Raw genomic sequence first — 72,089 nt, 5'->3', positions numbered from 1 at the left:
CAGGCCTAGCCGCTACTACATACATGCGCTTGCATTCCAATAAAACAAAGCAGACGCTAACTTCTATCATCATCATCATGCTCCTCACCTTGAAACTCTCAACTTCCCTGATGGAGAAGCCAGGGCCCACCGGAGGAGTCTGGTTGTCTGGTGGGCTCGTCCAATGCTGCCCTAAAGCAGGCCAGGCTAAGAAAAGTGTGGGGGAAGTTCCCAGGAGAAATAGGGGCGGCTGGGGACCGTTTATGGACACCCTGCCGCCCCCAGGTGGCTGGGGACCGAGTATGGACACCCGGCCGCCCCCTGGCAGCTGGGGACCGAGCGTGGACACCCGGCCGCTGGGTGGCTGGGGACTGAGTATGGATACCTCGCTGCCGAAGCAGCCATGAGGTAGTGACCAGCTTTGGCCTCCTCCAAACTAAAAGGCCCCATTTCAAGTGCAAGCTAGCAGTATGGTATTGCAGACTGGGGGTGGATGGGTGGCAGGTTGCACACTTACGCTTGCATTAAAAGAAAACAAAGCAGATGCTAACTTCTACCATCATCATCATGCTCCTCACCTTGGCACTCTCAACTCCCCTGATGGAGAAGCCAGGGCCCACCGGAGGAGTCTGGTTCTCTGGTGGGCTCGTCCAATGCTGTCCTAAAGCAGGCCAGGCTAAGAAAGGTGTGGGGGAAGTTCCCAGGAGAAATAGGGGCGGCTGGGGACCATTTATGGACACCCGGCTGCCCCCAGGTGGCTGGGGACTGTGTGTGGACACCTGGCCGCCCCCTGGTGGCTGGGGGCCGAGCGTGGACACCCAGCCGCTGGGCAGCTAGGGACTGAGTATGGATACCTCGCTGCCGAAGCAGTCATGAGGTAGTGGTCAGCTTCGGCCTCCTCCAAACTAAAAGGCCCCATTTCAAGTGCAAGCTAGCAGTATGGTATTGCAGCCTGGGGGTGGGTGGGTGGCAGGTTGCACACTTACGCTTGCATTCCAAGAAAACAAAGCAGATGCTAACTTCTATCATCATCATCATCATGCTCCTCACCTTGGCACTCTCAACTCCCCTGATGGAGAAGCCAGGGCCCACCGGAGGAGTCTGGATCTCTGGTGAGCTCGTCCAATGCTGCCCTAAAGCAGGCCAGGCTAAGAAAAGTGTGGGGAAGTTCCCAGGAGAAATAGGGGCGGCTGTGAACCGTTTTTGGATACCCGGCCGCCCACTGGCGGCTGGGGACCGAGTGTGGACACCCGGCCGCCGGACGGCTGGGGACTGAGTATGGATACCTCGCTGCTGAAGCAGCCATGAGGTAGTGGCCAGCTTCAGCCTCCTCCAAACTAAAAGGCCCCATTTCAAGTGCAAGCTAGCAATATGGTATTGCAGCCTGGGGGTGGGTGGGTGGCAGGCTGCATACTTGCGCTTGCATTGCAAGGAATGGGGGAGGTACAATTGAACACTACCCTGGGACAAGGACTTGCACGGGGATAGTTGCAAGTCTGCATCTTCTGACGCGGCAAGGATCACTTCTGATGGGCACGCTTTTAGGCAGTGACCTGGGTGTCAGAGATGCTTCCAGGGGTCTTCCCCATGATGTTCCCATGTCTTTTCAGCACTGTATGCATGTTTCACACAGCACATGGCCAGATAAGATTGTAAAATGTTACAATGACATTTCCCGGTGAATGCATTTGTCACGGTTGAAAGTGCAAAAGTGCAAAAACGCATAAAAAATGCTACTTGTGAACATAGCCCAAGGTGTGGAGGAGTATTTTTTGTTTTTGGTTATTTATTTTACCTTATACACAAGTCTTTACCCTGGAAAGAAAGTTCCTTAACATATTTTACAGGAAAACCGTTTCAGTTTTGTTTTTGAACGTTTTATTGTGAGCCTGTAAAAGTGGCTTAATACCTCTGACCACGTTGTTGACAGTAGTGACCTGGGGGTCAGAAATTCTTCCTGGGGCGATGCCCATGCTTTCCCCATGTCTTTTGAGTACTGTCACTATCGTTTTGGGCACTTTTTAGGCTTTCTACAGACTGCGGGGGTGCCGCCGCAAAAATGCTCGCTTCTCCCATAGACTAACATTGGGCTTGTTGCTCGGGTCGAGCACCCGAGTATCACGGTGAGCTCGGCCCAAGCTTCGAGCACCCGAGCATTTTAGTGCTCGCTCAACACTAATTCTGATACATAACTGCGCCCTGGGCTTTAAGAGCCAGGTACGTTTTAGTGCGCCCTGTTGATTTCGTCTGCACACAAGCTGTGCGGGCGCGATCACTGCCGGGTGTCAGCTGATTGTCACAGCTGACACCTGGTGCTATGTGCTGGGTGCGGTCCCGCACCACTCCCGGCACATTAACCCCCGCAATTCTGCGATCGAAGTCGATCGCAACATTGCGGGGGCGAGGGAAGGTGATCTAGATATCTACCTCTCCTTTCGGTGTCCAACACTGTCTGCCACGGCTTCCCGGATGTTGCCATGATGACCCGATGTCGTCATGACAACATCCGGGTCACCAGACAACAGGAAGATACTTTGGTCATGCGCAGTGCATGACCAAAGTATCTTCTGCATCTGCAGCGCTGACAGCCTGTATAGCACAGGGATGGTGCTCCATCCCTATGCTATACAGGCGATCCAAGTGAAAAAAGTGAAAGTCCCATAGTGGGGACAAAGTGTAAAAGTAAAAAAAGTGTTAAAAAATGAAAAAAAAAATATTTTTTTTGTAAAAATATAAAAAAAAAATAAAAAAAAATTATCCACCAAAAATAAATATATAATGTACCCATCAATAAATATTATTATGAAAAAAGTACACATATTTTGTATCGCCGCGTCCGGAATGACCTGACCTATAAAACTGTTCCACTAGTTAACCCCTTTAGTGAGCACGGTAAAAAAAAAAAAAAAAAAAATAAGTGAAGCAAAAAGCAATGCTTTATCATCATACTGCCAAGCAAAAAATGGAATAACATGTGATCAAAAAAACGAATATAAATAAAAATGGTACCGCTGTAAACATCATCTTGTCCCGCAAAAAACAAGCTGCCATACTGCTCCATTAGCCGAAAAATAAAAAAGTTATAGCTCTCAGAATAAAGCGATGCAAAAAAATATTTTTTTCTATAAAATAGCTTTTATTGTGTAAAAGCGCCCAAACATAGAAAAACAATATAAATGTGGTACCGCTGTAAATGTACTGACCCGAAGAATAAAGCTACCTTATCAATTTTACCACACGCGGAACAGCATAAAAAAAAATTCCTGAATTGTTGGTTTTTGTTTATTCTGCCTCCCAAAAATCGGAATAGAAAGTGATCAAAAAATGTCACGTGCCTGAAAATGGTACCAATAAAAACGTCAACTTGTCCTGCAAAAAACAAGCCATTACATGACTGTCAGCCGAAATCTGGAAAAATTATAGCTCTCAAAATATGGCGATGCAAAAGCTAGATTTTACAAAAAAATGCGTCTTTTAGTGTGTGACAGCTGTCAATCATAAAAACCCGTTATGATTTTAGTATCGCTGTAATCGCACTGACCTGAAGAATAAAGTCGTCTAATCACTTATACCGCATGAGGAACGGCGTAAAAAATAAACATTAGGGTTAGGATTGGGCTAGGGTTAGGGTTGGGCTAGGGTTAGGGTTGGGCTAGGGTTGGGGTTGGAGTTAGGGTTGGGCTAGTGTTTGGGTTGGGGTTAGGGTTGGGCTAGGGTTGGGCTAGGGTTGGCTTAGGGTTGAGCTAGGGTTGGGGTTGGGGTTAGGGTTGGGTTGGAGTTGGGTTAGGGTTGGGGTTGGGGTTAGGGTTGGGCTAGGGTTTGTGTTGCAGTTGTATTAGGGTTGGGGTTAGGGTTAGGATTTTTTTCAAAAGTAAAAAAAAAAAAGATGACGATATGGTGACTAGTGCTGAGCGCAAGTGCTCGCTACTTGAGTTTGCATTGGGTGCTCGGGTATGCACTGAGTATCACGGGTGCTCGAGTGACATGTTCGAGTCTCCGCCCCATATGCTTTGCGGCCAAAAAAACCTCACGGGGATTGCCTGCCATGCACGAGCGATCCCGCATATTTTTTTTGGGGTGTCTATTAACCGTGAAACATGCGGGCGGGGACTCGAGCATGTCACTTGAGCACCTGCGATACATGGTGCATACCTGAGTACCCGATGCAAACTCAAGTAGCGAGCACTTGCGCTCAAGACTAATGATAACTTTTTCAATATGATGACCTAATGTTATCAAATTCTGTGTCGTACATCTGGGTTCAAAATGTTCACTATACCCCTTGATAAAATCCTTGAGGGGTGTAGTTTCCAAAATGGCGTCACTTGTGGGAGGTTTCCACTATTTAGGCACATCAGGGGCTCTCCAAACGTGACATGGTGTCTGCTCTCAGTTCCAGTCAATTTTGCGTTCAGAAAGTCACACAGGGCTCCTTCCATTCTGAACTCTGCCGTGCACCCAAACACTGTATTTTCCCCACATATGGGGTATTGGCATACTCAGGAGAAATTTCACAACAGTTTTTGGGGTCCATTTTCTCCTCTTACCCTTGTGAAAATAAAAAAATTGGTTGCTAAAACATCATTTTTGTGGAAAAAGTTTGAGTTTTTTATTTTCACGGCTTCATGTTATAAACTTCTGTAAAGCACTTGGGGTTTCAGGGTGCTCACCACACATCTAGATAAGTTCCCTGAGGGGTCTAGTTTCCAAAATGGTGTCACTTGTGGGGGGTTTCCACTATTTAGGCACATCAGGGGCTCTCCAAATGCGACTTGGCGTCCGCTAATTATTCAAGCAAATTTTACATTCAAAAAGTCAAATGGCGCTCCTTCCCTTCTGAGCTCTGTCGTGCGCCAAAACAGTGGTTTTCCCCCACATATGGAGTATTGGCATGCTCAGAGGAAATTGCACAACAAATTTTGGGGTCCATTTTTTTCCTGTTACCCCTGCGAAAATAAAAAAATTGGGTCTAAAGTAACATCTTTGTGGAAAAAAGTTAAATGTTCATTTTTTTCTTCCACATTCCAAAAATTACTATGAAGCACCTGAAGGGTTAATAAAGTTCTTGAATTTTGAGCACCTTGAGGGGTGCAGTTTTTAGAAGGGTGTCACTTTTGTGTATTTTCTGTCATAAAGGCCCCTCAAAGTGACTTCAAATGTGATGTGGTCCCTAAAAAAATGGTTTTGTATATTTTGTTGGAGAAATGAGAAATCGCTGGTCACCTTTTAACCCTTATAGCTCCCTAATAAAAAAAAAATTTTGGTTCCAAAATTGTGCTGATGTAAAGTAGACATGTGGGAAATGTTAGTTATTAACTATTTTGTGTGACATATCTCCCTGATTTAAGGACATAAAAATTCTAATTTTGAAAATTGCTAAATCTTCTAAATTTTTGCCAAATTTCTGTTTTTTTCCCACAAATAAATGCAAGTGATGTCAAAGAAATTTTACCACAATCATGAAGTACAATATGTCACGAAAAAACAGTCTCAGAATCAGTGGGATCCGTTGAAGCGTTCCAGAGTAATTACCTCATAAAGTGACAGTGGTCAGAATTGCAAAAATTGGCCTCGTCATTAACGTGCAAACCACCTTGGGTTGTAAAGGGGTTAAAATATGTTGCAAATTATGATAGACATGTGATGTGCACCATAATTTCTTACTTTTTATGTCAGAAAACTGCAGTAGCCCCATTGATGAATGTGTTGTTTTTGTGGTAACCATGGAAACCGGTGATGTCATTGATAATGTCATTGATGACATCACTGAGATTTCCCGTGGCAGAGGGAACTTCCATTCTGAAAGGAATAAGGTTGTCAAACAAAATTTAACATAAAATCAACATATAAAGTAGTCTTAACTTTTAAGGTAAACAATCTATATTGTGCAAATTAATTAAAATGCACTAAAAAAGTGAAATTACCTATGATGCTACATGGTTATATTGTTTTTCACCCAAACAATATTTAATAGAAATATTGCATTTTGTAAGAAAAACATTCAGCAAATAAATTCATTAGTACTTACTGAAAAATATGCAAAGAACTGTGGTGCATTTGTCTGGCACAAAATAAACTAATAGGTGGTGTAAACTTAGATTAGACAGATGAATTACATTCTTAGACAGTGGAAAGTACAGTCTTACAGTATGCCAAATTTATCAAAGTGGTTAATGCTGTTTGATAAATCTGTCTCATTTTCAGAATGTCTAATCTAAGATTACACCACCTATTAGTTAGCTTATTTTGTGCCAGAAAAGTTCACCACAATTGCTGGTGCATTTTTTGGCGCAGAATGTTTTACAATGTTGATAGGTCACACTCTTTTTTCAATAAATTACACAGCTTTCAGCAAGGCCATACCTCCTTGTTGGACAAGGCCGAGAAATAGTCTAAAAGACATCTTAAAATAGTGCAAGTCATGAAAGATAGTTTTTTGGTGCGAATTACACCAGAACACTGGTGCAATTATCTTGATGAATCTCTCCCACTATGTGAAATGTTCTTGTATATAAAATCACTCCTCTCTTATTTAGCTTCAATTAGGAATAATTCAGCGCCTGGCTCCAAAAGTTTTTATTCAGAAACGACCCTTAATTCAATAGAAGTTATGGAAACAGCTGAGCAAGTATGCAACTGAACAATTTCTGCAATATAATTTCATTTTCATCACCTATACTTAAGTAATATTCTAAAGTGGGGCGTGAGCAGAATCAAGGACAGATTGCACAATTTTTTGCATTAAGCGAATTGTCATACCCCTCATGTAGTCAAAAGTATACCAAAGAGCCAATATGTAAGAGGTGAATAAATAAAACAAAATAAATAAAAAACATATAAGTAAAACATTTATTCAAAGGGCTTATCTAAGAAGACTAGAAAAATTAGAAAGTTCAAATAACACTAACAGTAGAAATATCAGGTTTTGTTTATGTCAGTACATATGTTAGGCATTCTGAAAAAATAAAACACACCATAAGCAAATATTGCAAAATTCCTAAACATAACCCTAAATATGGGGTTATATTTAGAGATATACTATTATTTGCTCATCGGGAAGAAAAGACAATTAGAAATTGATTAATGAAAGCAGATATAACAACAAAAGTTATGAATAAATAACTTAGAATTACTGCAGAAAGAAAAGGCACATATGCACGTATAACTCCTTACCGACATCCGCTATTCATGTCCGGCGCTAGTAAGGAGAAGGTGTATAGAGCAGGCTCACTGGGTAAGGCCGGCCCATACCCAGAAGATAATGCCTGTGAAACACAGCCAGAACTTGCCATTAACAGCCACGGGTGGAGTCGAGCTCTGCCTTCGACTGTTACCGTATTTGTGAGGACCTGGCCACTTTCTAAATACTTTTCCAGCACTGAGCACCCCTTTTCATCAATCTTAATTTTGTGTTTTGTTAGAAATTTGCTTGCTGTGTTTTGTTAGTGATTTGTTTGCTCATCAGTTCAACCTCAGGTATCTATTGCATTCAGTGACCATATCTCCGAGACCTTGGGCCAGTGTTCTCTCCGTCACCACAGGTAGTCTTACATGCAAACCCAGGGGATGGGATCCACCTGAGAAAATATTTCCACTAAGGCACAAGTAGCTGGGGGAGGGAGGGGTGAGCTCTTCTGCTGATTCAGGGGGCTGAACCCTGTGCAGGAGAAAGGGAAGATTTCATTACTAGTCGGACTGAGAGCTGGGTGGTATCACAGGCTGCGGTCGTGATATCCATCATCCGAAGGAGCATATGCTGTGACTGCCAATATACCGGCGGGAGATACAAAAAGCTGTGGGCCAACTAAAAGTTGGGGAACAGTGGGTATCACCTGGTACGGGGCAGTGGAACTACTGATCCCAGGTTGGAAACTCAAGGACTAAGAGAATTGCCTGTTGGACATTTACCTGGAATTGCTGTTCACCGTGGTCAGAAGGAATAAAACTAATTGCATCGATAACCTGCCTAGGTGATTATTAAAATCCACAACCGCACATCTTTACGTTATTAAATACCGTTGTCAATCTTCAACAGTGGCATTTACAGTGCGCATGGGGGCGCATCCTTCTACCCTCTGTGTCCCCGTAATATAGCAGAAATAATTGAATGATCACAGGGTCAAGTTTCCTCAAGGGACTAACAAATACAGTGAAAAATGAAATTTTTTTTTTAAAAAATATGAAAAAAATTAAAAAGATATAAAAGTTCAAATCACTTTTATTTCGCCCATTAAAAATATAAATATTAAAAAAAATACAAATATATGGTTCTGGTGATAAATTTCTGACATTTGACCTGACATTAGAATTGATCACTAACCTTGGTGATGCATTCATGTACTAATGGTCATTCTGGTGTACTATTCATGTACATCGTGATGGTGGTTCTGGTGATGTATTCATGTACTGATGGTGGTTCTGGTGATGTACTTCTGTGCTGATGGTGGTTCTTGTGATGTATTTCCGTACTTGGGTGGTTTTGGTGATATATTTCTTTGCTGTTATTGGTTTTGATCCTGTACACATGTACCAATCCATAACTTCTAAGATTATGTGATAAATGGCTATGTTAATGAAGTAATGTGCACTCTGACAAGTTAAGCATTACTAAATTTATATTTATGTTGGCAGCATTAAAGGTGCTGTCTAGGTTTGTGATAAAAGTCTGCAGTTACTTTATGTGACTGCAGACTTCTGAATCCTCGCAGTGTGCAGTGTGCACTCACACTACATGCTGTCAAGATTTTCTGGTGCAGGTGATGAGAGCAGAAGGTCACGTAATTGCATGTGTGCGATTTTCATACATGCGATCATGGGCTGGCTAGATGTGTTTTGCCTCGCCCTCTCAATTTACTTTTATTGAGCAAGGCTGTGCATGCTAGCTGGAATCTAGCAAATTGCATACTTGTGGTCACATAATCACCTGCTTTTACATGCCAGCATAGAAGAATCCTGACAGCATGCAGTGCATATGTCAGGATTCAGAATTCTGAAGTCACATGGAGTGACTACAGACTTTCATCACAAACTTGGACAACCTTTAATTATAAAATAAAGCACTGTAACATGCCCAGTCCTAACAGCGGGTAATATACTTACTGTCAGGATTCAATTTTGCTTGCCAGTTCCAGCGGTCATCACATGATGACTCATATGTGATTTTCATACTGACTAGCTTCTTTTCCTGCTTCTCTCAATCAAGTATGGGCTGTAATATTTCACTGATCATTGAGAGGATTAGGAAGAGCAGCTCGTCTGCACGTGACTAAGTATGTCAAGTGAACTTTAAGTGAACTTGACAGCTGATACATGGTGACCAAGGATTGAGCAGCATGTATCAGGTGCCGGCACTGACTTCATGAACTCCACCTAGTATGTTTGTCTTAGAAATGTCTTGCTGAGCTGTGATTTAGAGTAGCTGGATAGATGGGGGCCCCTGGCGGTCTGCATGCTGCCCTATATTGACAGCTGACACTCTGCAGTATTGGCCCCGGCTGGTTTTGATGCCTATTGGGGCCGATTAACCCCTTAAATACCGCTGTCAAACATGACAGCCCTATTTAAGTGGTTACAAAGGGGTCACATGACCCCCTTAGTAACCATCGGACCCCCGCGATGAGAATCGCGGCTCTCGATGGTTACCAATACCATGGTACCCTGAGATCATGTGATGATTCCAGGGTACGGTGGCCTGTGAGATCCAGAAATAAGCTGGGTCTCACAGGCAGAGTCAGGCTGAGTCAGTAACTCACTGACAGGTTTCATGCACTGCAGTACAGGAGAACTGCATTGTATGAGGTCAGCAATCAAAATGAAAATTACACATGTCCCACAGTGGGACATAGTAAAAAAGTAAAAAGTAAAAAAAAGTGAAAGAAAATATGTAAAAAAGTAAAAAAAAACACACAAAAAAAGTGCTCACAAATCACTAAAATCCTTTTTGCCGCTCAAAATGCAGCGTTTGTGATAAAATAAAAATAAACAAAAAAACGTACACACAATTGGTATCTCTGCATCTGTAACGACCCGCTCTATAAAACTGTCATGTTATGTACCGTTTGGTGAACACCGTAAAAAAAAAATAAATAAAAAACACGCCCAAATATTTGAGCAGCCACAGTCACACGAAGGCGACGGTGGGAAAGTGTCACAAGAGGTGGACGATGATGAGACATAATTGTCAGAAAGTCAGGAAGAGGACCAGGGTGCGGAAGCGGAAGACGATGTGGTGGATTATATAGCAACTGACCCAACCTGGCAGGAGGACATGCAGAGCGAGGACAGCAGCACACAGGGGGAGGGAGGCAGAGCACCCCAACAGGCAGGAAGAAGCAGTGTGGTGGCAGCAGACAGAAGGCAGGCAACCGTTCCCCATAACACCAACACAAAGGAAGTTGCCAGTACAACTGTTAGGTCTTCCCGAGTCTGGTTGTTTTTTAAAGATTCTTCTGATAACCCCAAAAAGGCCATTTGCACCACTTGCCAGGCCAGCATCAGCAGGGGTGGCAAAACTAGCAGCCTGACCACCACCAGCATGATCAGGCACATGGCAGCAAAACACCCAACTTTGTGGGCCGAACCCCAGGGTCCAGGAACAGTGTCTGCGGGTGGCACAATTGCTTCTTCCGCTGTTGTGCATACAAGCCAATCCCCTGTCCATGGTGTATGCGAAGATGCCTACTGCCCTGCACCTGTTGTTGCACACTCTCAAGTAGCAGCATCAGGAAGCACGTTCACGTCCTTGTCCCAGCTCAGCGTTCAGTTGTCCATACCCAAGTCCTTGGAACGCAAGCGCAAATACGCAGCCAACGCCCCACAGGCCACACTACTAAATTCCCACATTTTGCGACTGCTTGTGCTAGAAATGTTGCCTTTTAGGCTCATGGAGACGGAAGCATTCCGCAACCTGATGGCGGTGGCCATCCCTCAGTACTCGGTCCCCAGCCGCCACTATTTCTCCCGGTGTGCGGTACCCGCATTACACAAGCACGTGTCCCAAAACATTAGCCATGCCCTCAACAACGCAGTTACCGGGAAAGTCCACCTAACCACGGACATGTGGACAAGTGCTTGTGGGCAGGGATGGTACATCTCGCTGATGGCACACTGGGTTAACATAGTGTAAGCCGGGACCCTGCCGGACCTTGGGACGGAACACGTCCTCCCCATGCCAATGATCGCAGGCCCTAGGTCAATCAGGGTTGCCCCCACAGTCTACAGCTCCTGCACCTCATCCTCCTCAGCCTCCTCCTCCTTTTCAGCCTCCATCTTCGAAATGACCACATCAGTCACAAGCTGGAAGCACTGCAGCACTGCCTCTGCCAAGCGGCGACAGGCTGTGCTGAAGCTAATATGCTTAGGTGACAAACCGCACAATGCTAAAGAGTTGTGGACAGCTCTGAAAGAGCAGGCAGATCTGTGGCTCACACCGCTGAACCTACAGCCAGGCATGGTCGCGTGTGATAATGGCCGGAACCTGGTGGCGGCTCTGAGGCGAGGCGAGCTCACACAAGTACCATGCCTGGCCCATGTGCTTAACCTCTTGGTTCAGCGGTTTCTCAAATCCTACCTGGAGCTGCTGGATCTGCTTGTTAAGGTATGCCGCCTGTGTGTCCATTTTAGAAAGTCACCTACAGCTTCTGCCGCCCTTGCCGTATTTCAGCAGCGTTTGCATCTTCCGGCTCACAGACTGGTGTGTGATGTCCCTACGCGTTGGAACTCTACACTGCAGATGTTGGGAAGGATTTGTGAGCAGAAGAGGGCAGTTGTTGAGTACCAGTATCAACAAGGCCATCAGTATTCAGTTCAGACTCCACACATAAGACCTCAGGAGTGGACATGGATGTCAGACACATGTACCATCCTCCAAAACTTTGAGGACTCTGCCAAGATGGTGAGCGGCGATGACGCCATAATTAGCGTCACCATCCCGCTTCTCTGTCTTCTGAAATGCTCTCTGCTCACAGGGAGCATGATGAGATGGAGCAAGGAATCATACAGGGTGATTACACACAGCCCAGCCTTATCTCATCCCAACGTGGATTGGGTGACAATGAGGAAGAGGAGGAGGAAGAATAGGAGCTGGTTTCATGCGCTATAGACGGTACTACCTGCACAACTGTCATACCGTCTGTTCAGCGTGGATGGCCAGAGCACAAAGAGAAGGAGGAGAGCATGGTCAGTCATCCTCTTGGTGAGGACATGGAAGTTTTGCCTGTTAGCAGTCTGGCACGCATGGCTGAGTTTATGTTACGCTGCCTTTCCCATGACCCTCGCGTTCTCAAAATTTTGGGTGACAGTCATTACTGGTTGGTGATACTTCTGGACCCACACTACAAGGAGAACTTTCAATTTCTTATTCCTGAGGTGAACAGGTCTACAAAAATGGGGAAGTACCAGAAGGCCCTTGTTGCAGAACTATTAAAAAAATTCCCATCTGAAAACGCTGGCGGCAGAGGTCACAGTTCGTTGGACAATCAAGGAGTACAGGCGAGAAAGACACAACTTCAATCCAGCAGGAGGAAGGGGAACACTGTCAAAGTTCTGGAAGAATTTTCTCAGCCCCTCCCATCGCACAGGCCCTGAGGCACGGGGTACTCTCACAAGGAGTGCAAAGTTTGGGAAGATGCTGAGGGACTACCTTGCCGACCGTACCAAAGTCCTCCGTGATTCCTTTGTGCCTTATAATTATTGGGTATCCACGCTGGATGCGTGGAATGAACTGACTCTCTACGTCATGGAGGTCCTGGCCTGCCCTGCTGCTAGTGTTTTATCAGAGCGGGATTTTAGTGTCGCTGGTTGAATTATAACTGATAAGCACATCCGCCTGTGAACTGAAAATGCTGACAGGCTGACTCTTATAAAAGTGAACAAGGGCTGGATTGGGCCAGACTTCTCAACACTACAGAATGATAGCAGCATAACATAAACTCAAATCCAGTGTCTTTTTTTGGGAGGTGTATTCCCATGCACCTCTTCACACCCACACATGGGTATATGCTTCCTGATTTTGGATATTTGCTCTTGTCCGCCTCCTTCTCCTCATCTTCATCCTCCACCACCATATCACCAGAGTGACTGTGGTCCATGATGCAACACCCACATAACTTTTTAAAGGGTGTTTATGATGCCCGTAATTTTTTTTTTTATACAGTATGTTCATGCATACCCCCCATGGGTAAATGTTTGCCAGCCCATACACTTAGTGCATGGGCCTTATAAATATAGGAGACCCGCTCCTTTGTAATGGGAATATTTTTATGAGGCCCTCCTCCACATCTCTTCCAAGGGGCATTGGAGTGCCTCCCAATTTTTGGCAGCCCTTGCATTCACTGCATGGGACAACACTATGGGAGACCCAGTTCCTAATAATGGGAATTTTTTTTTTCCAGAGGCCCTCCTCTACGTCTCTTCCAAGGGCCATTGGAGTGCCTCCCAATTTTTGTCAACCCTTGCATTCACTGCATAGGCAAACACAATGGGAGACCCACTTCCTAATAATGGGAACATTGTTTTCAGGAGGCCCTCTGACCTCCACGTCTCTTCCAAGGGGCATTGGAGTGCCTCCAAATTTTTAGCAACCCTTGCATTCACTGCATAGGCAAACACAATGGGAGACCCACTTCCTAATAATGGGAACATTGTTTTCAGGAGGCCCTCCTCTAAGTCTTTTCAAAGGGGTATTGGGGTGCATCCAAATTTTGGGCAGCCCTGCCACTCACTGTATACGCAATAATAGTATAGGAAACCCACTCTTTAGTAATGGGAACCATAAAGCATAGCCGGCTGATGGCTCTCTAAGAATAGTGAGGGCAGACTGCTGGCCCTTTAAGAATAGTAAAGACTGCCAGATGGCCCTATAAAAATAGGCTTTGTGACTTTCAGGGTCCCTCCTTCATAAATAAAACATGATGTGTCTGATGATATCTCACACACCACTTGGCCAGATAAGGTTTTAAAATGTTAAAATGACATTTCCTGGTGAGTGCATTTGTCACGGTTGAAAGTAATGCTAAAGTGCAAAAACGCATCAAAAACGCTAAGTGTGAACATAGCCCAAGGTGTGGAGGAGTATTTTTGTTTTTGGTTATTTATTTTGCTTTATATTCAAGTCATTACCCTGGAAAGCATGTTCCTTAAGATATTTCCCAGGAAAATGCATTTTGGTTTAGTTTTTGTAGGTTTTATTGTGAGTCCGTAAAAGTGGCGTAATACCTCTGACAACATTGTTGACAGAAGTGACCAGGGAGTCAGAAATGCTTCCAAGGGTCTTCCTCATGCTGTTCAAATGTCATTTGAGCACTGTTCCCATCGATTTGGGCAATTTTTAGGCCCTCTGCAGACCGCCTGGGGGAGCCACCTGAAAAATGCTTGAGTTTCCCATAGACTTACATTGGGCTCGCTGCTCGGGTCGAGCACCCGAGTGTTCCAGTGTGCTCGACTCGAGCATTTTAGTGCTCGTCCATCACTATAAATGAAGTGAAGTGAATAAAAAGCAATGAAAAAGTCGTATGTTAAAAAAAAATGCAAATAAAAACGCCAAACCGTCCCACAAAAGACAAGCCATAATATGGCTCATTCGGCAAAAAAATAAAAAAGTTCAGCTCTCAGAATGTGACAATGCAAAATCAATTGTTTTTAGTGTAAAAATAGCAAATCATAAAACTTATATCACTTTTACCACATGGTGTGCGGCGCAAAAAATGAAAGATAAAAGCAATAACTTAATTGCTGGTTTTTGTTCATTCTGTGTCTGAAAAATCTGAATAAAAAGCCATCAAAAATTACTATGTGCCCCAAAATGGTACCAAAAAAATGTGCAACTCGTCCCTCATACAGCTCTGTTCATTAAAAAATAAAAAAGTTACAGCTCTCAGAATATGGCGATGAAAATAACTACCGTATTTTTCGGACCATAAGACGCACTTTTTTCCCCCCAAATTTGGGAGGAAAATAGGGGGTGCGTCTTATAGTCCGAACGCAACTTACTGGTGGTGGTGGAACGGGATCGCAGGGCGGCGGCAGAAGAAGAGGTGAGGAGGGCCGGTATCTTTTTCAAGCACCAGCACCCCAGGCCAGGCACCAGCACCCCAGGCCAGGCACCCGCACCCCAGGCCAGGCACCAGCACCCCAGGCCAGGCACCACCACCCCAGGTCAGGCACCCGCACACCAGGCCAGGCATCAGCACCCCAGGCCCCCGCACCGGCACCAGCACCCCAGGCCCCCAGCACCAGCACCCCAGGCCAGGCACCCGCACCCCAGGCCAGGCACCCGCACCCCAGGCCAGGCACCAGCACCTCAGGCCAGGCACCCACACCCCAGGCCAGGCACCGGCACCCCAGGCCAGGCCCCAGCACCCCAGGCCCCCAGCACCAGCACCAGCACCCCCGGCCCCCAGCACCCTCACCCCAGGCCAGGCACCCTCACCCCTGGCCAGGCACCAGCACCCCAGGCCAGGCACCCGCACCCCAGGCCCCGGCACCAGCACCCCAGGCCCCCGCACCAGCACCCCAGGCCCCTAGCACCAGCACCCCAGGTACCAGGGCACCAGGCCCCCAGCGCCAGGCCCCCAGCCACCAGGTACCAGCATGCCTCCACTTCTGCCGGCTTCCTGAAGGACCCTACCTCCTGTGACCCCAGCTCCATTGCCCCCCCAGGTAAGATACCTATTCAGACTATAAGACGGACCCCCATCTTATAAAAAAATTTTTTTTTCCTATTTTCCACCCTAAAATTTGGGGTGCGTCTTATGGTCTGGTGCGTCTTATAGTCTGAAAAATATGGTACTTTTTTTTTTATAAAAAACAGAATTTTTACTGTGTGATAGCAGAAAAACCCCATATAAATCTGGTATTGCTGTAATCGCACCGACCTGAAGAATAAAGTCGCCTTATCACTTATATCACATGGTGAACAGCGCAAAAATAAAAATAAGAACTATTCTGGTAATTTCTTCATTCTGCCTCCCAAAAAATTGGAATAAGGCTCGGCTCACTTTATCCTGCGCTCTCTGCTGAGCGCTTACGTTGGGGTTTCTGTTTAAATTCCCCAAAACCACAATTCAGACTAAAAACCCAGATGGAGCCACTTATATATGAGGCTGATGGAGTCCCTTTGGACTGGTCTCTGTTCCGGCAGCGTCCCATCATTTTAGACTTTTTTTAGCGTACAAGTGTGGACTACCACAGATCTGTGCACATCTAAAAAGATGGAGACCACCGGAGCAGACGTCAAATGGACTCCAAAGTGTCTCCATCTGCCTCTTTGTGGTGGGTGGTTCCGTTGGGGGTTTTGTCTAAATCGCATTTTTGTGGGATTTACACGGAAACTCTGACGTAAGTGCCCAGCATAGACTGGTGATCCAGACTTATTCTGGAAGCAATCGAAAATTATGTACTCCAAAATGTTACCAATAAAACCCCTAATTTATCTCACACAAAACCAGCCCCCTTTCAGGTCATCTGTCACTGGGACTATAGGGGGTCCCACATTACTGGTAACAAAGACTCTGGAAAAGAGACAGCACCCACTCCCTCAAATAAAATCCAGTGAATTCTGCACTCTCAAATCCAAATGCCCCCCTCCTTCTGAGCCCCACTGTGCATAAACTGCAGTAAGCGGCAACATGTTTGGCATTATTGAAGTGGGGAGAGCACTTAACAATTCCTGGGGTTGTGTGTCACCAGGAGAAATGTATGGGGGCGCTACACTCTATGGGAGCACAATGTATGGGCACTAAACTGGCATATTTGGAATTCTCCAGAAAAAAGCCTGGCGTGGATGTTACATAATAGACACTGAAGCCGTAGATGAATTCATTGAGATGTGTGATTTCTACAATGGGGTCACTTTTGTTTTTTTTGTGCTGTTCTGGCACCTTTGGGGCTCCGCAAATGTCGCCGACAAACTATTCTACCAAAATCTGTAGCAGAAACAATAGATAGCACTCACTGGTATGTAAAAAATTCTTGTTTATTGCATGTTATTAAAAACAAAAAGCAAGGGAGTCCATGGTACACCTCATGGACGACGGCCGCTTCGCGTCTATTTGCGCTTCAATAGGTCACTTTGATTTAGTGACCCGTAGAAGCGCAAATAGGCGCAAAATGGCCATCGTCCATGAGGTGTACCATGGACTCCCCTGCTTTTTGTTTTTAATAAGATGCAATAAACAAGAATTTTTTACATGCCGATAAAAATACAAAATAGAAATCTTGCAATTTTCACACTGACCACCGAGGCTTTTTTAGTCTCTAACCCTGTTTCAGGAAACAACACACTTACATTAACCACAATGGCTAGACCCTAACTATCTTTTTTTGTTGGAAAAGGAGCACAGTGAGATTCAGGTGACCGCCTATTGTAATTGGTGGATACTGTGTTATCAGCTGTGTATAGATGTGTTACTTCTCATTATAATCCTGCTTTTGATAAGAAGCCTTGCTGAATCCTCTTCCTGAAAGGACAGGAAGTATGTCTAAAAGTCTAAAAAAGTCTAAAAAAACCCCAGTGGCCAGTATACGAAATGCAAGATTACTCATTTACTTTTTTTTCTAAATAAAAATCATTATATGAAAAAAAAATTGTTAAAAATATTTAAAAAATATATGTAATGCAAAACCCTGATTTAAACAATAGTTAGTTTTCGGATGACAGATTTCTATCAAAGAAAGTGTTTTCAAATATACCACTATCAGAAGGGACTTTATAAAAGATTTTTTTTATTTGTGTTTGTTTTTCTTCAAGTGTTTTCTTATAATTTTACTGGAAATGTGATTAAATACAAGCTAGAAAAGTGCCAGGTAACTAATTTGTGAAATATAGACTTAGAAACAAAAGTCATGCTAAACAAGAAATAATTGTGGCATTTGCTCACCCGCGGTTAACGGCAAACACGTCAGCATCCCTATTAAGCTTAGTAACAAATTCCATTTTTAATTCAAGAAATTACACTTAAAGGCATGATCATTATTGGAAACAGTAGCAATTGGAATAGCGTTACTATTAATGTTTACCTTCGCAAATAATAATTGGAATTGGATAAATGCTTTCAGCTGTGGACTCTTTCTTAATACCTTTTAGCAGGAATCGGTATTCCTCACATGCAGTGAATTAACTGCATTAGAGGTGCCTAGATCTGTGAATAGTAGGATTTCCAAAAGAAATTAACCCCATCCAGTCAGAATTGCTTGGAAAATATGTTCATTCAATGTTAATTATGGGAACATAATCAACCACAGGATGCACATATAGGTTTAAATCTGTAAAACTGGGACTTTTGAAGAATAATAAGTAACACTGTGTTCTGTGATCTCAACTTCAGTGTACTAAGTTAGTATTCAGACTTTAGTGCAGTTGAATAACGTCCATAAAACAAAAAAGAAAATAATTTTTTGACCTAAAAACATTTATTTTTATTCTATATCATTCTAGCAAGTCATTAGATTGAATATTGTGAGACTAAGACAGCTGGTACCAAGACAGCCAATCCAGTTTTCAGTGGAGAAATACCGTATTTTATGGACTATAAGACGCACCCCAAATTATGGGGTGGAAAATAGTAATTTTTTTCTTTGAATACAATGGTGGTGCGTCTTATAGCGCGTTTTAACGCTAGCTTTCCGAGGGGGGCAGTGGCGGTGGAGCGGGGTCACAGGAGGCAGAGTCGCTGCTTCAGGAGGCCGGCGGCTGCAAGAATGAGGCAATGCTGCGGGCCCTGGACACTCATAAAATGTCAGCGCTGGTGAGCGGAGTCCCCTTTCCTATTGATTGCCTTGCGGTGGGCTTCGGGAAAATGGCCACAGAAAGATCTCTCGGGAGACGCTTCAATTCTGCACCAGAAATGCATCAAATAGAAGTAAAAAGCATAAAAAACGCAATAATCAGAGAAGATTGTTATTATATACTTTGGTGCAGAAAACATAAAGTAAAAAGAAGTGGAAAAAATGCAACATTTATGCTACATGTGAACAATTGGGGTTATTTTGACCAATCACCATTGGTTTGTAGAATTTATTATTGCTTGAAATAAAAATTTTTTTTTTTAACAATTTAATTTGGATTTCAGCCAAAAGCAGAAAAAAATAAAGCGCCAATAACAAAACTATATCCATAGGTAATTACCCCCATTTTCCCCAGTTTGGATCATTTCAAGGATACTTTTTATGGTCTGATATCATATGGCATCAGCAAAGGCAGTGTGGTTCTTGAATATCAGCTGTAATCTTGAGGCTAAAATGGGTACCTTTTGTTTTAGGCATGTCAAGTGCTGAGTGAGGCCACAGCCCCACTATCAGTATTCGGTCAGTATTTTTTCTCAGGAGTGGGAGCCAAAACCAGGAGTGGATGATAAATGCAGAATTGGTGACTTGTTTCTATTATACCTTTTCTCTGATTGTTCCTCACTAGTGTTGAGCCACCCCCGTAGTGTTCGAGTTCGGTTCGTCGAACACCCGTGTGTTCGCCGAACTGTTCGTCGAACTGTTCGTCGAATTGTTCGTCGAACACCGTCGAACACCGTTAAAACCAATGGCAGGCAAACAAAAACACATAGAAACACATAGAAAACACATAGAAAACACTTCAAAGGTGTCCAAAAGCTGACAAACTTCTCAGAAGACACAACTAACACATGGAAAAGTGACAAGTACATATAGTCATGCGAAAAGAAAAGAGGTGGAGGAGTAAAAGGAGGGGGAGACACAGATATAGGCATGTCATGCCCTTCTAAAATCAAGAAAGGCTGGCGTAAAAATCTAAAATCAGCCTACCAACACCCAGACGTCGTGACAAGAAAATTAAAAAAAGAAATATCTTTAGGTAGAATGGCGGTTCCATTCAGAACACTTTCCTTACAAGATGTAGTGGTATCCCCGCTGTGAGTTGTGCCAAAAACGGAACCCAATACATTCGGACTAATCCACCATTTGTCATATCCAAGGGGCAGGTCCGTAAACGACAACATTGATGCAGAACCAAGTACAGTAGTATATACTGTACATCCTTTCACAAGGCAATCAGGCGGATCAAGAAGTTGGGAAGGGTCACCCTAATGGCCAAAACAGACATTGATGCGGCGTTCCGGTTACTTACTACCTGTGCCTCCGAATAGTGTCCACCTATTGGGCTGCTTCTGGGAAGGAGCATACTATATAGATCGCTGTTTGACCATGGGGTGCTCCAGATCCTGCTCACTATTTGAGGCGTTTAGTTGCTTCCTCGAATGGGTTGTAATGGACGTTTCTAAGGGGGCACATATTATCCATTACCTCGACAACTTCTTATGCCTGGGCCCAAAAGATTCGCCACAGTGTGAATACACACGGTAGTCCACCTGTGAGAAGGAGAGAGCTGGAGGGAGAGCGGACACCACAGAGCCGAGGGGTTAGATGGAGAACGGAAGAAGGAAAGAGGGCGAGGGAGGTAAGGGAGTACAGTGGAAGGCCAACCTGAGCTCCCCCACGTTCCTGCTGGGTGGGGAACAGCCCTGGGAAGAAAAGCCGCTTGCGCATCCCTTTGAGGTTACGGGCGCGAGCGGGCAGAGGGACTACGCTGGAGTGCGAAGTCGACACGGCCAGTCCGTTCCTGCCCATGCGACCTCCGTGTCGCCGGGTTTGTGCCAGAGCCGCGGTGGACCCTGACGTCCAGCCCCCCTCTCCCAATACTGGTGCCTGTCCGCTGGTTGGTCGAGCCCCCCCGCGGTGGGAGGGAGTAACATCTGCAGAAGAAAGACCATCTTCCAGCCAAACTAAGATGTCTACTTCTTTTCGTGGACAATGTGATACGATCCCTTTCTTACGGACACGCCCATCGCTACAAATTCCAGATGAGGCACAAAAAGAGCAGGTGCTTCAACGGATATCAAGTGTTCCTTCAAGTGGGCTCTCCTTCACCTCAACTTTAACATCACAAATACTCCAGTCCTCAGAGGTGTCACCCCAATTGCACTTGCTTCCTCACATCTCCCAAGTCTCCAGCTGCCCGTCTGAGTATTGGGTAACACAGATGGTTGAGTCTGCACAGCTGTTTACTCATACTATAGCCTGGGAAACGGAGGTCTGCTCCAGAGCTTCTGTTAATCCAGATGAGGAAATGATCTACACTGATGCCCAGAATCTTTATGAGTCGGATCCAGGACCAGATGAAGAAGGTTCTGAGAATAATGAAGACCCTCGTTCCCAAACTGTGTCTCCACCAACAGGAGTTAATGATGAAGACGATGATGAGACTCAAATACCTGATTGGATCGACAACTTGACTTTTCGGTCAGGGCAGGAAGAGGTTGGCTCTGAGGACGACGGGTGTGAGAACACACAGGGTGATGATGACGAGGTTGGAGATCCCACTTACTGTCAACCCACAGTCAGCCAGTCGATGAGGTCAGCAGAGGAGGTGGAGGAGGATGTGACTAGCCCAGGGGATAGGGATAACTCCGTACCTGGGCCTTTGCCTGGCCTTTGGGATGTCGCGGTGGTCGGCTCCCGGGCCCGTACTCTGGGATCACTCTTTAAAAGGGTGGATAATTGTTAATTTTATAAGAGTTTGTGACGCCACCTGTGGTATCTGGTGAGAAGCACCAGCGCTGCAGCAGTCCACTGAGGCCAGTGATAAGGCAGCTCGATGGTATAGCTCCCCACAGGTGGAGCTAGGCCTCAGAAAAGCGTATTCAGGGGGAATGCAGGACAGGCGAGACCCAGCTGGGTCAGAGCAAGAACGGGAATGGACACGGTAGTCACTTCAGTACTTTTTACTGGTGGAAATTCAGGCACATCCCGGAGCACTGTAGGGTGAAGGGTGCATATCAGGATCCTCCCCAATGAGCGGGTGTAGGGCCTCCTGTTTCTTGCCTCTGCGTAGTAAGTTTCTGACCTGCATGAAGATAGGCCTAACTTTGTCTCTGTCCTGCGCTGGCTGACCTTGTGGTAGGGCCTTGTCTTGGTATGCGGGGCCTAAGCGTCTCCTGGCTCTGTTACGTATCAGCACCTTAGCGATCCTGGGACTTGTAGTTCTCCAGGGATTCCGGTTTTGCCTTACTGGGTCATAGAGATCCCGGTAAGCTCGGATCCGGTGTCTGGTAAATGCTTCGGGGTGAGCTGGTTAAGCTCCTCTGCCCCTATGTACTATCTCTCCACTCGCCTTCGGCCTACTCGGGCCCTCACTAGACTATCACACTAATGGCAGCTTGCCGCGCTTCACCGATCTTATGGCGCCGACACACCTTAAGCTCTAACTGGGCTCCCTGAATCTAGCTAACAGGAGCCTCGTGCTCCACTGCTGAACTATTAACTGAGTTCTCTAGACTAGACTGAGCTCCACTGCAGACTGACCTCTCTTAGGCTTCTCTACTGCAGGAACTCTTCAGAGGAACTGAACTGCCTAGCTCCACCTTCCCTACTTATATCCCTAATGGGCTCCCTCTGCTGGTCTGAGGTGGAAGGTGGAGATGTGTGAATGTTTATGGGGGCCTCTTGTGGAGGATTCCATCAATGCACTCTTCTAGGATCTGTGATACCAAGCGCAGCTGGGCGTCACAGATGCTATTGACGATGAGGTTAGGTTGCGCCTTCCTGGACAGAGACGGAGTACTGGAAGCACGTCAACAACTGCATCCTCAACCGCAACTCTGCCTCTGACAACAAGTCGTAGTGGCTCTTCAGGTCGCATGGGCTCTAAGCCTTGCATAGCCTGGGCATTTTTTCAGATCGATAAGGATGACCCAACTCGTGTTATCTGTAATATTTGTCACCAAAAGCTAAGTAGAGGCCAAAAAATCCATAGTTTGAGTACTTCATGCATGAACCGTCACATGGATATGAAGCATAAGTTGCAGTGGGAAGCTCACTGTGCTACAATGCGGCCTAGCGGGTCGGGCCAACCACCGTATGCCCCATCTTGTGCATCTGCGGCCTCTTCATCCTCTGTGACTGGGGGGACAGCAGTCACACATGTTTTTGGACGCAGACCTGCCACCTCTTTACCCGCAACAGCCAGTGTGATTGGCAGGTCATCATTTCATTTGGTAGTGGAAACACCAGCTGGTGTTGAGCGCTCTCTGACATCGAGAGCACCACCTTTGGATCAAGGCAACCTAACTTTTCCGCCTGCATCTTCCTCACAGACCGGCAAGTTTGCCGGGGACACTCTACTCAACCCCGTCTAAGCACAACAGCCAGCCCTCGGTCCCTCAGATGTGGACAAGTAAAAGACCATTTCCTCCTAGCCATGACAAAGCTAAGAGGTTGAATTTCACCATCTGCAAGCTGTTGGCTACAGAAATGCTGCCTTTCCGCCTGGTGGACACAGAGGATTTTCGAGACCTTATGTCCGTCACAGTGCCCCAGTACCAGATGCCCAGTCGGCACTACTTCTCAAAGAAAGGTGTGCCTGCGCTCCACAAGCATGTCGCACACAACATCACCGCTTCTTTGAGAAACTCTGTGTGTGACAGGGTGCATTTCACCACAGACACTTGGGCGAGTAGGTATGGACAGGGGCGTTACATGTCGCTGACTGGGCACTGGCTAACTATGGTGACAGCAGGACAAGGGGCTGCTGTCCAAGTCTTGCCGTCCCCACAAGTTGTACGTCAATCCTCTTTATCTAGAAGTTCCTCCACTGCTTCTGCCTCCTCAACCTCCTATCGGTCCTCCACCTGCACCCAAAGCCTGTCTGGTAATGCCACCCGCTTTCTAACTGCGCAGAAGGAATCCTGCACACCTCCTTACTATGCTGGCAGCAGGGCTCAACGGCATCAGGCGTTGTTTACTTTGAAACGTCTGGGAAATGTGAGTCACACAGCTGAGAAGTTGTGGTCAGCTTTGGAGACCCAGTTTCATGAATGGTTGTCTCCACTGGACCTGCAACCAGGGAAGGCCGTGTGCGACAATGCTGCAAACCTGGGTGCGGCCCTTAGCCGGGGCAATGTAACACACGTGCCTTGTATGGCTCACGTGTTGAACCTGGTTGTCCAGCAATTTTTAGCCCACTATCCCGGACTAGATGGCCTTCTGCAGAGGCCACGGTCGCTGTGTGCTCACTTCCGCCATTCGCATCCCGCAGCTCAACGACTTACATCTCTACAGAAGTCGTTGGGCCTGCCAGTTCACCGGCTGAAATGCGATGTGCCGACACGGTGGAATTCAACTCTGCACATGTTGCAGCGACTGTGGCAGCACCGACAAGCCCTGGTGCAATATGTTCTGATGTATAGCCTGGGCCAACGAGATCCAGAGGTGGGGCAAATCACGCTGCAGGAGTGGTCTCAGATCACGGACCTATGAAGTTGACGCGCCCCCTGGGCCGTGGGGTACCCGGAGCCGGGCCGGTAGACGCTGGGGGTTGTAGTCACTGTGGCGGCGACCCGATCCGTGACCCAGGGCGGTCTATCCAAGGGTAATTTGTATATATGGGTTTTATAATGTCCGACTACGCCACCTGTGGAGTGCGGCCAAAGAGGCCGCCGCTGCGGAACAGTCCTCTGAAGCTGGTGGTTTTGCAGCAATGGTATTATTACTCCCCACAGGAAGAGTGTAGCTTCAGGGCAGTGTGGGTGGATGATGGTGGTTGTAGCGCAGGGAGTCAGTAATGAACACAGAGTCCGTGTGATGCAGTCCCCAAGATCTTTGGTGGGACAAGAGGAGGTGCAGGAAGTAGCGGAGGAGTCGTATGTGGAAGGGATAACATCTCCAAGGTCCAGACGGTCGGCAGCACCAAGGCGGCAGGCATGGGAGGGTCGGGGAGAGGGATTAACCAGGGCGTATGGTAGCAGCCAAACTGTTGAGGAAGGTGCAGGAGCCGAGGAAGAAGTGGAGGACGAACTGGTGATGGGCATGTAAGACTCATCAGTAGAGATGAGCGTTGTTCTACTCGAACTGTTCGCCAATCTCAAATTCGAGCTGTTTTGGGCGGTGTTCGAGCCGTTCGGCGAACACGAACGATTTGAGAAAAATTCGGCTGTTCGAGGTTATGTTCGATAACTGTTCGTGCACCAAAATGATAACTGGATTTTTTCTCAGTAATGATGAAAATTAATGTTAATACGCAGTTTGAGTGTACAGCGGGGTGGAGGGAGGGGCAGGGGATGGATCTCTGCAGGAATAATGAAGATCTCCATTTTTTTTTCTCTTTCCCGCATTTGCAGTGGGGAGGTGCAATCTGTCAGCCTATCAGCAGCGCACACACGGAGCGAACTGCTGTTTTTCACACAAGCAAGGGCATGTGTCATTGGCAGTGTATGTCACATGTCCTTGCCCTATAAGACCAAGCCATTTTCCCCGTCGCCACCATTTTCTCACTGCTGCAGCTGGTGTTAGACGGCACCGCTGTTGCTGTGTGCGCTATACCTTGTTAATTTCAAGCCAATTTTCGCACAAATCTACAGATAGCTTGGGAATAGGGAATAGTTGTGATTGCAGTCCTTTTAAGGACTAGGTTACAGCATTTCCTACGACTTTTATCAGGCAGGTCTGTGCTCTTAAATAGATAGATTGTGGTAGTAAAGACTAATTGTAATTGCAGTCCTTTTCAGGACTAGGTTACATCAGTTGCTATCAGTTTTTGCCAGGCAGGTCTGTGCCAGTGCTGTGCAAGTTTTTTTCATAGCATTTGGCTGAATCTAGCAAAGCTAATCCTTTTTGGCCTATTGCAGAGTGTGTTAGTCAGTGGAGTAGCCTATCTGTGTTGCAAGATATACCACCTGTGTATAGAATACCAATTTTTTTACTGCACCTAGTGAAGTAAAATCTTTTGGGCATAGCATCATTCTATTAGTCCATCTATACTGACCTCCATCAGTTTGCAAATTGAATATAATTTTTTTCTGCATCTAGCTCTGAAAAAATATTTGGGCTTCTAGCAGTGTGTGGGACTTGTTCTATTAGTCCATCTATACTGACCTCCATCAGGTTGCAAACTGAATATAATTTTTTTCTGCATCTAGCTCTGAAAAAATATTTGGCTTTCTAGCAGTGTGTGGGACTTTCTCTATTAGTCCATCTATACTGACCTCCATCAGGTTGCAAATTAAAAATAATTTTTATCTGCATCTAGCTCTCAAAAAATATTTGGCCTTCTAGCAGTGTGTGGGACTTTCTCTATTAGTCCATCTATACTGACCTCCATCAGGTTGCAAATTAAAAATAATTTTTATCTGCATCTACCTCTGAAAAAATATTTGGGCTTCTAGCAGTGTGTGGGACTTGTTCTATTAGTCCATCTATACTGACCTCCATCAGGTTGCAAACTGAATATAATTTTTTTCTGCATCTAGCTCTGAAAAAATATTTGGCCTTCAAGCAGTGTGTGGGACTTTCTCTATTAGTCCATCTATACTGACCTCCATCAGGTTGCAAACTGAATATATTTTTTTTCTGCATCTACCTCTGAAAAAATATTGGGCTTCTAGCTGTGTGTGGGACTTGTTCTATTAATCCATCTATACAGACCTCCATCAGGTTGCAAACTGAATATATTTTTTTTCTGCATCTACCTCTGAAAAAATATTGGGCTTCTAGCTGTGTGTGGGACTTGTTCTATTAATCCATCTATACAGACCTCCATCAGGTTGCAAACTGAATATAATTTTTTTCTGCATCTAGCTCTGAAAAAATATTTGGCCTTCTAGCAGTGTGTGGGACTTTCTCTATTAGTCCATCTATACTGACCTCCGTCAGGTTGCAAATTAAAAATAATTTTTATCTGCATCTAGCTCTGAAAAAATATTTGGCCTTCTAGCAGTGTGTGGGACTTTCTCTATTAGTCCATCTATACTGACCTCCATCAGGTTGCAAATTAAAAATAATTTTTATCTGCATCTACCTCTGAAAAAATATTTGGGCTTCTAGCTGTGTGTGGGACTTGTTCTATTAGTCCATCTATACTGACCTCCATCAGGTTGCAAACTGAATATAATTTTTTTCTGCATCTAGCTCTGAAAAAATATTTGGCTTTCTAGCAGTGTGTGGGACTTTCTCTATTAGTCCATCTATACTGACCTCCATCAGGTTGCAAATTAAAAATAATTTTTATCTGCATCTAGCTCTCAAAAAATATTTGGCCTTCTAGCAGTGTGTGGGACTTTCTCTATTAGTCCATCTATACTGACCTCCATCAGGTTGCAAATTAAAAATAATTTTTATCTGCATCTAGCTCTCAAAAAATATTTGGCCTTCTAGCAGTGTGTGGGACTTTCTCTATTAGTCCATCTATACTGACCTCCATCAGGTTGCAAATTAAAAATAATTTTTATCTGCATCTACCTCTGAAAAAATATTTGGGCTTCTAGCAGTGTGTGGGACTTGTTCTATTAGTCCATCTATACTGACCTCCATCAGGTTGCAAACTGAATATAATTTTTTTCTGCATCTAGCTCTGAAAAAATATTTGGCCTTCAAGCAGTGTGTGGGACTTTCTCTATTAGTCCATCTATACTGACCTCCATCAGGTTGCAAACTGAATATATATTTTTTCTGCATCTACCTCTGAAAAAATATTGGGCTTCTAGCTGTGTGTGGGACTTGTTCTATTAATCCATCTATACAGACCTCCATCAGGTTGCAAACTGAATATATTTTTTTTCTGCATCTACCTCTGAAAAAATATTGGGCTTCTAGCTGTGTGTGGGACTTTCTCTATTAGTCCATCTATACTGACCTCCATCAGGTTGCAAATTAAAAATAATTTTTATCTGCATCTAGCTCTGAAAAAATATTTGGCCTTCTAGCAGTGTGTGGGACTTTTTCTATTAGTCCATCTATACTGACCTCCATCAGGTTGCAAATTAAAAATAATTTTTATCTGCATCTACCTCTGAAAAAATATTTGGGCTTCTAGCTGTGTGTGGGACTTGTTCTATTAGTCCATCTATACTGACCTCCATCAGGTTGCAAACTGAATATAATTTTTTTCTGCATCTAGCTCTGAAAAAATATTTGGCCTTCTAGCAGTGTGTGGGACTTTCTCTATTAGTCCATCTATACTGACCTCCATCAAGTTGCAAATTAAAAATAATTTTTTTTCTGCATCTACCTCTGAAAAAATATTGGGCTTCTAGCTGTGTGTGGGACTTGTTCTATTAATCCATCTATACAGACCTCCATCAGGTTGCAAACTGAATATAATTTTTTTCTGCATCTACCTCTGAAAAAATATTTGGGCTTCTAGCTGTGTGTGGGACTTGTTCTATTAGTCCATCTATACTGACCTCCATCAGGTTGCAAACTGAATATAATTTTTTTCTGTATCTAGCTCTGAAAAAATATTTGGCCTTCTAGCAGTGTGTGGGACTTGTTCTATTAGTCCACCTATACTGACCTCCATCAGGTTGCAAATTCAAAATAATTTTTTGTCTGCATCTAGCTCTGAAAAAATATTTGGCCTTCTAGCAGTGTGTGGGACTTTCTCTATTAGTCCATCTATACTGACCTCCATCAGGTTGCAAACTGAATATATTTTTTTTCTGCATCTACCTCTGATAAAATATTTGGGCTTCTAGCTGTGTGTGGGACTTGTTCTATTAGTCCATCTATACTGACCTCCATCAGGTTGCAAATCGAATATAATTTGTTTCTGCATCTAACCCAGCCAATAGTTTTGGCCTAATACCACAGTTTGGCCTCTCAGCTCTGCTCGGTTCCCATCCATTGTTTTTTTGTGCAAACAACTCCAGAGTTGTGAATTAGTTAACCACCAAAATGAGTGGAAAAAGGCCTTCTGCTGGTGGAAAGGGGAATAGGCGTGTTGGGAAGGGGAAAAAAGGTTGTGTCCGTGGGGTAGGTGTTAAAGCAACAGTAACATCTGCAGAAGAAAGACCATCTTCCAGCCAAACTAAAATGTCTACTTCTTTTAGCGGACAATGTGATAAGATCCCTTTCTTACGGCCACGCCAATCGCTACAAATTCCAGATGAGGCACAAAAACAGCAGGTGCTTCAACGGATATCAAGTTCTCCTTTAAGTGGGCTCTCCTCCACATCAACTTCAACATCACAAATACTCCAGTCCTCAAAGGTGTCACCCCAATCGCACTTGCTTCCTCACAGCTCCCAAATCTCCAGCTGCCCGTCTGAGTATGAGGTAGAACAGATGGTTGAGTCTGCAGAGCTGTTTACTCATACTATAGCCTGGGAATCAGAGGTCGACTCCAGCGCTTCTGTGAATCCAGACGAGGAAATGATCTGCACTGATGCCCAGAATCTTTATGAGTCGGATCCAGGACCAGACGCAGAAGGTTCTCACCATAATGTAGACCCTCATTCCCAAACTGTAACTCCTGTTGGTGGAGACAATGAGGAAGACGATGATGAGACTCAAATACCTGATTGGAGCGACAACTTTAGTTTTTTGTCAGGGCAGGAACAGGTTGGCTCTGAGGACGACGGGTGTGATAACGCACAGGGTGATGATGATGAGGTTGGAGATCCCACTTACTGTCAACCCACAGTCAGCCAAGAGATGAGGTCAGCAGAGGAGGTGGAGGAAGATGCTAGTGACGACGAGGTCAGGTTGCGCCTTCCTGGACAGAGACGTAGTACTGGAAGCACGTCAACAACTGCATCCTCAAACACAACTCTGCCTCTCACCACAAGTCGTGGTGGCTCTTCAGGTCACATGGGTGCTAAGCCTTGCATAGCCTGGGCATTTTTTCAGATCAATAAAGATGACCCAACTCGTGTTATCTGTAACATTTGTCAGCAAAAGCTAAGTAGAGGCCAAAAAATACATAGTTTGAGTACTTCATGCATGAACCGGCACATGGACATGAAGCATAAGTTGCAGTGGGAAGCTCAGTGTGCTACAATGCGGCCTAGCCGGCCGGGCCAACCACAGTCTGCCATATCTTGTGCATCCGCGGCCTCTTCATCCTCTGTGACTGGGGGGACAGCAGTCACACCTGTTTTGGGGCGCAGACCTGCCACCTCTTTACCCGCAACAGCCAGCGTGATTGGCAGGTCATTATTTTCTTTGGAGGTGGTAACACCAGCTGATGTTGAGCGCTGTCCGACATCGATAGCACCACCTTTGGATCAAGGCAACCTAACATGTCCACCTGCATCTTCCTCACAGACCGGCAGTTTGCCCGGGACACCCTTATCAACCCCGTCTAAGCACAATAGCCTGCCCTCGGTCCCTCAGATGTGGACAAGTAAAAGACCATTTCCTCCATTTCTATTGCTACCACTATTGGGAAGAAAAATTATTTTCTGGGCTAGATGCAGCTAAAAATTATTATTAATTTCAAAGCTGGTGGAGCTTGGTATAGATGGCCTAATACAATGAGTACCACAGACTGCTAATATGCCCAAAATTATTTTCCAGGCAAGATGCAGCTAAAAATTATTAGTAATTTGAAAGCTGGTGGAGCTTAGTATAGATGGCCTAATAGAATGAGTACCACACACTGCTAATATGCCCAAAATTAGTTTACAGACAAGATGCAGCTAAAAATTATTAGTAATTTCAAAGCTGGTGGAGCTTGGTATAGATGGCCTAATACAATGAGTACCACACACTGCTAATATGCCCAAAATTATTTTACAGGCAAGATGCAGCTAAAAATTATTATTAATTTCAAAGCTTGTGGAGCTTGGTATAGATGGCCTAATACAATGAGTACCACACACTGCTAATATGCCCAAAATTATTTTACAGGCAAGATGCAGCTAAAAATGATTATTAATTTCAAAGCTGGCAGAGCTTGGTATAGATGGCCTAATACAATGAGTACCACACACTGCTAATATGCCCAAATTATTTTACAGGCAATATGCAGCTAAAAATTATTATTAATTTCAAAGCTTGTGGAGCTTGGTATAGATGGCCTAATACAATGAGTACCACACACTGCTACTAAGCCCAAAATTATTTTCCGGGCTAGATGCAGCTAAAAATTATTATTAATTTCAAAGCTGGTGGAGCTTGGTATAGATGGCCTAATACAATGAGTACCACACACTGCTACAAGCCCAAATATTTTTTCAGAGCTAGATGCAGATAAAAATTATTTTGAATTTGCAACCTGGTGGAGGTTAGTATAGATGGACTAATAGAACAAGTCCCACACACTGCTACAAGCCCAAATATTTTTTCAGAGCTAGATGCAGATAAAAATTATTTTGAATTTGCAACCTGGTGGAGGTAAAAAATTTTGTATTCTATACATAGGTGGTGTAGCTTGCAACACAGATAGGCTACTCCACTGACTAACACACACTGCAAGAGGCCAAAAAGGATTTGCTTTGCTAGATTTAGCCAAATGCTGTGAAAAAATCTTGCACAGCACTGGCACAGACCTGCCTGGCAAAAAGTGATAGGAACTGATGTAACCTAGCCCTCAAAAGGACTGCAATTACAATTAGTCTTTACTCCCAACCTATCTATTTAAGAGCACAGACCTGCCTGATAAAAGTCATAGGAAATGATGTAACCTAGTCCTCAAAAGGACTGCAATCACAACTATTCCCTACTCCCAAGTTATCTGTAGATTTGTGCGAAAATTGGCTTGAAATTAACACTCAAAGTATAGCGCTCACAGCAACAGCGGTGCCGTCTAACACGCAGCTGCAGCAGTGAGAAAATGGTGGTTACGTGGAAAATGGCTGGGTCTTATAGGGCAAGGACATGTGACATACACTGCCAATGACACATGCCCTTGCTTGTGTGAAAAAAAGCAGTTCGCTCCGTGTGTGCGCTGCTGATAGGCTGACAGATTGCACCTCCCCACTGTAAATGCAGGAAAGAGAAAAAAAATGGAGATCTTCATTATTCCTGCAGAGATCCATCCCCTGCCCCTCCCCCCGCCCCGCTGTACACTCAAACTGTGTATTAACATTAATTTTCAGCATTACTGACCTGTCACATGACTCAATGACGTCATGTCAGGTCCTCACACCACCGCGAGCCGCCCAACACACCGCACGCATCGCTGTGGAGACCGGGGGCCATTGGAAGGTAAGTATAATCTTTATTTTTTATTTTAAATTCTTTTTTTTACAGGTACTATGGTACCCAGGTCTGGATGAGAGTCTCTTCTTCTCCAGACCTGGGTACCATCTGCACATTGAACCATGTGATATCCGCATGTGCAGATGCAGTGATGCGGAAGTCACGCGGTCCACTGCAAGTCAATGGCGGTGATTAAGCTGCGTGTCCGCAAAATTAATGGACATGCTGCGGATTTTTCCGCAATGATAATCCACAGCGGAAATTTCCGCAGCATGTGCACAACACATGCGGATTATCATTGAGGACCATGGGGCATGTATTACCAAGCATTTTTTAAGCGTTTTCGCTGCGGAAATTCCGTGGCAAAAACGCTTGAAAAATGCATAGTGGGCACGCAGCCTTACATTTCATGTTGAGACCAGAAGCATAGAAGATTAGAAGTGTAAAATCTTTATTTAAGAAATGCTACACATGAAATTGAAGAAAACTGAGAAGAACACCAAAAGAAAACCCTATTTCTCCTGGAAAACAAAATATTAAGTTCATGGTTGTACATAATTTGCTATGACTTTAACAGGTTTTAACTTAGCAAAATTTGTATCCTCATGTAAAATATATATATTTTTTTAGGAGAAACATGGCTTTCTTTTGGTGATGTATAGGTATTTTTTTCAGCAAAAATTACAACCTCCCCCCAAAAAAACTTGTGAAAAAAACAGCATTCTTCAATTTTATGTGCAATAATTTTTAAATAAAGTTTTTACTTTTACATTGTGTGCACAATTATTAGGTAATTTGTATTTTCAATGATTAATTTTATTATCGATGAATTACAGTGCTGTTGGTTAATCCAAAAGGGTAATATATCTGAATATTTAACCTCTTGACGCCATGGCCATTTTCCATTTTTGTTTTTTCCTCCCCTTCTTCCAAGAGCCATAACTTTTTTATTTTTCTGTCATTATAGCCGTATAAGGGCTTGTTATATGTGGGACGAGTTGTACTTTTGTACATTTTACCATATATTGTACTGAAAAATGGGAAAAAAATTCCAAGTGCGGTGAAATTGCAAAAAAAAGTGCAATTCCCCAATTGTTTTTTGGAGTTTTTATCTACCATGTTCACTATATGGTAAAACTGACTTTGCAATATGATTCCCAAGGTCACTATGAACACAGAGATACCAAACATGTATAGTTTATTTTTTATTTAAATGGTGAAAAAAATTGCGAAATTTGTATGAAAAAAACGTATTGCGTTTGTCGGCATTTTCCGAGACCCGAAGCAGTTTCATATTTCAGGATCTGGGGCTGGGAGGTGGCTTATTTTTTGTGCCCTGAGTTGATGTCTTTATTGATACCATTTTGGGACAGATACAATGTTTTGATCGATTCTTATTGCATTTTATTGCAATATTGTGGCGGCAAAAAAAAGTGCATAAGTTGGTATACCTGTAATGTGTAATAGCACATTCACCTGAACGTGCTCTTACACATTGCATGTATACTAACTTATGCTCCAGCTCAATTCTATGGTTTTGCTGTAGCTTATTGTACTTTGTACAAATAGGGGCGTTGTCCCCCTTTTTGAGAGGCTTTTCATCTATATAATTTCCCATGGGCAGGTGTCTGAACAGTTGGACCCCTGTCCTGCTCTGCCCTTATCTACATTAAGGTTGGTTGACACAAGGTAAGGTTTTACGCTTTTTTTTATCAAAATAGTGTTAACTAAGTACCCTATGTTATTTACATGTACTATTACAGTTTACATATCTACTTACTTTAGAGTATATGCTCATGTTGTATTGTTTTTTTTTCTTGGGTTTTGTCTGTGAAATGGCCACAATATGAACATGCTTTTATACTTTGCAACTATACCTACTTATGCTATGGCTCATTTATTTGGTTTTCTTGCAAGATGCAGACTTTTTCCTGCAGCGCTACTTGAAAAAAGTGCTTTCTAAGAACTGGCAGTAGGTTTGGGAGATGATTTTCAGTCTATCTTCCACCAGAAAAGGTCAAAGTAGCTCATCTTTAGTAATACCAGCCCGCAGCAGCACCCCCTCTACCTTTCTGGCATCTGAGCTGAAGTGGAAAGTCTGGGTCCGATACTGATCCAGAAATGATCCCATTCATCTGGTCTGTCAAGAGTGATTCTCATCTCATCAGTCCATAAAACCTTTGAAAAATCTGTCGTCAGATATTTCTTGGCCCAGTCTTGTCATTTCACCTGCTGTGTCTTGCTCAGTGGTGGTGGGTTTCAGCCTTCCCTTGGCCATGTCTCTGAGCACTGAACACCTTGTGCTTTTGGGCACTCCAGGGAGGATGCAGTTTTAGAATATGACAGCACTGGAGGATAATGGCTTTCTGGTTGCTTCACATTTGAATCTTCTCAAATCTTTAGCCATTAATCTTTATCTTTTTCTCATCGTGCTTTTTGTGAACTTGTTGACTATTTGCAATAAAACCTATTAATGGTTCTGTGATCACAACCCAATATCTTAGAAATGTCAAGAGAGATGTGTCCCTCTGTAAGGCTTTTAACAATTTTTGACTCTCCAGAGTGAGTAAATCTCTTTTTTGGCCCATTATTCATGAGGAAAACAAGCTGCGTATTAACTCTGCACATCTTCATAAAGGGTGGTGTATCCTTAGGCTGCTCCCTCCCTCATTACACAAATACACATCACCTGATCTGCTTAATCTAATAAGCATTCAAGTTTATACAGCTTGAAGAAAATATGCACTTTCCTAATAATTCGGCACACAGTGTGTATGCCTATTGATCTATTTATGTATTTGTTCTGATTTCATGGATACTAAATATAAAGTTATGTGTTATTTTTACAGACTAGTAAATGAATATAGTATATGCTATAGAATGTATTTTTCATTTTAAAAGGACATTTTTATCTTTTCAAAAATTGGATATGGCCCGATATTATTTTGTAGACCAAAGCATCAATTTAAATTTAAAAAATACAATTTTCCAATGATTTTTGTTGAAATCTGACATAAAACGTTATACATTTTTCTAAATTTATAATTTAAAACTATCAGTATAAAATACTAATAAAATAAAATAAAAAGGATAATGAAAAAACTTACTAAATCTGTGTCATAGAACTGGCTCAGGTTTATGGAGGGAAGGACTCCTAGTGAAAACATTCAGTGAAAACGTGGAACATAGATCAATCCTAAACAGCAATGTATCTCCCTGGCATTGAACAAGGATCATAATTGGCATTGTTTTTTATTAGCTCTGGTGACTCATAACAGGGCTGGATTTCAGAGAGTTATAGGGTGTGTCTTAGAAAATCATGAGATTTCCAACATTCATGTTATCTTCACTCATGAAGGTTGCAGGCGTTAGATATTGCTTTCATATTTTCTATCATGATTTTACCATGACATAGAGACCAAATATGACCTGGTTCGCACCATCTATCACACAGTTATTCAATTGGAGGGATTCTAGTGGCCCTATAGCGAGGTGAGTGGATGCATCCATTCATCCCTTTGCTACGACGCTGAAAATCTATATCCTATAAATATCAGATTGACCCAAACCCCAATATTCATATCTGACCATTAGAGATGGCGTGTCTACGAACTGTCTAGCTGTGGATTCATACAAATCCTTTCAACTCAGGATGTCTTTCCTGGGAACAAAGGAGACTTCTCCACTTCTCCATCTATGTGTAATCACATGTCTTTTAGAATACAACCCGATAATGAGCACCGCAAAAAGGCATTTTGGCAGTCATTGAATGGTTAAATAAAAGCATAGCAAAATTGCAAAAAATTCTGCAGTCATTAAGACCTGGAATGCATGATCATGTTTGTATAGTATTTCAACTTCTTTAGACTACGTACATATCATTTATCCTAATATTGTTTATGATATTTTTTTGCAATTCTGTTTTTTGTACAGTAATTACCATTTAAGCTAAGTTAGTCATACAACAGACTAGATACCTAAAAATAAAATCAGTCCTCAGACTATACCACCTAAATTGATTTGGTCACATATTTAATTAAACTCTAGACAAGACCCAAAGAGCACAAAATGAGTTCAGATCCCAGACCAGACCCCAACATTTATTTATAAAACAGACCCCATAATTTATTTATATAACAGACCAGGCATTTTAAAGGTAATGTATCCCATTTTTTAAAACAAAATAAAATTTACTACGCCATTTGGGGCTGCCATTTTGACTTCTGGTGTGTGTCAGAGAACAACACTTGCATAATACAAAAACGGCAACCCGAGGCTGTAATAGACTACTGACCTGTTCTTAAATCTGGAATAAGAACAGATTCATAGTTTGGCATTAGTAGTACAATATGAGGCTGCCAACTTCTTCTTCCTGCTGCAGTGTTTAGAGCAGTGTAATCATCATGCTGCTCAGCTCTGAATACTGACTGAGCCCTGCTATATCAGTGTAAAGCCTCATTCAGACAGCCGTGATGCATGATGTCCAGATGAGACTTTACTGCTGCTTCCGCAAAGCGCACGCGAAGAGATGACTTTGTCAATTGTTACAGCACTTTGCATGTTGAACTTCAATGTACAGAGCACAGAGCTCAGTCAGTGTAAAAAAGGTTGCAGTACAAATATAAAGTAAGAAGTAAAAAATAAAGTAAAAAAATAAGAAAATGTAAAGATAAAAGTTGAATCATCTCATTTCTCCCCCATTAATAAAAAAGAAATTCAGATTAAAGAAATAGACAGTTGGCATGGCCACATTCATCCAGCCTATTATTATATATAAGTACTTAACCCTTATGACAAATCCCATTAACAGAAAAATAATCAACATTACCAAAAAATATTTTTTGGTCACCCCACATCCATAGACAAAAATGTAATAAAAAGAGATCAAAACTTTGCATGTATCCTAAAGTTATTTAGATACAAATGCCAGCTCACCACACAAAAAACAAGCCCTAATAGATATCCATAGACAAAAAAAAATTAAAAAGGGTCTGAGAAAAAGGTGCCAGAAAGCCAATTTTTTTCTTAACATTAAGTAAAAAAAATCAGCACAAGTTTGGTATAGAGGTAATATTACTCGCCTGGAGAATCAGGACAATGGTTGTCATCCAATTACCTACGTAATTAAAGCCTCCCAAAAAATGGATGAATTGCGTTTATTGACTGCATGTTTATATTGCACTGTAATGTAAGGGGCATCATTTTAATTTTTGCCACATCTCAGTATCACATTGCAGTCACCAACAAAATATCTCTGCAATGTGATCCTAAAACTTAGCCTCCACTCTCCTTCTGCAAACATCCAGTAGGTGAGGAAAGAGTGCATCAGACTCATGTGATCAGATCCTGCCCACATTTACTGCAGTCTTAATGCAAACTAGCAGTGCATTAAGTTTCCATGACAAATGTCAGCAGCAATCTAGTATTTCAAAGTTAAAAATATCAAAACTTTTAAAATGATCTTTAATATTTTATTCCATGAAATATATATTTAAAAAAATTAAAACTTTACATTTTTTTCAATTCTATACATTTTTTTTTCACGATCATAATATGTTAAGTTTCAATGTAATATTCAATAAAATATTTCAAAAAGGAAATGCAAAAACCTGGAGCTTTAGGAAAGCTGATTTCAACAAATTAAGGGAAGAGCTCCATGTAGACGAGGACCATGTCATGGTAACTGGAGATACCGAACATAAATGGGGCATGTTTAAGGAAATACTACTAGAATACTTTGGAAAATTTATACTCTCTGGTAATAAAATGTCCAGGAATAAAAAGAAACCATTATGAATAAATAAGACAGTACAAAGGTGAATAAGACAAAAACATAGGGCATTCAAAATCTTGAAGGCTGAGAATACAGAAATAGTATAAAGACCTAAATAAGAAATGTAAAAAAGAAATCAAGCTAGCAAAATTATCTACAGAGAAACAAATCACCAGCAACATTAAAATAAATCCCCAATTGTTTATAAATACATCAATGCCCCAAAAAAAACCCAGATGGTATCGGCCCCTTAAAAGACGATAATAACAAGATAATTATAGATGACAAAGAAAAGGCTGAGATATTAAACAGGCACTTTTCACCAACAAACAGTCTGTTCCAAGGACCTTTCAACAGGGCAAAAATCAAAGTTCACCACCTAATATAACTAGTTTAACACAAAAACAAGTATGTTTGCATGTGAGCAAATTAAACATTGACAAATCCCCCGGCCCCGATGGTATTCATCCACATATACTGAGGGAATTGAGCTCAGTAATTGACAAACCACTGAATCTCATTTTCTTAGACACTCTTGTAACAGGAGTAGTGCCACAGGATTGGAGGATAGCCGATGTGGTACCAATATTTAAGAAAGGTAAGAAGGTGGATCCAGGTAACTACCGTCCAGTAAGTCTGACATCCATCAGTAGTGTGCAAAGTTTTTGAGGGCATCATAAGAGATGACCTGCAGAGTTATATCACAGAGAATAATATAATAAATGATAATCAACATGGATTCATGAAAAATAGGTCATGTCTAACCAACATGTTGGGGTTCTATGAGGAGGCAAATGCAAATCTGGATGTTGGTAATGCAGCTGATGTGATTTATCTGGACTTTGCAAAGACATTTGATACTGTACCACATAATAGCCTTATACTGAAGCTGCAGAAGCAAGGACTTGGGGGAACTATATGTAGATGGCTAAGAAATTGGCTAAATGATATGAAACAAAGAGTCGTCATAAATGGTACTTTCTCTAAATGGAATATATTCAGCAGTGGGGTGCCGCAGGGATCCGTGCTAGACCCGATTCTTTTTAACCTTTTTATTAATGGCCTTGGGGATGCGATTGAGAGTAAAGTGTCAGTCTTTGTTGACGACACCAAACTATGTAGGATAATAAAATCTGAACTTGACATTATGATATTGCAGAATGATCTGGATAAGATGACTGAATGGGCAAACACTTAGCAAATAAGGTTTAATGTAGATAAATGTAGAGTAATGCACCTAGGACGAAGTAATCCTATTGCTGCATGTACATTAAATGGGAGTATATTCTGGACAACAGAACAGAAGAAGGACTTGGGTATTTTGGTTACAAGTAAGCTGAGCAGCTGTACTCAATGTCAAGCAGCAGCTGCAAAAGCAAACAAGATTTTAGGATGTATAGAAAGAGAAATAAAATCCCGCAATCCCAACATACTGTTGCCCCTTTATAAATCACTGTTGAGGCCACATCTGGAATATGGGATTCAGTTTTGGGCTCCACATTTTATTATTATTATTATTATTATTATTATTATTTCTTATTATAGCGCCATTTATTCCATGGCGCTTTACATGTGATAGGGATATACATAACAAAAGCATTTACATAATCTTAACAAAATGAGTCAGCGACTGGTACAGGAGGAGCGAGGACCCTGCCCGCGAGGGCTCACAGTCTACAAGGGATGGGTGAGGATACAATAGGTGAGGGTAGAGCTGGTCGTGCAGTGGTGTTTACTGCAGGTTGTAGGCTTGTCGGAAGAGGTGGGTCTTCAGGTTCCTTTTGAAGGTTTCCACGGTCGGCGAGAGTCTGATATGTTGGGGTAGAGAGTTCCAGAGTAGGGGGGAAGCACGGGAGAAATCTTGCATACGATTGTGGGAGGAGGAGATAAGAGGGGAGTAGAGCAGGAGATCTTGTGAGGATCGGAGGTTGCGTGCAGGTAAGTACCGGGAGACTAGGTCACAGATGTATGGGGGAAAAAGGGTGTGGATGGCTTTGTATGCCATGGTTAGAGTTTTGAACTGAATTCTCTGGGCAATAGGGAGCCAGTGAAGGGATTGACAGAGAGGAGAGGCCGGGGAATAGCGGGGGGACAGGTGGATTAGTCGAGCAGCAGAGTTTAGGATAGATTGGAGAGGTGCAAGAGTGTTGGAAGGGATGCCACGGAGCAGGAGGTTGCAGTAGTCGAGGCGGGATATGATGAGGGCATGCACTAGTGTTTTTGCAGAGGAATGCACGGATCCGGGAGATGTTTTTGAGTTGGAGTCGGCAGGAGGTGGAAAGGGCTTGAATATGTGGCTTGAAGGAGAGATCAGAGTCCAGGGTTACCCCAAGGCAGCGAGCTTGTGGGACTGGGGAGAGTGAACAGCCATTGACGTTGATGGATAGGTCGGATGGGGGATGTGAATGAGAGGGTGGAAAGATGATGAACTCTGTTTTATCCATGTTGAGTTTTAGAAACCTGTTGGAGAAGAAGGATGAGATGGCGGACAGACATTGTGGGATTCTGGTTAGTAGGGAGGAGATATCGGGTCCAGAGAGGTAGATCTGTGTGTCGTCAGCATAGAGGTGATACTGAAAGCCGTGAGACTCTATGAGCTGTCCCAGGCCGAAGGTGTAGATGGAGAAGAGCAGAGGTCCTAGAACTGAACCTTGGGGGACACCGACAGATAGGGGGCGAGATGAGGAGGTGGTGCGTGAGTGGGAGACGCTGAATGTCCTGTCTGTTAAGTATGAGGAGATCCAAGATAGAGCCAAGTCCGTGATGCCAAGAGATGAGAGAATCTGGAGTAAGAGGGAATGGTCCACTGTGTCAAAGGCAGATGACAGGTCCAGAAGGAGGAGGATGGAGTAGTGTCGCTTGGATTTGGCATTTAGTAGGTCGTTGGTGACTTTGGTCAGGGCAGTTTCAGTCGAGTGATGCGGTCGGAAGCCAGATTGTAGACGGTCGAAGAGGGAGCAGGAGGAGAGGTGGGAGGACAGTTCAAGGTGGACATGTTGTTCTAGAAGTTTTGAGGCAAAGGGGAGGAGTGATATGGGGCGGTAGCTGGTCAGAGAGGAAGGGTCAAGGGAGGGCTTTTTGAGGATGGGTGTGATTGCGGCATGTTTGAAACATGAGGGGAAGACTCCGGTTGTTAGTGATAGATTGAAGAGGTGGGTTAGGGTTGGGATGAAGACTGAGGTGAGGTTAGTGATGAGGTGGGATGGGATTGGGTCAAGTTCGCAGGTGGTGAGGTGTGATTTGGAGAGTAAAGAGGAGACTTGACCTTCTGTAATGGTGGAGAAGTGGGGTTTGGAGGAGGAGGGTTGAGTAGATATGAGGAGGGGTTGTGTGGACTTTAGGCCAAAGTTTTGTCTGATGGTGTCAATCTTCTGTTTGAAGAATGAGGCAAAGTCGTCAGCTGAGATGAGAGAAGAGGGAGGAGGTGCTGGGGGACGAAGGAGAGAGTTGAAAGTGTTAAATAGCTGTTTAGGGTTGTGAGATAGGGAGGATATGAGAGATGAGAAGTAGGTTTGTTTTGCTGTAGTGAGTGCGGACTTGAAATTAGTGAGGGATTGCTTGAATGCGATGAAGTGCTCGATGGAGTGAGACCTTTTCCATCTCCGCTCCGCAACCCTGGAGGCCCGGCGCAGTTCTTTGGTAAGTTTAGTGTGCCAGGGTTGCCTGTTGAATGTGCGAGGTGTGGTGTGTGTGAGAGGGGCGATTGAGTCTAGAGCGGCAGCTATTGTGGTGTTATATGAAGCAGCAGCAACGTCTGCATCGTGCAAGGAATTTATGTCTGTGAGAGGAAGGAGGGATTCAGAGAGAGAGTGTAGGTCAAGGTGTTTGAGATTTCTGCGAGGGTGTGTGAGTTTGTGGAGTGGGGATTGTGCACCCGGAGAGGAGAGGGTAGAGAATGTGAGGAGGTTATGGTCAGAGAGAGGGAGTGGTGAGTTAGAGAGGTTAGATAGGGAACAGAGGCGGGTGAAGATGAGGTCCAGTGTGTGGCCATCTTTGTGGGTGGGTGTGGAAGACCATTGAGTGAGTCCAAAGGAGGAAGTGAGGGATAGGAGCTTAGAGACAGACGAGTGGGGGGTGTCAATGGGGATGTTGAAGTCACCCATTATGATAGTGGGGATGTCAGTGGAAAGGAAGTGAAGCAGCCAGGTAGTGAAATGGTCTAAGAGGGTGGTGGCTTGCCCTGGGGGTCGGTAAACGACGGCCAGTTGGAGGTTGGAGGGGGAATAGATGTTTTTATAAAGGATATTCAGAAGTTAGAGTCAAAGGCGGGTAACTAGATTATTACAAGGGATGGAAGGCCTCTCATATGATGAGAGGAAGAAAAAGTTGAGCTTGTTTAGCTTAGAAAAGCGACGCCTCAGAGAGGATCTCATTTACATGTATAAATATATGTGGGTTCAGTACAAAGGACTGGCACATGACTTATTCCTTCCAAAGACCATACTAAGGACCAGGGGGCACTAATTACAGGTGGAAGAAATGCTATTCTGGCACCTAAACACGAAAAGGTTCTTTACAGTCAAAGCAGTTGGACTGTGAAATGCCCTACCACAAGAGGTAGTGATGGCCGACACTATAACAGTTTTCAAAAAAGGGCTGGATGATTTCCTCGATACACAAAGCATTCCGGGTTACAGTTAAATTAGACAAAATTTAGTATGGTAATAGTAATTACATAACTAGTATCATAATTAGGTTTGATCAAGGGTTCTAGGACTGATCGCCTTTTTTCGGGGTCAAGAGTGTAGGGAGTACAATTGGGAGAGGAAGGTTGAACTTGATGGACCGAGGTCTTTATTCAACCTATGTTACTATGTTACATTTCCTTTAGGCCCCTTCACACGTCTCTGGTACCTGTGGTGACAGTTTTCACACGTACCAGAGACACTTACATACATAGACCCATTCAAATGAATGGGTCTGCGCACATGTCAGTGTGTTTCCATGGACCATGTGTGCGTGGGCGAAAAACACTCTGACTTGTCTGTTTTTTATATGCAGCATGGGCCACAAAACGTCCCGCACATGTGTACACTGATGACCCACGGATGACATCCGTGGGTCATCAGTGTGACACGTACCGGCGCTTGGGAGAAAGCGATACAGTTCGCGCTGTTCCCAGGTGCCGGATGCTTAAGGCAAATCGCATCATTGTTGCCTGTTCTCCCTGCGATCAGCAAGAGCAGGCGACTCTGATGATAGTTGTAGTCAGAGGCTGGTCCTTTATTTGAAATAAACACACCACACCCTCGTTTACCTATTAAGAAGTGATGACATGTTTCTATTACACTTTTCCAGTGATTGTTCCACTTCTGACTTTCGCTTACAGATACTGCTGTAAAATACTGACCAAATACTGAATGTGTAAACGTGGCCTTAAAGGGGTTTTCCCACGAACAAAAGTTGATTTTAATCAATAGATCATGGAATAATAATAATTTCCACAATTGGATGTGTTTAAATAAAATGTCCCTGTGCTGAGATAATCTTATAAATGTGTCCCTGCTGTGTACTGTGTGATGGCTGTGCCTCACCATGCAGAGACATGGTCTGATCATACCACATCTCCTGGGCAGGGGAGGACGCAAAAGAGTATACAGACGTTACAGCAGGCATTGTAACTGAATCTTTTTGTGAGGTAAAACATTTCACTGCCTGTTTTTAAACAAGGTTTTACCTCAAAGAAAGAATCAGCTGTGATCCCATGCTGTAATGTCTGTATTGTCTTTTGCTTCCTCCCCTGCCCAGGATATGTGGTATGATCAGACCATGTTCCTGCACGGTCAGAGACACAGCCATTACACAGTACACAGCAGGGACACATTTATAAGATTATCTCAGCACAGGAACATTTTATTTAAGCAAATCCAATTGTGGAAGTCATTATTATTCCAAGATCTATTGATTAAAATCAACTGATGTTAGTGGGAAAACCCTTTAAGCTGATAATTTAGTATGGCCCACGGTGTTACACATACACATAGTTACAAGGTAGTGACTTGAAGGAAGGAAGAGGAAAAGCAGTCCGTTATATGTGAAATGATGAAGCATGCCAGGGCCTTCTCATTGGGTGAATGGGACCTAGGTCTCGCGAAGGGAGTGGAACACCATATTCGGCTGACTGATGAAAAGCCGTTTCGAGAGACATCCTGAAGGTTAGCTCCAGTGGATGTTGAGGACGTCAGACAGCATTTATGGGGCTACTGGACACTGGAGTCATCGAAGAGTCCAATAGCCCATATGCATCTCCCATTGTAGTTCCTCAGAAGAAAACTGGGGCTATCAGGATGTGTGTGGATTATCACACTCTGAACAAGCGCACAGTACCTGACCAGTATACAGTGCCTAGGATTGATGAAACCTTAGATTGCCTGCAGGTCAGCCAGTGGTTCTTGGGGATAGATCTCTGGAGTGGATACTACCAGATAGCCATGAATAAGGAGGATCATGAGAAGACCGCTTTCATTTGCCCCATCGGGTTCTATCAATTCCAGATGGTACCCCAGGGAGTGACTGGGGCCCCAGCAACCTTCCAGAGGTGCATGGATAAAGTGATGGGAGATATGAACTTTTGTGAAGTCCTGGTCTACTTAGATGATCTGATTGTATTCGGGCACACCTTGGAAGAGCACAACAAGAGATTAATCAAGGTGTTGGGTCCGCTAGAAGAAGCTGGATTAAAAATATCCTTGGACAAATATGTGGGACACATTGTCAGCCGAAAAGGTATCTCTACAGAGCCAGCTAAAGTCGAAGCTGTGGTGGAATGGCCCAAACCCACCATAATGGGGGAGCTCAGGTCTTTTCTGGGATTCTGCGGCTACTACCAAAGATTCGTGCCACAGTATTCCAAAATAGCAAAGCCTTTAACTGCTCTAACCCAAGGTTATCCACCTCCATGAGGGACAGCTCTCTCCAAGAAGCCTGCAACCAAGGCCTACTTCAAGGTGAATGAGCCCTTCGGAGAAAGATGGACACCGGCGTGTGATGAGACCTTTGAGAATCTCAAGTCCTGCTTCACTCAGGCCCCAGTGTTGGCCTATGAAGACCCCAACAAACCATATGTACTTCACATGGATGCTTCTTTTGAGGGGCTTGGAGCAGTCTTGTACCAAGAGCATGATGGAGTCTTGTGACCAGTCTACTACATTAGCCGAGGATTGACTCCAAGTGAGCGCAATTACCCAACACACAACCTTGAGTTCCTAGCATTGAAGTGGGCCGTCGTGGACAAACTACATGACTACCTCTATGGAGTGCCTTTCGAAGTTCACACTGACAACAATGCTCTGACCTACAGTACAGACCAAAGGTTTGGACACACCTTCTCATTTAAAGATTTTTCTTTATTTTCATGACTATGAAAATTGTACATTCACACTGAAGGCATCAAAACTATCAATTAACACATGTGAAATTATATACTTAACAAAAAAGTTTAAAACAACTGAAAATATGTCTTATATTCTAGGTTCTTCAAAGTAGCCACCTTTTGCTTTGATGACTGCTTTGCACACTCTTGGCATTCTCTTGATGAGCTTCAAGAGGTAGTCACCGGAAATGGTCTTCCAACAATCTTGAAGGAGTTCCCAGAGATGCTTAGCACTAGTTGGCCCTTTTGCCTTCACTCTGCGGTCCAGCTCACCTCAAACTATCTCGATTGGGTTCAGGTCTGGTGACTGTGGAGGCCAGGTCATCTGGAGTAGCACCCCATCACTCTCCTTCTTGGTCAAATAGCCCTTACACAGCCTGGAGGTGTGTTTGAGGTCATTGTCCTGTTGAAAAATAAATGATGGTCCAACTAAACGCAAACCGGATGGAATAACATGCCGCTGCAAGATGCTGTGGTAGCCATGCTGGTTCAGTATGCCTTCAATTTTGAATAAATCCCCAATAGTGTCCAGCAAAGCAACCCCACACCGTCACACCTCCACCTTCATGCTTCACGGTGGGAACCAGGCATGTAGAGTCCATCCGTTCACCTTTTCTGCGTCGCACATAGACACGGTGGTTGGAACCAAAGATCTCAAATTTGGACTCATCAGACCAAAGCACAGATTTCCACTGGTCTAATGTCCATTCCTTGTGTTCTTTAGCCCAAACAAGTCTCTTCTGCTTGTTGCCTGTCCTTAGCAGTGGTTTCCTAGCAGCTATTTTACCATGAAGGCCTGCTGCACAAAGTCTCCTCTTAACAGTTGTTGAAGAGATGTGTCTGTTGCTAGAACTCTGTGTGGCATTGACCTGGTCTCTAATCTGAGCTGCTGTTAACCTGCGATTTCTGAGGCTGGTGACTCGGATAAACTTATCCTCTGAAGCAGAGGTGACTCTTGGTCTTCCTTTCCTGGGGCGGTCCTCATGTGAGCCAGTTTCTTTGTAGCGCTTGATGGTTTTTGCAACTGCACTTGGGGACACTTTCAAAGTTTGCCCAATTTTTCGGACTGACTGACCTTCATTTCTTAAAGTAACGATGGCCACTCGTTTTTCTTTACTTAGCTGCTTTTTTCTTGCCATAATACAAATTCTAACAGTCTATTCAGTAGGACTGTCAGCTGTGTATCCACCTGACTTCTGCACAACACAACTGATGGTCCCAACCCCATTTATAAGGCAAGAAATCCCACTTATCAAACCTGACAGGGCACACCTGTGAAGTGAAAACCATTTCCGGTGGCTACCTCTTGAAGCTCATCAAGAGAATGCCAAGTGTGTGCAAAGCAGTCATCAAAGCAAAAGGTGGCTACTTTGAAGAACCTAGAATATAAGACATATTTTCAGTTGTTTCACACTTTTTTGTTAAGTATATAATTCCACATGTGTTAATTCATAGTTTTGATGCCTTCAGTGTGAATGTACAATTTTCATAGTCATGAAAATACTGAAAAATCTTTAAATGAGAAGGTGTGTCCAAAATTTTGGTCAGTACTGTATGTTAGGACCACAGCAAAACTTTATGCTACTGGTGATCGATGGCTCACTGCGCTGGCAATATACGATTTCATTCTGAAGTACCGACCTGGCGCTACCATCATTGATGTGGATGCTTGTTCCCGCCTGCCCAAGCAGATGTTGAAGGAGGAAGAAGAAGAAGCTTGGATAGAAGTCCCGGCCCCAGAGGTGAAAGCCATGTGCCATCAACACTGAGGGAAGACTGCTGGATCCAGGGGTTGCAATACCTTCTTAAGAGTTCCAAAGCAAGCTCCCTCACCTTCGTGCTGCCAGTTGACTAAAGTGGATGCCGGCTTCATGCTTCAGCTGACCCAGACTCAGGTTGAAAAGGCCCAACAGGAAGATCCTTCTGTGGGTTTTTTTCGGTGGTGAAAAGGGGCCGAAGGCCTGAGAGGAATGCCTTGAGAACCAAGGAATCTGTTTTGCTGAGTCGACAGCTAGACTCCCTGGTTGTGAAGAATGAGTTGCTGTACCGAGAAGTTAAGCATCAGAACCAGGAATTTCAAAGACAACTGGTGCTTCCCACCTTATTACGGCAGGTGATTATGAAAGCACTGCATGATGACCATGGGCATCTGGGTGTCGAGAAGACTACTAGTCTTGTAGCGGACCGGTTTTACTGGCCTAGAATGAAAACTGACATTGAGAGTTACTGCAAATCTTGTACGCAGTGTGTCCTGAGGAAAACTTTGACTTCTTGGCCGGATCTCCTTGTCAACATTATCAGCGATGGCCCCCTTGACCTAGTGTGCATTGATTTCCTCTCGATCGAGCCTGATGAGGGAAACATCAGCAACGTTCTAGTGGTCACTGATTACTTCACAAGGTACGCTCAAGCTTACATCACTAGAGACCAGAGGGCAACGACCATGGCCAAAACTTTGTGGGAGAAATTCTTTGTACATTATGTGCTGCCAGCACGTATCCATTCTGACCAAGGAAGAGACTTTGAGGGTCGAGTAATTAAAGAATTGTGTGAGGTTTGTGGATTCAAGAAATCTAGAACCACCTCGTTTCATCCTCAGGGAGACACCCAATCTGAAAGGTTCAACCGTACCCTTCTTAACATGTTGGGCACCTTCGATTTGAAACAGAAAGGGCGGTGGAGCCAACACATATGTCAATTAGTGCATGCCTACAATTGTACCAAAAATGAGTGCACTGGGTACTCCCCCCTACTTCCTCATGTTTGGAAGGGAGGCAAGACTTGCAGTGGATGTTATTTTTGGAGTGTCCTCTGATCATTCATCTGAGAAGAACTATCTGAAGTATGTGTCACAGCTGAGGGAAGAATTGAAGGAGGCCTACAGACTGGCTGATCAGGTTTCTGGTCGATCAGGAAGACAAAACAAGACTCGTTGCGACCGCACAATCAGGGACCATGTCTTGCAGCGCGGAGATAGGGTCCTAATCCATCAGCTGGGCCTTCCTGGAAAACACAAGCTTGCTGATTGATGGCATTCAGAATCCCATGTAGTGGTAGACAAGTTACCTGGTATCCGGGTCTGCAGAGTGAAGCCAGAGAAAGGAGGTGGAAGAGTCAAGACTTATCATCGCCAGCATTTGTTGCCTGTAGGGCAGAACATCCAGCTACAGCAGCCACAGGAAACTGGAGTTCATCCCACCAATCAATCTCCCTGTAGGAGTCTTCGGCATCAGAAATTGGCCAGTCCTGTGGTCATTCCTGAAGGTACAGAGCGTGATTCCAGTAATGGATGTAGACCGTACTACCAATGGATAGATGACCCATGCTCAGTAATCCAAGACTGTACGGACCAGTCCTGTAGAAAAGATCCCCCAGAAGAGTGTGATCCAGCCTTGAACCCATGCCATCCCTAGTTGGGGGAGAGTTTAGAAGATGGCGAAGAACCAGGAAGAGAAGTGACTGCCATGGGGTCTGAGCCTGAAGGTCAAGAGCTAGGGATCGATGAGGGAGTCCCTGTAGTTCACCCTCGTCACAAGCGGGACATTAGGCCCCCCATGATGCTAATGTACAACCAGATGGGTCAGGCTACTGAGGTCCCCAGAGTAGTGAATCCTCACTTCAATTATATGTTGCCATATTTTGCCCCTGCTCCTATGTGGCCTGTAAATAAGCCTGTAAGTAATTTGTGTGTGCCTGACTGTGGTAATAGTCAGGAAGCTTTACCCCAGACTTTTATTGCAGGTGGTGAGTTGTCATTTCGTGCTTTGGGGCCTACAGCGACTCACCAGGGGGAGAGTGTAACACCTATTGGGAGACCCATGTGTGTAATTCCAGCAGATCCTGTCTCTGCACAGACATTCACAGCAGCAGACTTTAATGAATATCTTCCTGCCCTTACTTGCACTACAACTCCCAGTAGACGTTGCTTCTCTCTACATCACATAGGAGGGGGAGCAGCAGAGGAAGAGACTGATTGGCTGTGCAAGCTGAAGAAGAAGGAGGGAGGAGTCGAGGCCAGTGAACATGAGGGCTGTTAGCCATTGCTGAGGACAGACAAGACCACTACAGGAGCAGAGCCTGGGGTGCAGACTGATGCTTTTGCTAAACTCTGTGGAAGAACTGTGAGCCTTGTAATTGCACCAGAACCCCAGACTAGCCAGAGGATCCTGGAATGCCCTCCTCCACCTGGCTTCACAGAAAGAAGGAGAATTCTGCCTCCCATCCCTAAAGGACTGAATCCAGAAGCCCCAGACTGGAAGAGTGTGGGACTACAGAGCAGCTACTTCAAAGAGTGAGTAGCTTGCTGGGGTGTGTGGTTACACTGTGGACCAATGTATAAAAACTGTCTATAAGGGAGCCTTGCTGAGACTTGTTGTTCCACACCCAATTGAAGCTATAATAGGACTGTCTGTGAAGGAAGGCTTGCTTCTTGAATATGTGCACCTACAGTCTCCAAGAGCTCCACCTACCGTGGCAACCGGGCCCCAACTGAACTCTTACCATTCTTGCAAATTACCTCCCTCCACATTAAATTTGTTTGAGTTTTCAACCTCATCTCTTTGTGAGTATATAAAGGAGTGCATACAGGGGTTTCCCGAGTCATCCCATGGCAGAAGAGGAAAACCCTCCTGCATCCCACTACAGCTCCCAACAAGATTCGGGTGGAGGCACTGCGCTATATTGAGGTGAGAACTACCAAACACCCTGCCCACAGAGGCGGCTTAAAGGGGTGTTACATAATCTTTGCCTTATTTTGTATTTAATTGACTAAAAAGATACAATACCATTAGATATGTTCAGTAAAATCCTTGAACATTATTATTGATAAGTAATTACCATGTAAAAACTTGATGTGATTTTCTTGATAAAACATCAATGAGTAAAATCACCAAAAAGTTTTGCATTCTTTTTCTTTATGTGAAAAGAAAAACCGTCAAAATTAGGTATATTCGGTAACAGCGATTTCAGATGTTACAATATCAACATCTCCTTTCTTTGAATTCTTCAACAATTAGATCATATAAAATCAAGACAGACAGGATTATTAGGCAGAGCCTCTGTAACTTTCACTGCTGAAACTTCAGTTACTCTCTAAGAACAAAGCAGTGACCTAAAACATAAATGATACGTGGTGATATATGTATTTTAATTTTAACACAACTGAAAAGCCAGACTGATAAAGATATTTTAAGAGGGTATTTATCACATCTTTAATTTCATTATACATATCTACTCATCATAGTAGGATGTTTTGACTTCAAAGCTGTGTGGGAAATACCTGCCATTATTGAGTATTTAATACCCATGACTGATTGAAATATATATAATTTTATGGTTACTGCAGGTGCATTGAAATAGTAGACTTTTTCTTTTTTACTAAAGAACTAAGATTCCAGATGATATTACATAGCCACTTGTACTTAGAAAATTCCTATTTTGTCTATATTAAAAAACATATTAAACATCAACCTTAATTGTAAAATAAATATGAAACATATAAGTATATGAAAGATTATATAGTAACCCTTTAATGATTAAGTAAATTTAAGTCCGAGTTTTGCCAAACAGTTTTTCATTTTATTTGTGTGGGAAGATGTAAGTTATACTACAGAATCAAACTATATAGAACAGGGAAACACAACTCAAAATGTAGGTGTGAACAGAGCCGTAATAGACTACTTTAAAAATCTCCTACTGCTTTATATATAGATCTCCTATGCAGACCTATGTTTTTCTAAAGTGACAAACTGCATGTGGAAAATTGATGAGTTACGCAATTTCATATGAACTAAAGCGGACCGGTCTCTTTCACTATAATGAGGTCAGTCTGGTTTGCATTTTATATCAACTTTAAAACAGAGCAAAAAGTGCATTCAAAATGCAGACGCAAACCCGAAAACATACCAACCCCATAGTCGATGGGGCTCTTGTGCTCTAGTTTGCATTAGCTTTATAAAATATCCATTTTGTCATAAATTCAACAAGGAAAAATGATCCTAAAATAATGTATGGAAACCAATACAAAATTCCTTAAAGGGAACCTGTCACCTCGGAAAATGCTATTTTTTACTATTATTATATTTTAGTTTTAGAGCGCCATTGATTCCATGGTGCTGTACATACAAAATACAAATAGAAAATACAGTGAACAAATTAACAGTGACAGACTGGTACAGAGGGGAGGGGGCCCTGCCGTTGCGGACTTACAGTCTACTGGATATTGGGTTAATCTGCAGGTAAATAATTATACAGTGCTGTCAAGCCCCTCCTAGTGAAAGTGCAGCTACAGGGAGAAAATGAACTTATTTCCTCTTGGGAGCTGCCAGCTTTCAGTCATGAGGGCGTGAATGGAGTGGCGACAGTCACCGCTCACTATACTGTGAAAGCTGGCTATAAACATGCCGGACACTTTGATTGACAGCTGTATCTGCAAACTGAGCTGTCAATTAAAGTGCAGGATCGTGTTTACAGCCACCACTTACAGTATAGTGAATGGTGCTGTGAGCAGTGATGGTAGGTGCTCTCCGCATGCCCCCATACCTGGAATCCAGGAGGAAATAAGTTCATTTTCTCCCAGTAGTCGCACTTTCAGTAAGGTGACCAGGCAGCATTGATATGTTATTTACCTGCAGATTAACCCCATACAAGCAGGTAAATAGCGTCTTCCCTTTAAATATAAAACTACAAAAATATATAGTAATATATAAAAGTGCTATAAGAAATGTTACCCCACCTTGAGTCTAACCATGTCCAAAATAAGGTAATCAAAAGTGCACGTGCAAAGCAATGGTACCAAAATCTAACCCTAATGGAAAAAGGTTTTTATTATATTATAATGTGGCATCCAAAAGCTATCTTAGCTGATGTATTACATGTTAGGGGAAGAAGAGGGTTCCATGGACAGTGCCCCATGTGTATCCCAGCTTCTTAGCTTTGCAGTTTCCTCAAGGAATCTCTTTTGGCAATTTAAGTTCTTTATATACCAATATAACAGTTGTTAGTATGCAATGAGCTAAATTCCTGACTAAGATCTTATTTAAACATCTTTAGTTATTCTGTAGTTAGATAAGCTGCTGCTATGGTGCTACAAGGGTCCCACTTGAGAATGAGGAAATGTGGTTTGCCATGCCCCAGCTGAAGAACAATGTTTTTCTCCAAAACATGTTCGCTAAACTTTGAGCAGCAAGACATACCACAGATTGTGAGGATACAACCAGTGGGCAGTACTCTAACCGGTATAGAATTTTGCTTAACGTCACCGGCCGGGGCGCAGCAGACCGCTTTTCCACGTTCTCAAGTGGGACCCTTCTAACACCATAACTATATCTTCACAAACAAATTTAAAGAAGTCTATCTAGTTTCTGAATAACATTAGGGGCAAGGTAATTACAATGAGAACATATAGAAAATTACTGGCAAGTCCACTTCTAGCTACAGAGAGCTGCAAGCTATCTGCTAAAACTTATCGGTAAAATAATTAAAATTCAAAATATAAATTTGCAAACCGTACTAAGGTGCACCATGTAATGCTATCAAATGAATGACACAATAATCCTGTATATGTAATGTGGATAGGTATATATCCTACCTAAGCTTGATGAAAGTCCAACTTGTGAAAATACCCCCAAAAAGTCAATGTGTCGATAATCCATTTTCCAATTAGAGAAGGGAGAGAAGTTGAAGATATTCGCCTGTTGGCTTCCTGGTATGTGGATAAGATGCATATGTAATATGTGGATCATGAATAAAGAGAAAATTTCAGCTCACTCCTGAGATGTAATCCAAGTCTGGTATGGAGCACGGCGTCCTCGCTGCTGCACAGCGCCAGGGTCAATGAGGAAGTGAAAATGGATCCAGCTCAACACAATTAATTAAAATTCAACAATCTTTATTGGCAAATCCATTTAAAAACTTGTAGAAAAGACAAAAAATGGACATCTCAGACGACAAAGCATATATTATGGGGTGGTGTGTATAAAATATACCATATGCGTTTCGAGTGAAAAACTCTTGAACACTGGCTATGAAAAACTTAGCCAGTGTTCAAGAGTTTTTCACTCGAAACGCATATGGTATATTATATACACACCACCCCATAATATATGCTTTGTCATCTGAGATGTCCATTTTTTGTCTTTTCTACAAGTATTTAAAAGGATTTACCAATAAAGATTGTTTAATTTTAATTAATTGCCCGGTGTGTTGTGCTGGATCCATCTTCACTTCCTCAGTATGTGGATGATACATGTGCGAGGTTCCCATGCAGCGCTCTGTTAGGAATCCTTCTATTTCATCAGCTCTGATGAAGAAGGAAGATTCATTTGAAACAAATTGGATGAGATAGTCTTTTGGACCACTTATTATTACGTAGTGGTGACTACACACCATTTGGGCGGATTTTGCTCTATTGATTGTAGTGAGCTTGTGTTAACGCTGCCAGCTGGATTGCGGCATAAAAGCCTCTCACGCATATCATCCACATACTGCGTACACCTCTTATCCACATACTAGGAAACCGAGAGCCGGCAGGTTAATAATATCTTCAACTTCTCTCCCTTCTCTAATTAGAAATTGCATTATCGGCACATGGGACTTCTTTGGTGCATTTTCCCAATTTAGACTTTCATCAAATTTAGGCAGGATCTATATCTAATTACAACAAAACACCCCCCCATTCCATACTTGGAAATGGTAAGAACTACATGGCTCCATTGCAGCTCTCTATTCATTTTCAGGATATTGCCTCAATTTGTGACTTTGCACCCTATATTCAGATTTTAGTTATATAAGCACACTCATGCCAACTTTTATTTATGTTCTTTTACTCAATGGCATATAAGAAATTAGTGCTATATTGAGAACAAATATATACAGGTGCTTCTCACAAAATTTGAAAATCATCAAAAATTCAATTTATTTCAGTTCTTCAATACAAAAAATGAAACTCATATATTATATAGAGTCATTACAAACACGATGATCTATTTGAAGTGTTTATTTATGTTAATGTTAATGATTATGGATTACAGCCAATGAAAACACAAAAGTCATTATCTCAGTAAATTAGAATAATTAACAAAAAACACCTGCAAAGGCTTCCTAAGCGTTTAAAAAGTTCCATTAGTCTGTTTCAGTAGGCTCCACAATCATGGGGAAGACTGTTGACTTTACAGATGTTCAGAAGGCAGTCATTGACACTCAACAAGGAGGGTAAGCCACAAAACGTCATTGCTAAAGAAGCGGGCTGTTCACAGAGTGCTGTATCCATGCTTATTAATAGAAAGTTTAGAGTAAGTTAAAAGAGTGGTAGAAAAAGGTGCACAAGCAACCGGGATAACTGCAGTCTTGAAAGGATTGTTAAGAAAAGGCCATTCAAAAATTTGGGGGAGATTCACAAGGAGTGGACTTCTGTTGAAGTCATTGCTTCAAAAGCCACCACACACAGACATATCCAGGACATGGGCTACAAGTGTCGCATTCCTTGTGTCAAGCCACTCATGACCAATAGACAACGCCAGAAGCGTCTTACCCGGGCCAAAGAGAAAAAGACCTGGACTGTTGCTCAGTGGTCCAAGGTGTTGTTTTCAGATGAAAGTAAATTTTGCATTTCGTTTGGAAATCAAGGTCCCAGAGTGGAGAGGCACGCAATCCAAGCTGCTTGAGGTCTAGTGTGAAGTTTCCACAATAAATGATGGTTTGGGGAGCCATGTCCTCTGCTGGTGCAGGTCAACTGTGTTTTATCAAGACCAAAGTCAGCGCAGCCGTCTACCAGGAAATTTTAGAGCACTTCATGCTTCCCTCTGCCAACAAGCTTTTTGGATGGAAATTTCATTCTCCAGCAGGACTTGGCACCTGTCCACACTGCTAAAAGTACTAATACCTGGTTTAAAAACAACAGTATCACTGTGCTTGATTGGCCAGCAAACTCGCCTGACCTTAACCCGATAGAGAATCTATGGGGTATTGTCAAGAGGAAGATGAGAGACACCAGACCCAACAATGCAGATGAGCTGAAGGCAGCTATCAAAGCAACCTGGGATTCTATAACACCTCAGCAGTACCACAGGCTGATCGCCTCCATGCCATGCCGCATTGATTCAGTAATTGATGCAAAAAGAGCCCTAACCAAGTATTGAGTGCATTTACTGAACATACATTTCAGTAGGCCAACATTTTGGATTTTAAAAACATTTTTCAAGCTGTTGTTATAAAGTATTCTAATTTACTGAGATAATGACTTTTGTGTTTTCATTGGCTGCAAGCCATAATCATCAACATTAACAGAAATAAACACTTGAAATAGATCACTCTGTGTGTAATGACGCTATAATATAAGTTTCACTTATTGTATTGAAGAACTGAAATAAATAAAATTTCTGAGGATATTCTAATTTTGTGAGAAGCACCTGTGTGTGTGTGTGTGTGTGTGTGTGTATATATGTACAGTACAGACCAAAAGTTTGGACACACCTTCTCATTTAATGATTTTTCTGTATTTTCATGACTATGAAAATTGTACATTCACACTGAAGGCATCAAAACTATCAATTAACACATGTGGAATTATATACTTAACAAAAAAGTGTGAAACAACTAAAAATATGTCTTATATTCTAGGTTCTTCAAAGTAGCCACCTTTTGCTTTGATGACTGCTTTGCACACTCTTGGCATTCTCTTGATGAGCTTCAAGAGGTAGTCACCGGAAATGGTCTTCCAACAATCTTGAAGGAGTTCCCAGAGATGCTTAGCACTTGTTGGCCCTTTTGCCTTCACTCTGCTTTCCAGCTCACCTCAAACTATCTCGATTGGGTTCAGGTCTGGTGACTGGAGGCCAAGTCATCTGGCGTAGCACCCCATCACTCTCCTTCTTGGTCAAATAGTCCTTACACAGCCTGGAGGTGTGTTTGAGGTCATTGTCCTGTTGAAAAATAAATGATGGTGCAACTAAACGCAAACTGGATGGAATAGCATGCCGCTGCAAGATGCTGTGGTAGCCATGCTGGTTCAGTATGCCTTCAATTTTGAATAAATCCCCAACAGTGTCACCAGAAAAGCACCCCCACACCATCACACCTCCTCCTCCATGCTTCACGGTGGGAACCAGGCATGTAGAGTCCATCCGTTCACCTTTTCTGCGTCGCACAAAGACACGGTGGTTGGAACCAAAGATCTCAAATTTGGACTCATCAGACCAAAGCACAGATTTCCACTGGTCTCATGTCCATTCCTTGTGTTCTTTAGCCCAAACAAGTCTCTTCTGCTTGTTGCCTGTCCTTAGCAGTGGTTTCCTAGCAGCTATTTTACCATGAAGGACTGCTGCACAAAGTCTCCTCTTAACAGTTGTTGAAGAGATGTGTCTGCTGCTAGAACTCTATGTGGCATTGACCTGGTCTCTATTCTGAGCTGCTGTTAACCTGCGATTTCTGAGGCTGGTGACTCGCATAAACTTATCCTCAGAAGCAGAGGTGACTCTTAGTCTTCCTTTCCTGGTGCGGTCCTCATGTGAGCCAGTTTCTTTGTAGCGCTTGATGGTTTTTGCAACTGCACCTGGGGACACTTTCAAAGTTTGCCCAATTTTTCACGCTGACTGACCTTCATTTCTTAAAGTAATGATGGCCACTCATTTTTCTTTACTTAGCTGCTTTTTTCTTGCCATAATACAAATTCTAACAGTCTTTTCAGTAGGACTATCAGCTGTGTATCCACCAGACTTCTGCACAACACAACTGATGGTCCCAACCCCATTTATAAGGCAAGAAATCCCACTTCAACTGTGAAGTGAAAACCATTTCCGATGACCACCTCTTGAAGCTCATCAAGAGAATGACAAGAGTGTCCAAAGCAGTCATCAAAGCAAAAGGTGGCTACTTTGAAGAACCTAGAATGTAAGACATATTTTCAGTTGTTTCACACTTTTTTGTTAAGTATATAATTCCACATGTGTTAATTCATAGTTTTGATGCCTTTGGTGTGAATGTACAATTTTCATAGTCATGAAAATACAGAAAAATCATTAAATGAGAAGGTGTGTCCAGACTTTTGGTCTGTACTGTGTATATATATATATATATATATATATATATATATATATATATATATATATATATATATGCACACACACAATGGGGGAAATAAGTATTTGATCCCTTGCTGTTTTTGTAAGTTTACCCACTGACGAAGACATGCACAGTCTATAATTTTAAGGGTAGGTTTATTTTAACATTGAGAGCATATCCCAAAAAAAAATCAAGAAAATCACACTGCATAAATTTGATTTTTTTCTTTGCATTTTGCAGTGAGAAATAAGTTTGTGATCCCTCTGGCAAACAATGCTTAATACTTTGTGGCAAAACCCTTGTTGGCAAGCACAGCAGTCAGACTTTTTTTATAGTTGATGATGAGGGTTGCGCACATGTCAGGAGGAATTTTGGTCCCCTCCTCTTTAGATCATCTCTAAATCTCTAAACTCGAAGCTTCAACTCCCTCCATAAGTTTTCTATGGGATTATGGTCTGGAGACTGGCTAGGCCATGCCATGACCTTACTGTGCTTCTTTTTGAACCACTCCTTTGTTGCCTTTACTGTATTTTTTGGGTCCTTGTCTTACTGGAAGACCCAGTCACGACCCATCAGGAGATTGTTGCCCAAAATCTCGCGATACATGACCCCATCCATCTTCCTTTCAGTACGGTGCAGTCATCATGTCCCCTTTACAGAAAATCACCCACCCCTGTACAATGTTTCCCCCACCATGCTTGGGATGATGTTTTTAGGGTTGTACTCATCCTTCTTCCTCCAAACACGGCGAGTTGAGTTAATGCCAAAGAGCTCAATTTTTGTCTCATCTGACCACAGCACCTTCTCCCAATAACTCACAGAATCATCCAGGTGTTCATTCACAAACTTCAGATGGGCCTGCACATGTGCCTTCTTGAGAAGGGGGACCTTGTGGGCACTGCAGAATTTTAAACCTTTCTGGTGTAATGTGTTGCCAATAGTTTACTTGGTGACTATGGTCCTAGCTGCCTTAAGATCATTAACAAGTCCCCCCCCGTGTAGTTTTAGGCTGATCTCTCACCTTCCTCAAGATCAAGGATACCCCACGAGGTGAGATTTTGCATTGTGCCCCAGATCGATGTCGATTGACAGTCATTTTGTATTTCTTCCATTTTCTTACTATTGCACCAACAGTTGTCTCCATTCCAGCTTTGTGCAGGTCTATGATCTTGTTCCTGACATCCTTAGAAAGCTCTTTGGTCTTGCCCGTGTTGTAGAGGTTAGAGTCTGACTGATTAATTGTGTCTGTGGACAGGAGTCTTTTATACAGGTGACTATGTAAGACAGCTGTCTTTAATGCAGGTAACGAGTTGATTAGGAGCATCTAACTGGTCTGTAGGAGCCAGAACTCATAATGGTTTGAGTGGATCAAATAGTTATTTCGCACTGCAAAATGCAAATAAATGTATCTAATTTATACAATGTGATTTTCTTGATTTTTTTTGGATATTCTATCTCTCAATGTTAAAATTAACCTACCCTTAAATTTATAGACTGTTCATGTCTTTGTCAGTGGGCAAACTTACAAAAAACGCAAGGGATTAAATACTTATTTCCCCCACTGTATATATATACAGTGGGGAAAATAAGTATTTGAGACACTGCTCATTTTGCAAGTTTTCCCACCTACAAAGAATGGAGGGGTCTGTAATTTGTATTGTGGGTACGCTTCAACTGTGAGAGATGGCATCTAAAAAAAATACAGAAAATCACATTGTAAGATTTTTACATAATTAATTTGCATTTTATTGCATGAAATAAGTATTTGATCACCTACCAACCAGAGACAATCAGCAGACACAAAGCCCCCCTAAAAAATACCTTTTAATAATTTACTCTAAAAAGGACTCAAAAATTCCATAGACAAACAACAATAATACTCCTAATGATAGGACATCAAGAATCAGGTAATACACCGACCGGGAGGGAATACAAATCCTGTCCCTATTCTGTCCCTAAATCCTCTCCCTTCCTGACAGCGAAGGTTGGCACCCTAATTTGTACTTCGTGGCGCCCCCGCTCCACGTCGGTGTCCCTAATGTCCCTACAAAGACCCTTATCTTAATTTTAACAAAACCACAATGGTGAGAAAGGGTAGAAAAAAGTGAACGTATAAGTAAAGAAGCCGATAATTATTAATCAATAGTTAAAGATGGCCAAATTCATATGGTAGGGTATATATCAGTGCTCTAAGATTAAGGAGCACAATATTTTATATACTAATATTGATTGCTTTTCCCCTGACATACAGCGTATATACTCACTTGCGCTGAATAATTTTGGATATCTTAGCACTGCTGTCATTGGGGTCTTTTTGTCCGCTCATGGCGCTCTAAGTGCGTGGTGCATGTTGGTGTGGGATGTGCCTGCTGGGCTGGTGTTGACTTTTGCTGGCTACCATGACAACTGCCGATAAGCATCCGTTTGTATGTGTGTAGATTTTGCCCCTTAACTATGCGCTGCCACATTTGGGTAACATCACGTCCGGTTGGCGTCATCTGTGTATCGTCATTTCCGGGTGCGTTCCACGTATCTTTATGCATTTCGGCGACGTCACTTCCGGTGGTCGTCATCAGCATATCGTCACTTCCGGGTGCGTGCGCTCCATGTGCGGTTCACAGACCTGTATCCGGCGGTGGATGCCGGACATGTGCACGATGACAGCAGCACATGTGTTTTGGTAATCAATACTAATTGTGGGGGCTGAGCCTTGTGTTTATAAGGAGGGTATATGGGCAGAAATTTTCATACACGCAGCATTGACTGTCAATCTGGGGAGAGGGATTGATGTCCTCCCCAGGTCCCCTGATGAACCCTCATGGAAACTAAGGGGAAACGCGTTGGGACTAGGGATTACTAAGGATAAGTGTCATTTTTTACTTACCAATGAAAATTTATCTCTTGACTGCCATTTCTAGTCGTTTGAAAAGGACTAGGGACTATTAATGATAAGCGCCATTATTTGTTTACTAATGAACATTTATGATTGATAAAATCTGGATCTGACATTATGTTATAGATGTGATGCCTCTTTAGATACTAGTGCCAGAATCCCATTTGATGTATGGTGAAGCAGCAAGGAATATGTGTCTGTGTTGATTTTATTACTGTGTGGCATATATTTATTTGGGTGGGATTTTGATATTGGAGCCCTTTGGGGTACATAGCTGGATAACCAATGTGGAGTATGTGTCCATAAATTGACTGACTGCTCTGGCTGCCATTTGATTGATTTGGCTATGGCAAAATAAACATTGTACTCCTTAATCCTAGAGCACTGATATATACCCTACTATATGAATTTGGCCATCTATAAGTATTGATTAATAATTATCGGCTTCTTTACTTATACGTTCACTTTTTTCTACCCTTTCTCACCATTGTGGTTTTGTTAAAATTAAGATAAGGGTCTTTGCAGGGACATTAGGGACCCCGACGTGGAGCGGGGGCGCCACGAAGTACAAATTAGGGTGCCAACCTCCACTGTCAGGAAGGGAGAGGATTTAGGGACAGAATAGGGACAGGATTTGTATTCCCTCCCGGTCGGTGTATTACCTAATTCTTGATGTCCTATCATTAGGAGTATTATTGTTGTTTGTCTATGGAATTTTTGAGTCCTTTTTAGAGTAAATTATTAAAAGGTATTTTTAGGGGGGCTTTGTCTCTGCTGGTTGTCTCTGTTTATTAGGCCCCTCATGTGATATTCTGTTTGGGTGTTTAATTCACCTACCAACTAGCAAGAATTCTGGCTCTCACAGACCTGTTAGTTTTTCTTTAAGAAGCCCTCCCTACTCTGCACTTATTACCTGTATTAATTACACCTGTTTGAACTCGTTACCTGTATAAAAGACACCTGTCCACATACTCCATCATACTCCAACCTCTCTACCATGGCCAAGACCAAACAGTTGTCTAAGGACACAAGGAACAAAATTGTAGACAAGCACAAGGCTGGGATGGGCTACAAGACAATAGACAAGACTATATTGGGCACATGTTCTATCTGTGAAGAACATAGATAGAAGACGACATACATGAAACACGGATATTTGAATGAGGCCTTATATGCCTGGTGGGACGAAGGACAAATGGTGAACATGGCACCAATAATCTTTGGTGTCTGGAAATGCTCAGTATTAGCACATGTCCTCTATTACACATATGTACAAGCTCCAAATCACTCCCATATTTAAAATTATATAGCGCCTTTATAGCCCTAACAGCTCAAGCATGCCAATCACAAATCCCCTGCGCCCATACCACACATAGCGGCAATAGAGTCTTCATAACTGTGTTAGGACTGCATTGATACCTGAAAGTCAGGAGACAGGAAATAATAAAAGAACATTAGTCATTTCTTTATCTTTATATTAATAACACATATTAGCAATCTTTTCAACTGAACAATCACTTGAATATTAGTTGTAGGAAATAAAGACTAAACAGAATCAAACATACCCAACTGGTTAGTTAACACATTGTCCATGTGGTATATTGCTTGTAGAATATGTTCTACAGCATCAACTGCAGTACTTCCGTCTTTCACTGTTCTTGCCTATCTCATGTTCCTTTTCTAGGGAATATTCAGACTGTCCAGTTCTTTACTCAATTTGTTTTTCATTAAAACACTCAATTATTAAGTTTTTGTCCTATTTACAGATCCAGGGATTGTTACTAAGTGAAACATTATCTTTAAATACTTTTTATTAACCCTAAATCATAGCATATTTTATCCTGAGCTGCTCTTTGACAACTAAATTGAACTTGTATTTCATTGAAATAAATATTTATGTAGAAGTAGCACTATGTTCCGTGATGCAAATGCCATTCTGCTCAACTATGTAAATAGCTGTAAAGATGTTTAAATAAAAATGAGCCACAGTGAAATCTAAACATTTTTATTGCATTGACTTCAACCTCAGGGCTGACTAATAGTGGAAGCTAAGGTTGAAGATTTGCTTCTATAATTAAATGATATGTGTACTGATGTTTTAGTGGAATAACACGGCTGCAGGCTGCAGTAAATTGGAAAGCAAAATCAAATTATACGGGGTTACAAAAAAGTTTTTGAACTATTTATCACCACATCTTCAAGGATATTGGTAGTGTAAGATCTAGAAAACAATTGTCCCCCAGTTAAAGTATTTGCAACAGTCAGACAAAACAGAACAATGATATTCTAAAGAACTTTGCTTAAAGGGGTTCTCCACTACTAGGATTGCTAATCTTAATGAGCCCCAGAAAACAAGAAACCCCTACAGTAATTACCAGAAATATTGCCGTTGCTCCACACTCCACACTATGTGCCCCGCTAGTCTCCTTGCATTAACATCAAACTGTAAGATTCTTGCAATTTTAATTGTAGCATACAGTGGGGAAAATAAGTATTTGATACACTGACGATTTTGCAAGTTTTCCCACCTACAAACAATGGAGAGGTCTGTAATTTTTATTGCAGGTACACTTCGCCTGTGAGAAACAGAATCTAAAAATAAAAAACAGAAAATCACACTGTATCATTTTTAAATAGTTAAATTGCATTTTATTGCATGAAATAAGTAATAAGTATTTGATCACCTTCCAACCAGCAAGAATTCTGGCTTTCACAGACCTGTTAGTTTTTCTTTAAGAAGCCCTCCTACTCTGCACTCATTACCTGTATTAATTGCACCTGTTTGAACTTGTTATCTATATAAAAGACACCTGTCCACACACTCAATCAATCACACTCCAACCTCTCCACCGTGGCCAAGACCAAAGAGCTGTCTAAGGACACCAGGGACAAAATTGTAGACATGCTCAAGGCTGGGATGGGCTACAAGACAATAGTCAAGCAGCTTGGTGAGAAGGCAACAACTGTTGGCACAATTATTAGAAAATGGAAAAAACACAAGATGACTGTCAATCTTCCTCCCTCGGTCTGGGCTTCCATGCAAGATCTCACCTTGTGGGGTAAGGATGATTCTGAGAAAGGTCAGGAATCAGCCCAGAACTACACAGGAGGACCTGGTCAGTGACCTTAACAGAGCTGGACCACACTCTCAAACATCACCGTTAGTAACACACTACGCCGTCATGGATTAAAATCCTGCAGGGCACGTAAGGTCCCAATGCTCACGCAGAACATGTCCAGGCCGGTTTGAAGTTCACCAATGGCCATCTGGATGATCCAGAGGAGGCATTGGAGAAGGTAATGTGGTCAGATGAGACCAAAATATAACTTTTTGGTATCAACCTCACTTGCTGTGTTTGGAGGAAGAAGGATGAGTAGAACCCCAAGAACACCATCCCAATCATGAAGCATAGTGGGGGAAACATCCTACTTTCGGGGTGCTTTTCTGCAAAGTGGACAGGACAACTGCACCATATTGAAGGGAGGATGGATGGGGTCATGTATCGCGTGATTTTGGCCAACAACCTCCTTCCCTCAGTAAGAGCATTGAAGATGGGCCGTGGCTGGGTCTTCCAGCATGACCATGACCTGAAACACACAGCCAGAGCAACTAAGGAGTGGCTCTGTAAGAAGCATTTCAAAGTCCTGGAGTTGCCTAGCCAGTCTTTAGACCAATAGAAAATCTTTGGAGGGAGCAGAAACTAAATTTGCTCAGTGACAGCCCGAAACCTGAAAGATCTGGAGAAGATCTGTATGGAGGAGTGGGCCAAAATCCCTGCTGCAGTGTGTACAAACTTGGTCAAGAACTACAGGAAACTTCTGACCTCTGTAATTGCAAACAAAGGTTTCTGTACCAAATATTAAGTTCTGCTTTTCTATTGCACCGAATACTTATTTCATGCAATAAAATACAAATTAATTACCGTATTTTTCGGACTATAAGACGCACTTTTAGCCCCTGCCAAAATAAATTAGCAAATAAAAAAATTATGTCCCTGAGTCTGTAGAGTACAATATGTACATGTAGAATGTGTAATTTAATATCAGATGAATAAAAAAAAATGGCATCCAGGCAGACCACCACATATTGAACAGTTACTGTATGTCATTGACAAAATTTTGAAAAATAGCTGATGCATTACTTAGCCCAAAAAGCATCACAAGATACTCATAGTGACCTTCAGGTGTGTTAAATGCTGTCTTCCACTCAACTCCTTCTCTGATATGGATCAGGTTATACGCACCGCCGAGATCAAGTTTGGTTAACCAATGTGCTCCCAACGGCTGATTATAGGGATCAGCGATGAGTGGCAGCAGATACTGATTCTTCACAGTAATTTTGCTAAGTTCCTCATAGTCAATACATGGTTTGAGGCCACCATCTTTCTTACAAACAAAAAAGAAACCGGCGTCTACTGGTGATGTGGTCGGTCTGACAAACTCATTTTACAGACCTCCTTAGTGACCTACTTCCCCACTCCTTGGGGGGAAAGGGGGTGAATATTCATGCCCTTTAACAGAGAGAGGTGTATTATCAATCAAGTGACTATCATAGGAAAACATAATTTTAGTAAGGGTAAACCAAGATCCTTTGCCACCCTGGCATCAACAAAATTGGCGGCTGAACCGCAATCAATAAAGGCCTTAAGCCATACTGATTTTGCAAGATAAGACAAACAAACAAGTAGCAATAATTTTGCAGAATCAAAAGGAGATACCTGTAAGTCTAGATGGGCATCCTGAGACCCATCTGGGCGCTAGCGACTTTCTGACTGCTGTTGTTTAGGGCAGGCATTCATCTGACGTCCAGATTCTCCACAGCTGCTACTAAGATCCAGTTTTCGCTGATTGGCCCATTGTAGTCAATGGGAGTTGGTCATCTCAATTTGTGTAGGTTGTGCAGTAATGGTAATTGGTGCACAAGACTTACAGTTGCTTGTGAAAGTATTCACCCCCCTTGGCCTTTTACCTAATTTGTTACATTGCAACCTGCGTTTAAATATTTTTGTAATCCGATTTTAGTGTGATGCATAAGCACTAAATAGTCTAAGTTGCTGAAGTGAAAAAAAAATCTAGGCATATAGGCATGAATTAAATTTATGAGATCAAATAACTAAAAATTGGCATTAGCAATTAGCAATTACCTTCATAAGTCACATGCTTAGTGAAAGGAAATCCACCTGTGTGCAATCTAGGTGTCACATGGTCTGTCAGTATATACACACCTTTTCTGAAAGGCCACAGAAGCTGCAACACCATTAGGCAAGAGGCACCACTAACCAAACAACACCATGAAGACCAAGGAGATCTCCAAACAAGTCAGGGACAAAGTTGATGAGAAGTACAAGTCAGGGTTGGGTTATAAAAAAATATCCTAATTTCTGATGATCCCCCGGAGCACTATCAATTCCATTATCATCAAATGTAAAGAACATGGTACCACAACAAACCTGCCAAGAGAGGGCAGCCCACCACAACTCTCAGCCAGGGTAAGGAGGGCATTAATCAGATAGGCAGCACAGAGACAAAAGATAACCTTGAAGGAGCTTCAGAGTTCCCAAGCAGACTGGAGTACCTGTCCATGCTATCACAATAAACTGTACACTCCTTTGACGTGGCCTTTATGGAGGAGTGGGCAGAAAAAAGACTTTACTTACACACAAAAATTGTAACTGTCTGAGTCGAGGGGAAGATGGGTGGTGAGAAATACAGGGATATTCTTGAGCAAAACCTGCTTCAGTCTGTCAGTGACTTGGATTTGGATTGCCAGGGACATGGCCGAGTCAAGGGAATCAGGAGAAGGGAACTGAACTAGCATTATTCTGCATGGAGTACTTTCTGGGGCCCATTATACTGTATGGAAAGCTATGTGGGGCCCATTATACTGTATGGAGGACTATGCAGGGCCCATTATACTGTATATTGGTTGGCCCGCGACTTTGTCCAAGTTTTTCATTTTGGCCCTCTGTGTGTTTGAGTTTAACATCCCTTGTCTAACCCAATACTACTATCTAGAGTTGTGGCCAGGGTGGAAGAGATATAATAACTTACATCTGGAAAAAAACACATAATGAAATCTAAAATAAACAAAGGCTTGCAGTAAAATTGCCCCATTTCCAATACTTGTGGGTGCTTCCAATGTTTTCCTTGGAAAAAAAAAGTTGCTAAATATCTTGAAACCATATTCAAAAATATGACATTGTACATTTTTGACAATCTTTATAAGAACTCTAACAACTTTCTTTACTATAGCAAAACATTAAAGTCAGCTATAAGATGTGATACTACCATGATTTTACAGCAAATCGTGAGCCATTCTATGTCACCTTGAAGGCTTGATCAATACTCATGTCATATATGAGCTTTATCAAGGTAAAATTGACAAATTAAGACAAATATAAAAAAAGTGAACAAATCTAAAAAGAAATACAAATGTCAAATCGTCAGGATTAACTGGAGAAGTAAATTCTGCTCCTAATATTCTTCACTAGTTTTACGTGTTCATGTATGTGAGCTGTCGTTCGTGAAGCTTGCACTTTCAACAGGAAAAAAAAGAAAAGTTATAACTATGAGATCATATTATTTTCTTTCCAAGTATGGACATATTGATTTTTTTTCTGCTTCTGAAAAATATGTTAGAAATGAGATCTTGGAAGTAAAGAAGAAAACACAACCCATTTGTCTTTAGCAAGATTGAAACATGTAGAGCACTAAAAGAGTAGACTCTATACCTAATCTTATCATGTAAAGAAAAGGAAAGCAATAGTTGTATGGCTAGGTACACTTCGTTCAAAAGTTTGGGGTCATTTAGAAATGTCATTATTTTTTAAAGAAAAGCACATTTTTTTTCAATGAAGCTAACATTAAATGAATCAGAAATACACTCTATACATTGTCAATGTGGTAAATGACTATTCTAGCTGCAAACATCTTGTTTTTATTGCAATATCTACACAGGTGTATAGAGGCCCATTTCCAACAACCACCACGCCAGTGTTTTAATGGTACATTGTGTTTGCTAACTGTGTAAGAAGGCTAATGGATGTTAAGAAAACCCTAAAAAAACTTTGTACAAGTATGTTAGCCCAGCTGAAAATGGTTTGGCTGATTTGAGAAGCTATAAAATTGATCTTCCTTTGAGCTAGTTGAGAATCTGGAGCATTGTATTTGTTTGTTCTATGAAACTCTCAAAATGGCCAGAAAAAGAGAACTTTCAAGTGAAACTCGACAGTCTATTCTTGTTCTTAGAAATGAAGGCTATTCCATGCGAGAAATTGCCAAGAAACTGAAGATTTCCTACAATGGTGTGTACTACTCCCTTCAGAGGAGAGCACAAACAGGCTCTAACCAGAGTAGAAAGAGAAGTGGGAGGCCCGGCTGTACAACTGAGCAACAAGACAAGTACATTAGAGTCTCTAGTTTGAGAAATCGACGCCTCACAGCTCCTCAACTGGCAGCTTCATTAAATAGTACACACAAAACGCCAGTGTCAACGTCTGCAGTGAAGAGTGGACTCCGGGATGCTGGCCTTCAGGGCAAAGTGGCAAAGAAAAAGCCATATTTGAGACTGGCTAATAAAAGGAAAAGATTAATATGGGCAAAAGGACACAGACATTGGACAGAGGAAGATTGGAAAAAAGTTTTATGGACAGACGAATCAAAGTTTGAGGTGTTTGGAACACAGAAGAACATTTGTGAGACGCAGAACAACTGAAAAGATGCTGGAAGAGTGCCTGACGCCATCTGTCAAGCATGGTGGAGGTAATGTGATGGTCTGGAGTTGATTTGGTGCTGGTAAAGTGGGAAATTTGTACAAGGTAAATGGGATTTGAATAAGGAAGGCTATCACTCCATTTTGCAACGCCATGCCATACCCTGTGGACAGCGCTTGATTGGAGCCAATTTCATCCTACAACATGAAAATGACCCAAAGCACACCTCCAAATTAAGCATGAACTATTTAGGGAAGAAGCAGGCAGCTGGCATTCTATCTGTAATGGAGTGGCCAGCGCAGTCACCAGATCTCAACCCCATTGAACAGTTGTGGAGCAGCTTGACCGTATGGTATGCAAAAAGTGCCCATCAAGCCAATCCAACTTGTGGGAGGGGCTTCAGGAAGCATGGGGGCGAATTTCTCAAGATTACCTCAGCAAATTAACAGCTAGAATGCCAAAGGTCTGCAATGCTGTAATTGCTGCAAAGGGAGCATTCTTTGACGAAAGCAAAGTTTGAAGGAGAAAATTATTCTTTCTAATAAAAATCATTATTTATAACCTTGTCAATGTCTGGACTATATTTCCTAATCATTTTGCAACTCATTTGATAAATAAAAGTATGAGTTTTCATGGAAAACACAAAATTGTCTGGGTGACCCCAAACTTTTGAACGGTAGTGTATATTGCAATAAGTACATACAGTCATGGCTGAAAGTGTTGGCACTCTTGAAATTGTTCCAGAAAATGAAGTATTTCTCCCAGAAAATGATTGCTATTACACATGTTTTGTTATACACATGTTTATTTCCTTTTTGTGTTTTGGAACAACACAAAGCAACAGAGAAAAAACGGCAAATTAAACATAATTTTACACAAAACTCAAAAATAGGCTAGACAAAATTGGTGACACCATCAACTTAATATTTGGTTCTTGCATCTCTCAGCTGGATTTTTAGACCACTCTTCTTTTGCAAACTGTTCAATGTCTCATATTTGAAGGGTACCTTCTTCCAACAACAATTTTAAAATCTCTACACAGGTGTTCAATGTTTGAAAAAGTCACTGGCAAAGTACTGGAGGGAAGATATGTATCACTGAGGTTGTTAGCTCCAGTGATATGAACCTAGGAAAATGCTCAAGCACACTAAGTGCTTAGAGGGGTTAATCAGCCATGTTTAGGGCTATGTTGAGTGAACATCTGTAGAGTGGGTGTCTGTTCACTACATCTCCACCCCGGGTTGGAGTCCAGAAGTTAGATACACAGCCTTCTGGCTAATTCAGTGTGGGGTGTGCCTGGACATGAGAGGTCCAGAGCTGTATTTGTCATGATAAGGAAAGCTGAATCTTTGTATGCTTGTCCCTGAGCGGGCGGATCCCCCAAGCAACACAGACTGTGCCACACATCATGTTTTGTTTTCCCGTTAGGCCAGAAAGGTTGTGGTTATTTTGTTAAACTCTGCACTGGTTTATGCAGTACCTTTAAAAAACCAGTGGAAGTTTTAAAGAGACAGCATTCCTGTGTCTACCTCTATGTGCAGAGGTATGTGCAAAACATTGGATCGAACTTGGTGAATGAGGCTGTGCACTATTTGCCTCCAATAATCAGATTGCACTCGGTCAGTCAAGTCTATGGGTCCGTGAAAAAAATCAAACCGCATTCGGATGCGGTCAGAGTTTCACTGACTGGCTGAATGGAGAAGAAAAAGAAAAACTTTTTTTAATATTCTCCACAACCGAGAAAAACGGATACCACTCTGATCATACAGTACTCTGTTCAAACTTTGATCAGAGTGTGATTAGCATAATCAGACAGATTTTCTGGGATGTGAAAAATACGGTCGCCTGCACTTTCCCTTATAATTAGTGGGGACCTCTCTCTCTTCTGTATTGTGTAAGCTCTCATGGTCATCTGTGTTTTTTCTCTCTCTCCTCTCCCCATGTGTATTTTCCATGCAATTACAAGTTTTTGAGCATTGAGATTCGAGCAAATTAAATTTTTTGGAAAAATTTGGCAAAGTTAGTGAATTTGAAATTCAAAAGATCAACTTATCTTTAGTTACTTAGGGTGCTTTCATGTTGCGTTCTGTGTCCCCGTCAGGGCATACGTCTGAAATCTGAAGCAAAACGGGGTCTGGATGTATGCGCTGACGGGGGCCATAGACTGCAATGGTGACGGCAGAGAGAACATGTGCCCTGCCATGCACTTTTTTTGGGAGTGTACGCCTACAGGAGGCAGACACCCAGACATAGGCTATTGCATCTGAGTGTCCGCCTCCTGTAGGCTTACACTCCCGAAAAAAGTGCACGGCAGAGAGCACTTTCCCTCTGTCGTAGCCATTGCAGGCCCCGTCAGCGCATACGTCCACACCCCGTTTTGCTTGGGAGTTCGGACGTAGGCCCCGACGGGGACACAGAGTGCAATGTGAAAGCACCCTCTACCATTTCCTATAGTCCAAACAACAGCTCATACGTATGTAGATTTATGTTCAAACCGCATGCTTTAGATAAATGACACAATGGCCCAAGCTAGACCAATCGTGTAGTAGGATCTTAGCTTCTTCTCCTAATTGTGCATTTTAAAAACCATACCAAGATAAAATGAAAGGAAAAAAAACTTGATGGAGAATAGTTATAAAATGTTGTTTTGACTACTGGAAAGAGGAATTACATAAGTAAATGCAAACTTTCCTGTATATCCTGCACAGCACAGCATACAAATGGGGAAGTAGCATGATCTCTTAAGGGTGGAAAATGCACACAGTTAAAAATGAACACCCTGAAATGTTATGGGCTGCATGGTGGCTCAGTGGTTAGCACTGTTGTTTTACAGCGCAGGTGTCCTGGGTTCAAATCCTACTAAAGACAACATCTGCAAGGAGTCTGTATGTTCTCCTCATGTTTACATGGGTTTGGGTGAGTTTTCCCTCACACTCCAAACACATACTGATAGGAAATGTAGATTGTGAGCCCAAATGGGGCAGCATTGATAATGTCTGTACAGTGCTGTGGAATATGATGGCGCTTTATAAGCAAAGCATAATAATTAAATAAATAAAAAATATCTATTACTAGAAAGGCTAATGCAAGCATTTGGTGTGATCTGTGAAATTGTCTGACCGATGCTTGCAGTTGGGACATAACTTCGCACGCATAGTAGCTATAGATTTTACTATTATTATTAGACCCCTGACGAAGCATTTGTGAAACGCGTGTCTCGGGAGTTTGGTAGGTGAGATTTTCTAACACTGATTATGTATATCTACTACCATTGATATTGGCTGTGGGTTACTTATTTGATCCTATTTTTATATACACCTGTTTATCTGTATACTTCTACACTATTGAATATCTTTTCCTGTATACTATTTAACTACATTACATGCAATGTTTAACGGTGTGTTCCATATTATTTATGATTGGGGTTCACACTGCTGCTTACCCACTAATCTCAGTTTCTGCCTGCATTGCCAGAATTATTTGTATTTAATTGTTTTAAGCGATTATAATTAATAATGTATATATTTTATGGTAATTTGCATTTTTACATTTTGACCTGGCACATATTTTTTTGTCTTGGTTGTATTTGTTTTTTGTTGCCTTGTGGGGACATTATTACCTATCATGCCCTAGGATTACAACTTTTTGTAGCTATAGATTTGGCTGAGCTTTGATTTCTCTTCTATAGTGGGTACTTTTACTGTCATTTAGCGACCTATAGCTTACTAATTTATTTGGCTCAGATTATCACTGCCAAGAATGTAGTAGGTATAGTGGTAGGTATAGCAAGTTTGCCTCCAGCAGGAGCTGAAAGGGTTGTTCACATGACCTTCTTAGGCCTCCTTCACCCTTCCCGTACTTGTGGTATCCATTTTTTTCAAGGATACCACACATACCCATTATAACTCATGGTGCTATGAACATATCCATGCTTTTACACAGACCGTGTGTCCATGCAAAAACATGGAAATATGTCTGTTTTTTCCTGTGTAAGCAGGTTACTTGGATGCAACAGCATATAGAAGGTGGGAGGGAGAAATGATCCGTAAAGTGCAACATATAATGAAAAAATATCAAATTTATTATTAAATATAATCCCAGTAGACTGGGGAATGTGGTACATGTGCAAAATGTGTATGGAACGCACAGGACAGGAGCAGTGTCATAGCGGAATGGCTAACAACTAGTATTTAATACAAAATAAATGGCAGTAATAAGTCAAAACACATTCAGCTGACACATATAGCAATAGATATCATATGACCACTAGGTCAGTAGCAATAGTGAACCATACATGATAATGACAATAAATAAAATTGTGTCTCATCAATATGAACACTGCATTACCAAACAAGGCATTCCGAA

This window comes from Phyllobates terribilis, unplaced genomic scaffold (genome assembly GCF_046119375.1).
Source record: "Phyllobates terribilis strain yellow unplaced genomic scaffold, ASM4611937v1 Scaffold_1__5_contigs__length_1240528914, whole genome shotgun sequence".
Lineage (NCBI taxonomy): Eukaryota > Metazoa > Chordata > Amphibia > Anura > Dendrobatidae > Phyllobates > Phyllobates terribilis.
The sequence above is the reverse complement of the archived record's forward strand: the minus strand, read 5'-3'. Positions refer to the sequence as shown.